Source organism: Schistocerca gregaria, chromosome 2 (genome assembly GCF_023897955.1).
Source record: "Schistocerca gregaria isolate iqSchGreg1 chromosome 2, iqSchGreg1.2, whole genome shotgun sequence".
Taxonomy (NCBI): Eukaryota; Metazoa; Arthropoda; class Insecta; order Orthoptera; family Acrididae; genus Schistocerca; species Schistocerca gregaria.
This window is the reverse complement of record NC_064921.1, coordinates 491,628,115-491,700,203: the sequence shown is the minus strand read 5'-3', so window position 1 is coordinate 491,700,203 and position 72,089 is coordinate 491,628,115. Positions and strand designations below refer to the sequence as shown.

Genomic DNA, 72,089 nt, shown 5'->3' with positions numbered 1-72,089 from the left:
TTGTTTTAGTATAAAGAGAATATATTTATTTATTTATTTTCGAAATAGTCTTTCTGTTCTGTGCTGCTTTCTCAATTTCTGTGCTCGACGATCCCCATTGAAGTACTGGAAGGCATCGACTTATTTATATGGGTGTCACAAATCATGTGAGAAGCACTATAGCATGCGATGCCAGATCTTATTCATTGATGTTGTCATCATGAAGTGGTACTTCTAACTGATGGTAGTTGATGACTGTGGTTTACTGAATGTACAGTGATGTCCTTGTACTCCTTTCTTCTCAAACCTGGTGCGGTATGGCAGTTTGATGATTGTAGTAAGTTAATAATTGCCGACGACTGCCACCCATTATATGTGCAGTGACATCTTGGTACTCCACACCTGTTTCGGTATGGCAGTTCGGTGATATGGTATGGAGAATGATATTCATTTAGCTTAATCCATTTCTTGATAATGTTTGTTGGTACAAGATTAATATACTGTTTGACGTTCATTCGTATTCTTTTGATTATGCAAGATTTATATTTTGAGAGATGGCTGTAGTGGTTACCATGCCTCAAAGTTCATGGAAAGACGTTTGTAATAATTTTAGGATAGGAGAGAAAGGTATCTTGCTCTCTTCTGCCCTTCTTCGTCTTGCATCTTCTGGTCTTATCTTCTTTCTGGCATTCTTCTGTTCTTCTTGGGCTAGGAATATGTGAATTTTAATGTAGGAGAGGTACAGGCTTTGTAGGATCTGAGTCCCTTTCCCAAATATTATTTGATGTGTTTCTAGATCTTAGTATTTCTTGTACCTTCATTGTAGTCTCATCGTATTATGATTCTCCCTATGCTCGTCCGTTGAGTAACTGTGTCATGACATATGAAATGTCTGGGCTGCTCATTGTCTCCCTGAAGCCCAACCTGATTGCCCTGCATTTCCAGTATCGCGTTGGTCTTCACGTTGTTATCATTGCCCTAAGTGCTTTCTCAACATGTCTGTACCCGCTCCGTCGCTATCTCGAAGCATCTGGAGTTGAGGAAGATGGCGATTGATGTTGGTGGCCATGTCCCCCTGATGCGTAGATTTTTTTCTTGTTTTACAGACGTTTATTATTGATATTTGCAACAAATTATGACTCTACACAATGCAAAAAAATTTTTGACAGTTACAAAAAGGTAATCTAATTAAATCATATCTGTATATGCATTTTTATATCCTACCACTCCTTCACTCATTCATTCTTTTACTAGTTGTGTATGATTTATTGTATTATTTGTGTACATGTTGCAGTGTACTCATTGATAGAAGAAAATTGTTAGTCTATTTTGTATTTCTCTTTATTTCTTTCTTTTAATTGATGTGTTAACTTGCTGATTATTTAATTATCTTTTATTTAGTGATTAGTATAGGATATGATATTTCTTTTGCTCCTTTTTGTCTTTTCTTTTATTGTTCTCTTCATTCGCATGCTTTTAAATGACTCATATGATACATGCCAATACACTCACCTGTTTTTAAGTTTGTTAGCTCTATGGCATTTTCGTGAGCGATTCTGGAAATTATCATTGACGATTTGTCTGTGTTGCTTTCGGGGAATCATTGGAAATTTAATGATTTCTTTTATTTTTTCTGGTGGATCTAGGTATTTTTTCATACTGTAATTGGTGGATAAGTTGTGGTACTATGTGGTGTCTCAATAATTACATCTTGAAAGTCTCGTAGCTGTAGGTTCCAAGGACAATGGTTCTTTCTACAAAATAGTCTACAAAGTGTTCCCGAATCTTTCGTGGTACTTCCAGAGGGAATCCCACTTGGTTTGTATTTAGAAATGTAGTAGGTTTGATTTTTAATTTGCCTAACGTGTTTTTCTAATGCACTGATCTGACCTCTATAATCATTTACTTATCTCTTATGTACTAATATCTGAATGCGAAAAATATCTTGCGACCATCCCAGTGTTGCTTGCCATTTTGAGAATCTGGCCTTTTGTTCTGAGGTTTCGAGCGGTTTAACTGAGGTGAGGAAACTCCGTCTTGATTTCAGACGTGTGTCGAGGGTTGTCTCCGAAGAGGGGATGGCGCTGGTCGCGTAGCTGCCTGAGGCGCTCTGCTTCGCTTGCTATAGCTCGTCTGATGTTGGGTGGAGCTATGCCACTAAGGGAATAAAGTTGGCTAACCGGGGTGGGTCTTAGGCATCCAGTGATTACGCGACAGGCATCGTTCAGCAGAGGATCCACTCGTTTCGCATGCGCTGATCTTTCCCAAACTGGGGCAGCGTATTCAGCAACCGAGTAACAGAGTGTAAGTGCCGACGTACGTGAAGTATATGGGTCGGCACCCCATTTTGTGGAGGTGAGCTCACTCAGGAGGTTGTTTCTTGTTGATAGTTTGCCCCTGACCTTGTCTACATGATGTCTGTAAGCAAGTGTGCGATCAAGGGTGACGCATAAATAACAAGGAGTGCTGCTGAACGCGATCAGTTGGTTGTTCCACGTGATGCTTAGGGTATGTTTGGCGCCTCGGTTTCGAAGATGGAATGGGCAGGATAATGTTGTTGCTGCGTTCGGGCGTAGGCAGTTGGCTTCGTAGTATGGCGTTAGACCGTTGAGGGGATTTGTAAGGCTAATTTCTATGTCGTTCCGACCCTGCACGGCTATTGCAAGATCGTCCGCGTAAGCAAAGCTCCTAGTCCCTGGTGCAACTGGTTGATCACTCACATATATGTTGAAAAGAGTGGGAGCGAGGACACTGCCTTGGGGTAGTCCATTTTTCTGGATACGCCATCGGCTTCGCGTCCCTCCTAGGTTTACGATGAACCGTCTGTTGCTGAGAAGAATTGATATAATTTGTATCAGCCCGAAATCATTAGTCATAGCGTATATTTTAGTGAGCAGCAGTTTGTGATTTACAGTGTCGAATGCGGATGAGAGGTCGACAAGTACGGCTCCAGTAATTAGACAGTTCTCGTACCCATGCTCTATGAACTGGGTAAGATTCAAGACCTGTCCAGTGCAAGTTTCCCAGGGCGAAACCCCTCCTTTTCCGGAATTATCTGATGAGCAATAGTAGGCACAAGTAGATTCAGCAGCATGCGCTCGAACACCTTATACAAGCATCGAAGTCATGTTACCGGTCTGAAATTTTTTGGTTCGTCCAATGGTTTGCCGGCTTTTGGAATGGCTATGACCTTGCCCTTTCTCCAGATTTTCGGGATATTCTTTAGCCGGATACGGGTACTGAAAAGTAGGAGTAGCCTGTTTTTCGTGTACTCACCAAATTTAAGGATCTGTTCATTCCTAAGGTCGTCTATCCCTGCTGCTTTGCCGGGTTTTAGAGATTTAAGTGCTGACTCTAGCTCTTCGATGGTAAATGAGCGGCTGTAGTAGTTCGTGTCACTTTCGCCACTTCTTATTGAGATGGTTTTTGCTGGAGTCTTCGTTTTCCCATTAAGAACGAGCTGGTGCGCTATTTGGTTGGCTGTTACTCTTGGTGCTTCCGTTTGCTGTTTAGGGTCATCATTTAGCTTCTTAATTGTCTTCCAGGCAATCCGGCTAGAATGTTTCATGTCTACACTTTCAATTAGATGTTGCCATTCTTCTCGGCGCTTCTCGATTAGCTGGTCGGTAAGTGCATTTGCAAGTTCAAGAGTTTCTTCAGAGAATGGGTTCTGCTCCTACTTTTCCTTATATGCATCGTATAGTTGCCGCCTGTCTTTCGTTAGGATCGGTACGAACTCCGTTCTGCAGCCCCTAGGGATAGACTTTCTTGATACATTCTGGACGATTTCTATGAACTTATCGTAGTTGCTGGGTGTTGGTTCTAGAGTTTGCAGCTTTTCGTCGATTCCAATTGCGAAACCTTCCCAGTTTGCCCTCTAGAAAGTAAACCTTCGTCGAAATGGAATCCGCACTAGCACCACTGCTGAAGTAACTGTGAGTTTGATGGGTCTGTGTTGGGAGTGTGGAATAGGAGCCAGGACGTCTTTCACGCACTCAGTTACCAAGTTCTGGCTGACGAAGACGAGGGCAGTGTTGTATCCCCTTTGCAACCTGCCGCTGATAAAAGATGGGGGGAGTTTGGCGTCGTGTATGAGACAGAGTGATTCAGCATCTGCCCATGTCACCACCTTGAGTCCGTCTTCATTAGATTCATTGTATCCCCAGCGTGTATGGTGACTATTGAATTCACCCATTACAATACTGCCCGTGGGAAGGGGATTATTGCGCAGCAGGTCATATTCGAATGGCGTATTTGGAGGCTTATATATTGATGTTATTGTCGTATGATTAGTCTCAACTCTGAGAAGTTCAATGTTGTTTTTGTCTGAAAGTTGAAACCCGTCGTAGGCTACTCCCTCTCGTATGAAAATTGCACTTCCGTAATGATCGTCAGGCCGTTCGATTGCCAATTTCATGCCCGCAATTTTAGGTCTATTGCTGTTTGGGCCTCGCTGCGTTTCCTGTAGGCGCAGGACGTGACATTCGTCCGATCTGCACAAATCAGCCAGTATATCCTGTTTGGCAGGCGATAATCCCTTCACATTTATGGAGATGATAGTCAAACGTGGTCTTAAGAACGACCGATTATGAGAGTCGTCATACATTTTGTTCTTTCTTGTAATGGCGTGGTGGTGGCAGTATCAGCAGGACTACAAGTAGTCCTCCCAGGGCTTCCCTTCTGCTGTGGATGAGCAATGCAGACGTTAATCAGAAATGCAATGTTAAATTGTATACTGCAACGGTCGTGTCGAGAGTAGAATCTGTTCTCTTAAATTTGAGAAAACTATCCTGTTGGGAATAATACAAGCAATCTGACTGCGAGAAATATAAAGAACTTTAAAAAATGCCTTGTCTGAAAATTATGTCATTGTTGAAGTGTTAATTGCATCACACGCAAATTACAAATGACCTGCCTGTTTGATCAAAGAATAAATGCTGTGCTATTGCTATCTCCAGACTAGTGGGGCTGGTGCTGCTGCTCTGCTAGTAAAAAAAAAAAAAAAAAAAAAAAAAAAAAAAAAAAAAAAAAAAAAAATAATAATAATAATAAAAAAAAAAACCACTTCAAACTACTAGCAAGGCGTTGCGTAATGTGTGCTTCAAACTGTAGAGACATCAGCAAAACGTTTGTGCTAATAAACTTGTTACTGCAATGATCATTGTCAATTAAAATTCTGTTACTGCGACACTCGAGGAAGCAAAATTATGTATGTGAAATTTGAAATAAACAAACAAAGGCTGACTGATAGATAAACAATAAAGTAATTGTATTAACAAAACCATACATCACTAAGACAACATACTTTAACACTTGAAATATTAAAAATTCACTTTACATTAAGAGTGGAAGAACCTGGACAAATTCTCTTTACTTTCTTACAAACATATATGCTATCCATCTTTGAAGAAAAATCAGTAAATCACACTCTGATACGTTATCATAAAAATCTCCAGTTCTAAATCGCTGACCAAATTAATGACTATGCTTGGATGTCTCGGCAAATGCGCTATTACAGCATCTATGGAAGACTTTTGAATGAATTCACAAAATATCTCTCCATGAATGAAAAATAACGTTAGAAAATTATTGCCAGCACACAGCTTGGCCTTACTCCATCACCCGATACAACTCGATTCCTCCTCTCTCTCTCTCTCTCTCTCTCTCTCTCTCTCTCTCTCTCTATATATATATATATATATATATATATATATATATATATATATATATATATATCCCCAAGAATGCACTCCACTCACAAGTGAAGGTTCTAATAAGCGTCTCTTTGGCAGAGATGTTGCCTTCAGATGCTATTAAAACTTTACTTACCCACGAGACATCCAAAATATTAGCGAAATTACAATTTTGTAAACGTGTGTTCTTGTCTGAAAACACCTCGGTACAGTCAAGATATGATGGCCGAAATATACATATATTTTTTGAATAACTTCGTGATGCCTTCAACTGAGCTGCCATTCTGTTTATTTCGTGTACAATTTCGCCCTTAGGCCATTTTCATATATCATACTCTGGATGCGTTAATGCCACTTATGATTTAGACGTAGCAGCAAGTCATACCTCAAAAAATACTAGGCGGATTATAACTTAATTTATGTACGATTGTTTAATTGTGTGTTATGCCGCGTACATTGTTATGCCGTGTACAGTACGTCCTTGTTCCTGCGACAGCATGTAACTGTCACAATCTAAATCAGAAAACGTTTTTGTTATTTTACGAGCATGTTACTTATGAGCAATTGTTGCAAAGTCTTATATATAAAGTCGATGTCTTCAACGTACCTACACTAGGTAGATTATAATTATTTTACAGAAATTTGTAAATGCGACTGTACGCAACTTCTTTGAAATAACTTGTAAATACTTGTTCTGTTATTGTAGGATCACGAAATTTTTGAATAGTTGTTACAAACATCATATCATACTTCTAAAGCCACCTAACGGTCTTTGGCAGAGGATACTTTTTGTACTACTAACTGAGCAATCCAACCCTGTTCCACTCACGAATAGCGCGTGGGGAGAATGATGGTCGGTAAGCCTCTGTATTTGCTCTAATTTCTCGAATTTTCTCCTCATGGTCGCTACGCGAGACGTATGTGGGGGGAAGTAATATACGGTCCGACCCTTCTCGGAAGTGCTTTCTCGAAATTTCAATAACAAATCTCCATAATACACAACGTCTCTCTTGTAACATCTGCCAGTGGAGTTTGTTGAGCATCTCCTTAACGTTCTCGCGCCGACTACACGATCCCTTGACGAGACGTGCCACTCTTCGTTGAATCTTTTCTATTTCTTCTATCAGTCCTACGTACTAGGGATCCCACACATATGAACAATACTTAATAATCGGTTGAAGAAGCGACTTATAAGCCACTTCCTTCGTGGATGAGTCACATTTCCTTGAGATTATTTCTATGAATCTGTGTCTGGCTTGTACTTTTCACACAATTTATTTTATATGGTCATTCCACTGAAGGTCGCTCTCAGATATTTTACGGCAGGTACTGTTATCAGCGGTTTGTCTTCAATAGTGTAGCTATACACTACTGGATTTCTTTTCCTTTGTAAGCGCAGTACGTTACATTTATTTACTCTCAGAGCCTGCACCATTCATCACTTCTCTGGAGGTCGTCCCGCAAATCGTTACTGTCTTCTGGCATTGCTACTTTGTTATAGACAACAAAATCATCTGCGAACAGCCTTAGAGAGCATCTGAAGCTTTCTACTAGATCATTTATATAATTTGTAAACAGTAATGATCCTGAAACTTCCTGGCAGATTAAAACTGTGTGCCGGACCGAGACTCGAACTCGGGACCTTTGCCTTTAGCAGGCAAGTGCTCTACCAAGTGCTCTGTGGCTAATCCATGTCTCCGCAATATCCTTTCTTTCAGGGGTGATAGTTCTGCAAGATTCGTAGGAGAGCTTACGTAAAGTTTGTAAGGTAGGAGACGAGGTACTGGCAGAAGAAAAGCTGTGAGGACGGGGCGTGAGTCGCGCTTGGGTAGCTCATTTGGACGCACTCGCTTCGGTGGTACATATACTAAAATTGGAACGATACAGAGAAGATTAGCATGGCCCCTGCGCAAGGACGACACGCAAAATCATGAAGCGTTCCACATTTCTTTGCCGGCACGGTAGCTCAGCGAGTTCGGTCAGAGGGTAATGTGCCCTCTGTAATAAAAAACCTGAGTTAACAGATTAACAACGAACTTAAATAGATGTCTTACGGCATCCGCCCCGAGCAGATGCAACGAACTAAAGCGGAAAAAAAATTGGTAGAGAAGTTACCCGCGAAAGGCAAAGGTCCCGAGTTCGAGTCTCGGTCCGGCACACAGTTTTAATCTGCCAGGAAGTTTCATATCAGCGCGCACTCCGCTGCTGAGTGAAAATCTCAGGCCAGTAATGATCCTATCACGCGTGACTGGGGTACTCCGGAAATAACATTTGTCAATTTTGTCCGTTAAGAGCGGCATGTTGAGTTCTGTCTGCATGGAAGCCTTGAATCGAGTCGCAAGTCTGCTCCGATAACATATAAGTTCGATTTTTTTTTACTATACTGCAATGCGGGACGGTATCAAATGCTTTCCTGAAGTCAAGAAACACGGCATCAACCTGAGCGCCATTGTCTACGGCGCTGATGATCTCATGAAGGAACAGAGCGAGCTGAGTTTCGCAGGATCTCTGCGGAATCCATGTTGATTTTTATAGAGGAGATTTTCCTTCTCCAGCAACGTCATAATTCTTGAGCATAAAACTTGTTCGATAATTCTACAACGTCAAACGATTCAGGTCTATAATTATCCTTGGATACTCCCTTCAGTTTACTAAATTCATATTAACCTTTTCTATCTCTGATCTGCGACGACACTGCTTCCAGCCGTTTGAGGACAGAAGCCAATACTGCTTGTTTTCGCTAACAACAAGCACTGTCCTAGCCATATCGTAGTGTGTAAAAACAGATTTAAGACCTCAAATGACGCTACTGAGATCGGAATGTGCGCAAAACATAACGAGGGGAATAAAGAAACAATAAAAACTGGTCTGCAGATTTCTCACTATCCCGTGAGACGGCAAGTTCTTAAGCACAAATAAATTTCTCTACTGAAGTGGCTGTATCTACAGTTACTTCTTACTAGATACCCTGCCTATCCGACGCTAATGGGCGCGATAAGTATGCCGACTAGAATGCACTGATCTAAACTGTGCGCTGTGTACTAGCAGGAAACTGAAATATAATGGCGTGACGCGGCGATCTGGTGGCGGGAAAATTACACTAGGAAGCCGTCATACACAATGGTGTGCATCAAGATTTACGCAACAACAAACACTACAGTAATTTTTTAACCACTAGTCTACACAGTAAAATATCCAGGTATATTTCACTTCTTTGCAGAAGCACTTGAAGAAACAACTAAATTAAATTGCTGTGTGCCAGACAACTGCTGCTCTGCTACCACTACTGATACGTCTGCTCAGCTCGGCTCGACTTATGTATAAAATCGAACACAGTATTCTAACGACACAGTACTGAAAACTGTAAGTATCGAATAAAACCTGGTTCGTGGTTGCGTGATCGCAGAATAGTCATATGTTTTCAGAATGAGATTTTCACTCTGCAGCGGAGTGTGCGCTGATATGAAACTTCCTGGCAGATCAAAACCGTGCGCCCGACCGAGACTCGAACTCGGGACCCTTGCCTCTCGCGGGCAAGTGCTATACCAACTGAGCCACCGAAGCACGACTCACGCCCGTTACTCACAGCTTTACTTCTGCCAGTATCCGTCTCCTACCTTCCAAACTTTACAGAAGGTCTTCTGCGAAACATGCAGAACTAGCACTCCTGAAAGAAAGGATACTGTGGAGACATGGCTTAGCCACAGCCTGGGGGATGTTTCCAGAATGAGATTTTCACTCTGCAGCGGAGTGTGCGCTGATATGAAACTTCCTGGCAGATCAAAACCGTGCGCCCGACCGAGACTCGAACTCGGGACCCTTGCCTCTCGCGGGCAAGTGCTATACCAACTGAGCCACCGAAGCACGACTCACGCCCGGTACTCACAGCTTTACTTCTGCCAGTATCCGTCTCCTAGCAGCTTTACTTCTGCCAGTATCCGTCTCCTAGCTGTGAGTACCGGGCGTGAGTCGTGCTTCGGTGGCTCAGTTGGTATAGCACTTGCCCGTGAGAGGCAAGGGTCCCGAGTTCGAGTCTCGGTCGGGCGCACGGTTTTGATCTGCCAGGAAGTTTCATATCAGCGTACACTCCGCTGCAGAGTGAAAATCTCTTTCTGGAAACGTCCCCCAGGCTGTGGCTAAGCCATGTCTCCACTGTATCCTTTCTTTCAGGAGTGCTAGTTCTGCATGTTTCGCAGAAGAGCTTCTGTAAAGTTTGGAAGGTAGGAGACGGATACTGGCAGAAGTAAAGCTGTGAGTCGGGCTTCGGTGGCTCAGTTGGTATAGCACTTGCCCGCGAGAGGCAAGGGTCCCAAGTTCGAGTCTCGGTCGGGCGCACGGTTTTGATCTGCCAGGAAGTTTCAGTCATATGTTTTAATGAGAACAGCGATAAGTACACAGTTAATGTTTCTATAATGTGTCGACGTAAAACTGGTAACAAGTTGTGTAGGAATTTTGTTCATTTAGAACTCTGCCTGATTGGTCTTTTAGATGGATGTAAATTTCAGTTTCTTCCATCACATCCATGACTTTGCCTTTCTGTAACTTACGTAATGTTTGTAATGATTCATCTATATTAGGTTTATTCTGGTTGGTGTCTTTTAAGTGTGTAGCAAAGGTGGAAGGACTATTGGCGCTTACTGTCGTGCGATCTTTAAATCGTGTGCTAACTTTACTTCCTGTTTGTCTAATATAAAATTTTGAGCATTATTTATAGTTAATTTTGTGGATTCCTGTTTCGTAAACCAATGACAACAGACGTAATCATCTACAACCAATCATACCTCCTGAGAGCACACAAGCCCGCACTTCATTCTATGATGCACAGACTTATCAACGCACCAGTGAAGAAGAAAAAAACTGAAAAAGAATTACATATATTCCGAATCGTGGCTGTAAATAATCGTTATCCTAAAGACTTAGTGGACACTTCAATCAGAAAGAAAACTTACCAATTCCGTAGATGAAATAAATTTATCAGAGACACAAACGAGCAACACAAAAACAAAGCATTTGTGTAGCCATATCTAGGTATTGTTCAAGACAAAATTACTCAATGTTTCAAGGATACAGTACTATACAATGGCTACAGGAGCACCAACGGTCTGCAACGGTTATTGAGACATTTACCATGGAAATGAGAGACTTTTTCTCAACTAGGAATCTAGAAAATTAAATGCGAAAAATGCTCATAATTTTATGTTGGGCGTACAGAAAGGAAAGTTAGGACAGATTAAAAAAAAACACACGACAATAAGCGACAATAACCCAGCCACCTTTTGCTGCGCGGTTAAAAAAATATGCAAAATACCAAATGTTGATAAATTGCTACAAATATTACAACAAGATAAAATTGTGGATATAATGGAAGAAATTGAAATTTACATCTATGTAAATGACCAATCAGACGGTGTTTTAAATCAACAAAAAGACCTGCGAAATGAAACTTCCTAGACAACTTTTTACCAGTTCTACGAAGAAGCATTATAGAACCATAGAACGTATAATTATCGCTGTTGTTGTTGTGGTCTTCAGTCCGAAGACTGCTTGGATGCAGCTCTCTAAGCTACTCTTTCCTGTGCAATCCTTTTCTCTCTTTTAATTACTATAACCTACATCCTTCTGTATCTGCTTACTGTATTCATCTCTTGGTCTCCCTCTACAATTTTTACACAACACTTTCCTCCAGTACTAAATTGGCGATCCCTCGATGTCTCAGAATGTTTCTATCAACTGATCCCTTTTTTTTTTTTAGCCAAGTTGTGCCACACATTTCTTATCTTCCTAGTTCTGCTCAGTACCTCCTCACTAGTTACGTGATTTACCAATCTCACCTGCCACATTCTTCTATAGCACCAAATTCCGAAAGCTTCTCTTCTCTACTTGTCCAAACTGATCGTCGCCCATGTTTCACTTCCGTACATGCCCACACACCAGACAAATACCTTCAGAAAAGGCTGCCTAACACTTAAATCTACACTCCTGGAAATTGAAATAAGAACACCGTGAATTCATTGTCCCAGGAAGGGGAAACTGTATTGACACATTCATGGGGTCAGATACATCACATGATCACACTCACAGAACCACAGGCACATAGACACAGGCAACAGAGCATGCACAATGTCGGCACTAGTACAGTGTATATCCGCCTTTCACAGCAACGCAGGCTGCTATTCTCCCATGGAGACGATCGTAGAGATGCTGGATGTAGTCCTGTGGAACGGCTTGCCATGCCATTTCCACCTGGCGCCTCAGTTGGACCAGCGTTCGTGCTGGACGTGCAGACCACGTGAGACGACACTTCATCCAGTCCCAAACATGCTCAATGGGGGACAGATCCGGAGATCTTGCTGGCTAGGGTAGTTGACTTACACCTTCTACAGCACGTTGGGTGGCACGGGATACATGCGGACGTGCATTGTCCTGTTGGAACAGCAAGTTCCCTTGCCGGTCTAGGAATGGTAGAACGATGGGTTCGATGACGGTTTGGATGTACCGTGCACTATTCAGTGTCCCCTCGACGATCACCAGAGGTGTACGGCCAGTGTAGGAGATCGCTCCCCACACCATGATGCCGGGTGTTGGCCCTGTGTGCCTCGGTCGTATGCAGTCCTGATTGTGGCGCTCACCTGCACGGCACCAAACACGCATACGACCATCATTGGCACCAAGGCAGAAGCGACTCTCATCGCTGAAGACGACACATCTCCATTCGTCCCTCCATTAACGCCTGTCGTGACACCACTGGAGACGGGCTGCACGATGTTGGGGCGTGAGCGGAAGACGGCCTAACGGTGTGCGGGACCGTAGCCCAGCTTCATGGAGACGGTTGCGAATGGTCCTCGCCGATACCCCAGGAGCAACAGTGTCCCTAATTTGCTGGGAAGTGGCGGTGCGGTCCCCTACAGCACTGCGTAGGATCCTACGGTCTTGGCGTGCATCCGTTCGTCGCTGCGGTCCGGTCCCAGGTCGACGGGCACGTGCACCTTCCGCCGACCACTGGCGACAACATCGATGTACTGTGGAGACCTCACGCCCCACGTGTTGAGCAATTCGGCGGTACGTCCACCCGGCCTCCCGCATGCCCACTATTCGCCCTCGCTCAAAGTCCGTCAACTGCACATACGGTTCACGTCCACGCTGTCGCGGCATGCTACCAGTGTTAAAGACTGCGATGGACCTCCGTATGCCACGGCAAACTAGCTGGCACTGACGGCGGCGGTGCACAAATGCTGCGCAGCTAGCGCCATTCGACGGCCAACACCGCGGTTCCTGGTGTGTACGCTGTGCCGTGCGTGTGATCATTGCTTGTACAGCCCTCTCGCAGTGTCCGGAGCAAGTATGGTGGGTCTGACACACCGGTGTCAATGTGTTCTTTTTTCCATTTCCAGGAGTGTATATTCGATGTCAACAAATTTCTCTTCTTCAGAAACGCTTTTCTTGCCATATCCAGTCAATATTTTTTATCCTCTCTACTTCGGACGTCATAACTTATTCTGCTGCCCGAATAGCAAAACTCATCTGCTAATTTAAATGTCTCGTTTCCCAATCTGATTTCCTCAGTATCACCTGATTTAATTCGACTACTTTCCATTATTTTTGTTTTGCTTTTCTTGATGATCATCTTATACACCCCTTTCAAGACACTGTCCATTACGCTCAACTGCTCTTTTAAGTCCTTTACTGTCTGTAACCGGATTGGAATGTCAGCGGAAAACCTCAAAGTGTTTATGTCTTCTCCCTGAGCTTTAATTCCTAAGCTAATTTTTTCTTTTGCGTCCTTTAATACTTGGTCAATGTACGAGCTGAATACTAACGAGGATGGGTTGCAACCTCGTCTCACTCCGTCCTCAACCAGTGCTTGCCTTTTATGCCCGCGACTCTTTTAACTGCCGTCTGGTTTCTGTACAAGTTGTACATAGCCTTTCGTTTCCTGTATTTTACCCCTGATACCACTAAAATTTCAGAGAATGTGTTACACTCAACACGTTAAAAATCTTTCTCTAGATCTAGAAGTGCTGTATTTCTCTTCCCCGACGTCATCTTCTACCAGTTTCTCCATTATTTTTTCAAAATTCATGTTAGTATTTTGCAACCATGACTTATTAAGCTGATAGTTCGATAATGTTCACATCTGTCAGCACTTGCTTTCTTTGGAACTGGAATTGTTACATTGTTTTTGATGTCTGAGGGTATTTCGTCTGTTTCATAGATCTTTCTCACCAGACGGAAGAGTTAAGTCATGTATGGCTCTCCAAAGGCTATTGGTAGTTCTGAGGGAAAAAAACTCACTGGGCTTTGTTTCGACTTAGGTCTTTCAGTGCTCTTGCAGTATCACATCTCCCGTCACATTTTCATCTACGTCCTCTTCAGATTATATAATGTTGCCTTCAAGGTCATGTCCTTTGTATAGAATCTATATATACTCCTTCACCTTTCGTCTTTCCCTTGTTTGCTTGGGACTGCTTTTCCATCTGTATTCTTGATATTCGTATAACTGCTTCTCTTTTCTCCAAATGCCTCTTAATTTTTCTGTGGGCGGTATCTATCTTTCCCAAAGCGAGAAATGATTCTAAAACCTTACATTTGTCATCTATCTGTCCCTGTTTAATTATTTTACTCTTCCTGTCAATCTCACTTTTTAGACGTTTGTATTCCCTTCCGTCTGCTTCATATGCTGCATTTTTATATTTTCTCCTATATCAATTAAATTCAGTATCTCCTGTATTATCCAAGTGTCTTCCACTAGACCTTGTCTTTTTACCTATCCTCTGCTGCCTTCACTATCTCATCTCTTAAAGTTTCCCATTCGTCTTTTACTGTATTCCTTTCTACTTTTCTAGCCAATCGTTGCCTAATGCTCCCTCTGAAACTTTCAGCAACCTATGGTTCTTTCAACTTATTCAGGTCCCTTTTCCTTAATTTTCTACCTTTTTGCAGTTTCATTCGTTTTAATCTACACATCACAACCAATAAGTTATGGTCAGAGCCCACATCCGCCGCTGTAAATGTCTTGGAATTTAAAATCTGTTCCCAAAATCTCTGTCTTACCATTATACAATCAATTTGAAACCTTCCAGTGTCTCTAGGTGTCTTCCAGGTATATAAGCTCTTTTCATGGTTCTTTAACCAATCGTAAGCGATGATTAAATTATGTACAAAATTCTTCCAGGCGGTTTCCTCTTTCTTTCCTTTACTCGAGTCCACACTCACCTTTAATTTTTCCTTCTTTTCCTTTTCCTACTATCGAATTCCAGTTCCCCATCAAAACTAAATTTTGATCTCCCTTAACTATCTGAGTAATTTCTTTTATATAATCATACATTTCTTCAATCTTTCCATCGTTTGCGGAGCTGTTGGCATACAAAGTTGTACTACTGTGGTGGGTGTGGGCTCCGTGTCTCTCTTGGCTGCGATAATGCTTTCCCTATACTGTTGATAGTAGCTTACCCACATTCTTTTTTCTTATTCATTATTAAACCCACTCCGGAGTTACCCATATTTAGTTTTGTATTTATAACCCTGTTCTGTCCCTTCTTCTACCGAACTTCAGTAATGCCACTGTATCTAAATTCAACTTATAAATTTCTCTTTTTGAACTTTCTAACTTACTTCCCCTGTTATGGAATCTAACATTCCACGCTCCGATCCGTAAAACGCCAGTTTTTTCTCCTCTGATGGCGACATTCTCCTGAATACATTAAATGTATTCTCAGTTACTAGTATGGACAACCATTAGCTGTAGGATGGATTGACGACACTAAAAATTTGTGCGGGACGGGGACCAGAACGCGGATTTCAGTGTAACACAGGTACTGCGATATCGGATTTATCCACTGACACCGTGCAAGCCTTTCAAGTAAAATGCCTCTCCTGTACGGAAATATATGTACTGGTTGGTGACATATATAACTTTGGATCTGACTGTGAGTCATTGTGGATAGCCAACTGGTAAGGCGACCACTTACTGTAAGCGAGAAATCAGGATTCGCGTCCCTATTCGGGAACTTTCGTTAGTAATTCAGAAAAACACGGAATATCGTACTCTCCTAAGTAGTTTCAGCTCGGGGATCCGAATCGGGAACTATTTTACCTCCTAATATTTTACCCAAGTGGACGCCATCATCTTTTAATTGCACAATAGAGTTGCACGTCCTCGGGAAACATTACAGCTGTAGTTTCCCCTAGCTTTCAACTGTTTGCAGTACCAGCACAGCAAGGGCGTTTTGGTTGATGTTACAAGGCCAGATCAGTCAGTCATCCAGACTCCAGCCTCTGAAAGTACTGAAATGCCTGCTACCTCTCTTCAGAAACCACAAATTTGTCTGGCCTCACAAGAGATAGATCGCCGTTGTGGTTTCACCTATGGCATAGCTATGTGTATCGCCGTGGCACGCAAGCTACCCCACCTACGGCAAGGTCCATGGTTCATGGGAGGAATTATCGCTATACTCATTTATAAATATGACTGTAATATAAAAGGTCACCCCATCATAAAGCCGGTTTTACTCGATTGTTGTAGTTTTCAGTACTGTTTCATTAGATTGCTGTGGTAAATTTTATGTATAAAATCTTTGTAACAACTACTGAAAAATGACGTGATCTCACAGTAACGGAACAAATATTTACAAGTTATTTTAAAGAAATTAAATACAGTCATATTTACTCCAATGATGAACGATAATTAAATATAGCTGAGAAAGAACCAATCATATGGCCGGGAGGCCCAATCCGAGGAAGCTCGGACGCCGATTGCAACTCTTATTTCAGTCGACGCCACACTGGGCGACTTGCGCGTCGGTGATGATGATGAAAGGATGATGATGGTAACACAACACACAGTTCATGTGAGGAGAAAATTTCCAGACCGGTCGGGAATCGTACCCGTGCCCGCTGCATGGTAATGTGCAGACATAATTGAGAAGAAAGACGTGTATGCTCAATTAACAAATGTCTGTGAAATAATTACAATCTTCCTAGTGTTAAGTACGACAAAATTTTCGACCTTATATATAAGACTTTGCAAATGCTCAAAGACAATGCGCCCCTAAACTAACGAAAAGCTATTTTTATTTCGTGTCAATTACATGCAGTCGTGGAAGCAAGGACGTACGTGACATAATATACCATCAAAGAATCGTCCATAAAGTATGTCATAATCCGTCTAGTATTTACTGAGATATGACTTATTCCTGTGTTAAAGCAGTAAGTGGTGCCAATGCATCCAATGTACACTCCTGGAAATTGAAATAAGAACACCGTGAATTCATTGTCCCAGGAAGGGGAAACTTTATTGACACATTCCTGGAGTCAGATACATCACATGATCACACTGACAGAACCACAGGCACATAGACACAGGCAAAAGAGCATGCACAATGTCGGCACTAGTACAGTGTATATCCACCTTTCGCAGCAATGCAGGCTGCTATTCTCCCATGGAGACGATCGTAGAGACGCTGGATGTAGTCCTGTGGAAAGGCTTGCCATGCCATTTCCACCTGGCGCCTCAGTTGGACCAGCGTTCGTGCTGGACGTGCAGACTGCGTGAGACGACGCTTCATCCAGTCCCAAACATGCTCAATGGGGGACAGATCCGGAGATCTTGCTGGCCAGGGTAGTTGACTTACACCTTCTAGAGCACGTTGGGTGGCACGGGATACATGCGGACGTGCATTGTCCTGTTGGAACAGCAAGTTCCCTTGCCGGTCTAGGAATGGTAGAACGATGGGTTCGATGACGGTTTGGATGTACCGTGCACTATTCAGTGTCCCCTCGACGATCACCAGAGGTGTACGGCCAGTGTAGGAGATCGCTCCCCACACCATGATGCCGGGTGTTGGCCCTGTGTGCCTCGGTCGTATGCAGTCCTGATTGTGGCGCTTACCAGCTCGGCGCCAAACACGCATACGACCATCATTGGCACCAAGGCAGAAGCGACTCTCATCGCTGAAGACGACACGTCTCCATTCGTCCCTCCATTCACGCCTGTCGCGACACCACTGGAGACGGGCAGCACGATGTTGGGGCGTGAGCGGATAACGGCCTAACGGTGTGCGGGACCGTAGCCCAGCTTCATGGATACGGTTGCGAATGGTCCTCGCCGATACCCCAGGAGCAACAGTGTCCCTAACTTGCTGGGAAGTAGCGGTGCGGTTCCATACGGCACTGCGTAGGATCCTACGGTCTTGGCGTGCATCCGTGCGTCGCTGCGGTCCGGTCCCAGGTCGACGGGCACGTGCACCTTCCGCCGACCACTGGCGACAACATCGATGTACTGTGGAGACCTCACGCCCCACGTGTTGAGCAATTCGGCGGTACGTCCACCCGGCCTCCCGCATGACCACTATTCGCCCTCGCTCAAAGTCCGTCAACTGCACATACGGTTCACGTCCACGCTGTCGCGGCATGCTACCAGTGTTAAAGACTGCGATGGACCTCCGTATGCCACGGCAAACTGGCTGACACTGACGGCGGCGGTGCACAAATGCTGCGCAGCTAGCGCCATTCGACGGCCAACACCGCGGTTCCTGGTGTGTCCACTGTGCCGTGCGTGTGATCATTGCTTGTACAGCCCTCTCGCAGTGTCCGGAGCAAGTATGGTGGATCTGACACACCGGTGTCAATGTGTTCTTTTTTCCATTTCCAGGAGTGTATAATGCTGCCCTTTTAGATACCTAAGGCTGAAATTACACAATCGAACAGGAAATAAAGGAGAATGGCAGTTGAAGGTATCACGAAATCACTCAAAAAATTCATCGCAGCTGCAGACCCTATCGCAGTAAAGATTATAGGACGAAATATTGTTTACTATAAATACTGTATTCCGATGGCTCTCTCATCATAGCCCAAAGCCATGTGAGGGCCTGCTATTCATTCTGCTTATAGCTATCAGTTAACGAGAGTAGGTTCATAAATGTTTTGGTGACCTGAAAAATACTCCAAAATTGATCATTGTAGCTACCTACCGTTACCGTCGGCCTTTCAGGTTGATGTTCTGAATATGTCTTCACAATTATATTCTGAGATGGTCGATATAATCTGACTTGTGCCGAAGACAACTGAAGATATAGGCTTAAAATCCAAATAAGTTGCCCTTTTGTTTTGGCGTACTAGACACACACTCGAAGAACAAAAGTTTCGCAATTAGTTCCTAACTGATCACAAATGAACATAACAATTCATTAATACTCGAAGAACAAACACTTTGCAGCTAGTTCCTAACTGTTCACAAATCAACATAACAGTTCATACATGTGATGTTATACAGTCTATCACAAAATTGTAGTTACAACATCGAAAGTTACGGTTATGTTGATGACTCGCCTTAAAAGGGGAATTTAGATGAAAATCTTCGACTGATAGAGACAACAGAATTATTTGACTTACGTTGCGGATTCTTATGGACTACACACGACATACCTGAAAGCGTCTAGTTTCGTGAGAGGTAAGATCACATTCTCAATATGTTTAAGTTATTTCTACCGCTCGACATGAAAACTTTTAAAATCCAATCATATATTCATTGCCTGAAAATTTAGTTCCACTTCAGGAGTAATTGCAGAAAAAAGGACACAGACATCTTAAAAAAGCATTCGCCAAAAAAGACGGTAGAAGACGTAGGTTGAGCGACTAAATAACACTAGAAAGAAGTGGCGAAGCTTATCCCATATGTGCAAGAATATGTTGGCCGTAGGCTATGAATATTGTATGTTTGCCAATGTTTCAAGTTATTCGATTCTTACTGATATTAATGTGTATGACGTTTATCATTAGCGCTTAAGAAACTGTTGTTTGTATGATTTTGGTTGAACACTCATGTATAACATAATTTCTTCTGTTATCAACATATTATTACACACTGAGCGTGAGAGACATTACTCGTATAGTACTCATTATATAAGACAATGTATCAAAGATACATAAACGGTTACAGCCTTGAGTATAAGGTCACTATTCTTTGTTACGCCCATATTGTGTGATGCATACCTAACGAAGAAAATGGTATTCAGTATTAAGTAGTTCAACATTTTATCAGTAGTCTTTTTCGAACAAGAGCTACTGCTGTATAATATTCTATCCATGACCCGAATCCTGTGTACTCTTTCAGAAAAAAAACAGAATTATTGCTTTTTAATTCCGCAATCAGTGATTTGCGCCACATAATTTCAGCAAAATGTAAAATTTTTAATTTTTGAAGGTAATAGACAAATCCTGCAGTATTTTGTGTTGTCGCCAAACGCAAACTTGCAATTACCTCCCCGTGACACTTGCCCGATTAGTCAAGTATGCTCAAATCTGGCTGCTGAGCAATTATTAATTGCTGTTAGAACCAACTGTTACCTACACCAATAAAGATTAAAGTTCGTACTGTTATGCGTTCTACGCTAATAGAAGGACAAAAAAATTTTGCCGTTCACATCTAAGCTGTATGAAATTAAACGTTTGCAGGACCGTACAGTGAAAGCGCTAAGTAATGGTTGTAAAATAACGAAACATATTATTACAATAAAGAAACAAGGAGCTTTGAATTGCTGTTTCAGCTCTGATCTGATGAACGTGTCTCTTATAGGGATATTACGAAAAAGAAATGACATCATACTCTCAATTGGTTTTATTAATAAAGTTTTTCTGCTGTACATAATGTACACTGCTTGAACATAATATGTAGGATTTGTGTAGCTTGAACTTAATGTTTACGGGTTGTTGTATCACATAGAACCATCGTACTCCAAATATATTTTCTTCGTATCAAAGATTCATTTTTCTAGTTGCATTGGCTATAAGCTATCCAAAACTAATGTACTGCACATCTTCCTCATGCGATTCTCAAGTCGCTTACAGTAACTAATAGTTATTGGCAGATGATACTTTTGTTAAATGATTAACATAATTCATTGTTTGTAAATGTTCCTACAAAGGTATTCACAGATTAATTGCATATTAATTTCGTAATTAACTTAATGTTCAACTAATGAAACATACAGAAGTATCGTTTAGTTCTGGCAGTTAAAATACATCGCCGCAACAAATTTATATACAGAAAACAGTGGATGACGACCACTGTCGAATGACCGTGAAAAAGCTACATATGGTTTAAAAACATGTTGTACTGGGTCAAAACCGCTCTAATCAATACAGTTTTTTAAGAGACTAAGATCAATGAATTAATTTCACGTCTGGTTTTGTAGGTCTTCGGCAGTAATTTATTAATTATTATTACCGGATGCACTACAAAACTATCGGATTACCGGCACACAGACTTTGAGCACTGTCGAAGTTCTTCGTTTTGTGTTCGCTACAGGAACATTGTTTACGCTACAAGCACTGAGGAGATGTTTGGCTGTGCATCCACGAAATTTGAGTCTCCTTTTAACTCCTTAGGCACCGACGCACTTATGTGGAGCTCGGAGCCCATCAGCACCCGATGTCAGAATTCATACGGCTTCCGCAGTTGAGTCGCTGATGGGCGTTACGACACGTGCGCCGAGGAGGTTCCAGAGCGCCACACGAGTTGTCCTCTGAGAGGGGCAGTGCAGCTTGTGGTTGTACTTGTGAAGTGCCGCCGTCGTGGCACTAATCGTAGATGGGGAGGTCGGTGACAGAGGCGATCCAGTCGAGATTCTGGTAGACGTTGGTGAAGACGGACCGGTTACCAGAGAGGTCGGTGCCGATGGCGACGCCCACCACCTTATAGCTGCCCACTCCAACACCCGCCACCGTCAGAGGACCACCGTAGTCACCCTGAAAACACACTGTACAATAAGTACCACTAAAGCCGTGGGCACAAAATGAAAAACTATACACAACTGCGACATATATGAACGTGTAGCATTGAACGCATCATGCTTTACAACGTTTACAGTCATAAAAAAAAATGGTTCAAATGGCTCTATGGGACTTAACTTCTGAGGTCATCAGTCCCCTAGAACTTAGAACTACTTAAACCTAACTAACCTAACTACATCACACACATCCATGCCCGAGATAGGATTCGAACCTGCGACCGTAGCGGTCGCGCGGTTCCAGACTGCAGCACCTAGAACCGCTCGGCCACTCCGGCCGGCTTACAGTCATCCTTTCAGACGCCATAGAAAGTGCCTGGGAAAAGCTACGTGTATCGTTTTCATCTTTACAGTAATTCCAATGCCAAAGAATGCGGATGTTGATCGATATGAAATACAGAACTATCAGTTTAACAAGTCATGGTTGCAAAATAATGAGACAATTTATTTGTGGAAGACTAGAAAGATTGGTAGAAGCCAACCTTGGGGAACATCAGTTTGAATTCCAGAGAAATGTAGGAACACGCGAGGGATTACTGGCACTACGATTTATACTATATGATCAAAAGTATCCGGACACCCCCCAAAACATACGTTTTTCATATTAGGTGCATTGTGCTGCCACCTGCTGCCAGGTAGTCCGTATCACCGGCCTCCGTAGTCATTAGACATCGTGAGAAAGCAGAATGGGGCGCTCAGTGGAACTTACGGACTTCGAACGTGGTCAGGTGATTTGGTGTCACTTGCGTCATAGTGTGTACGCGAGATTTCCACACTCCTAAACATCCCTAGGCCCAGTGTTTCCGATGTGATAGTGAAGTGGAAAGGTGAAGGGACACGTACAGCACAAAAGCGTACAGGCCAAACTTGTCTGTTGACTGACGGAGACCGCCGACAATTGAAGAGGATCTTAATGTGTAATAGGCAGACATCTATCCAGACGATCAGGCAGGAATTCCAAACTTCATTCGGATCCACTGCAAGTACTAAGATAGTTAGGCGGAACATGAGGAAACTTGTATTTCTTGGTCGGGCCGCTGATCATAAGCCACACATCGCGCCGGTAAATGCCAAACGACGCCTCGCTTGGTGTAAGGAGCGTAAACATTGGACGATTGAACAATGGAAAACGTCGTGTGGAGTGACGAATCACGGTACAGAATATGGCGATCCGACGGCAGGGTGTGGCGAACGTCATCTGCCAGCGTGTGTAGTGGCAACAGTAAAATTCGGAGGCTGTGGTGTTACGGTGTGGTCGTGTTTTTCATGCATGGGGTTTGTAGCCGTTGTCGTTTTGCATGGCACTATCACAGTACAGTCATACATTGATGTTTAAGCACCTTCTTGATTCCCACTGTTGAAGGGTAAGAGCAATTACGGGATGACGACTGCATCTCTCAACACGATCGGGCACCTGTTCATAATGCCTGTGGCGGAGTTGTTACACGGCGTGAATCCTACAGAACACCTTTGGGATGTTTTGGAACGCCGACTTCGTGCCAGGCCTCACCGAGCGACATCGATACCTCTCCTCAGTGCAGCACTCCGTGAAGAATGGGCTACCATTCCCCAAGAAACCTTCCAGCACCTGATTGAACGTATGCCTGCGAGAGTGGAACCTGTCATCAAGGCTAAAAGTGGGCCAACAACATGTTGAATTCTAACATTAGCGATAGAGGGCGCCAAGAACTTGTAAGTCATTTTCAGCCAGGTGTACGGATACCTTTTATCACATAGTGTATCTTAGAAGACAGGTTGAAGAAAACCTATATTCACAACATGTATAGTTTTTGAGAAGGCATTTGACAATGTTTCTCGATGAACGTTCACTGGACAGTGGACTGTGCGTTTATTTGAAACATCCTGGAAGATTAAAACTATATGCCCTTCCGGGACTCGGACTTTAAGCCAAAGGCAAAGAATTTGGGTTTGAGACCAAGTCTGGCACACAGTTTTAATCCGCCAGGACGTTCTGATGACGTTGATTGGAACACATTCGTTGAAGTTCTGAAAGTAACAGGAATGAAATACACGGTACCTGAGATTACTTACAACTTGTGTAGAATCCAAAAAACAGCTGAATAGTTGAAGGACAAGAAACAGAAGCAGCAGTTGAAAAGGGAACGAGGTTTGTAGCGTATCTCCCACGTTATACAATCTGCTCGTCGAAAAAGCAGTAAAGGAAACAAGGAGAACTGTGGAATCAGAACTGGAGTTCATAGCGGAGAAACAAAACTTTGGAATTTTCGGATGACATCGTAATTCAGTCAGAGACGGAATGGAATGGGCTGTGTCTTGAAAAGAGGATAGCCCTATATGATGAGTATCAACAAAATCAAATCTTGGATGATGATATAAAATGGTTGTATGGCACTGATGGTGGGGAGGCACCACCTGGGGAAGTTCGACCGCCACGTTGCAAATCTTTTTTAGTTGACGCCACCCTGGGAAACTTGTGTGACGATGGTGATGAAATTATGTTGAGCCCAGCATAACACCCAGACCCAAGTGGAGAAAATCTCCAACCCAGCTGGGAATCGAACCAGAATCCGCTGCGATGCAACCCGACGTCCTGAGGGGGCCGACATGAATGTAGGTACTCTGGTGTTGTCTGAGGCAGTTAGGTTAGGAAACGAGACATTAAAAATAGTAGATGCGTTTTGCTATTTGGGCATCAAAATAGCTGACGATGGCCGAGGTAAGAAAGCAGACAATTAGACTGGCAGTAGTTCACTGCTGAAGAGAAGTGTGGTAGACAAATATAAAAAATGGTTTTAATTGGCTTGGAAATCTGTATAGAACTCGGCAGAAATCCAGTCTTGGGGTCTTAATAGGTTTTAACAATTTCACCCACTTTTCAGTACCATTATTTATATCAGTATCACTGCAGTAATGGAGTGACAGAGTGTATAAAAACATGTTCCTCTCTCGCGCAAGTACCGGATAACACTTAATATCAGAGATTGCAATAATTAATAATTATGTCGATTTAGTCAAATGGACAAAGATTTATCCAGAAAGAGTAGTCTGTCTCTATGAATCGAACCACGCTTACTCTTTCATGTGTGTATTCAAGACTTAGAAAGTATTATCTCAAGGCATTTGTATGGAGTTTAATCTTGTACGGACGTGAAGGTGGACGATAAACAGTTAAGAGAAGAAGAGAATAGAAACTTTTTAAATGCGGTGATGCAGAAGAATGGTGAAGGTCACTTGGGTAGATGAAATAAGTAACCAATAGGTAGTGAATCGAATTTGGGGAAAAATTGTGGCACTGCTTGACTTTGAGAAGGGATTGATTGATAGGACACATCACACTGTCAGTAGCTCAGAATGGAGTTCCGGAAGCAGTAACGAAATTTTTTGATCGTTTGCCCAGTAACATGAAACGGCTGACAGGTAGCAAAACAAGTTTAAAATTTAACCTCATATCATTTGTCCTGGGCAGCTCCTTCCATTCCATGGACGGATTTCTGTTTAACAACCGGTAGCTTGTAGAAATAAATGCAATAAAAAGCTCTTGTTTTTCTGTAGAGTTGCATGAGTAGGGCTACATAATAATGTGTTAATTAATGTTAACAATGAACAGGCCCTGTAAAGTGGTTCGTTACAAATCATGTCCACAAAAGAATCGCTAAGATGATCTGTGTAACATGTAACTAGCTTGATGTTGGGGCATCAAGGATCGTCAGTTTCGTAACAGAAAGAAGTGTGTGTGTGTGTGTGTGTGTGTGTGTGTGTGTGTGCGTGTGTGTATGTGTAATTTGGGGGTTTGGGGGGGAGGAGGGTTAAAATTATATAGAGAGATCAAAGCTTGAGTATAGTAAGTACGTTCATACTATGTAGGCAGCAGTAACTATGCGGAGATGAAGAGGCTTGCGGAAAATAGACTTACATGACATCAGTCGGACATAACAGCAACACAATCGATGAAACTTCCTAGCAGCTTAAAACTGTGTGCCGGGCCGAGACTCGAACTCGGGAAGTTTGCCTTTCGCGGGCAAGTGCTCTAGCAACTGAGCTACCCAAGCACCACTCACGCCTCGTCCTCACAGCTTTACTTATGCCAGTACCTCGTCTCCTACCATCCAAACTTTACAGAAGCTCTCCTGCGAAACATGCAGAACTACCACTCCTGAAAGAAAGGATACTGCGGAGACATGGCTTAGCCACAGCCTGGGGGATGTTTCCAGAATGAGATTTTCACTCTGCAGCGGAGTGTGCGCTGATATGAAACTTCCTGGCAGATTAAAACAGTTTTAATCTGCCAGGAAATTTCATATCAGCGCACACTCCGCTGCAGAGTGAAAATCTCATTCCGGAAACACAATCGATGTCTTACTGGGTGAACTCTTATGGTCAGCTGCAAAATTATGATTGACTTGCCCCTTATTTCAGGATTGTTTACATCACTTAATATGGGACTGCAGGGATGGCCACTTGGCACTTCAACATCTACGCCTCTAATGCATACATCGATAATGGCCCCTGCCTACAAGGGATTTCCCGCTGGTGTTCAGTCTTTGTGGTCAAGTCTTTCAACTTGCACAGCTTTGTTTGCAACTGTCTCTCGGACCCTCCTGGCGACCTCAGTTCCTTCGGGGCTGCGGCCAGCTACTCACCGTGGTGACGTCCACCTGGTTGTACGTGTAGATGCACACGTGGTAGCCAGCCCCGCACTCGCCGGCGAAGCTGCCGTTGGCGGTCTTCAGAGTCGTCTCCGTCGGCCCTCCTGCAACAGGCGACGCCTAGGCTAGCGGCACCTGCTTCTGACTCGCTACAGCGGTGCTGCTGCTCCACGTGCAGACATTCATGAGCAGAAATACCACCGCACCTCTCCTCTAAGCAGAATTTTAACTACGATAAAGCGATGGCCCCCACTCCTAGTGGACGAGAGCTTTAGTCTCAACAGAGAAGGCTGTAATCAGCCCTTTGGACTTACTGCACATATGAGGACCAATAAACTTACACAACTCGACAAAGGCGAGCAGTTTCAGATTATTGATTAACTAAAGAAACCATAGATGCGTAATCTTTTGTGTACTGTCATTCATAGGCTGAATGATAGCACAAAGAACGAAGTACAGCTAAAGGAATAAGCTGTCGTGCGACTTTTTACCTAGAAAAGTAGTGAGATGAGGTATATAAAAAGGAACAAGATACGACTGATTGAATAACTAGCTTCACTTTTGATTTTCTCCTTCTGCCGTACCTGGACCATTAAGGCAAATTATAAAAATCGCATCGACTCTTCGTGGCATTGTGTTGATGCGGTATGCTGTGCTTATGTGAAACCGAAAGGAAAAATAATATTTCAATCACACAGTGACCGAACATAAGAATATCCTTTACTGCAGTCTCTTGGGCACTTGTTAATTGGACTTTGAGAGAAAATGGAAAAATTAATCAGCTCAAAATTAATTGCAAAATATCGTGAATAATAACGGAAAGGAAAATGTGTAGCCCATTAAGTACTCGAAGAGTTTAATTCCACTTCTACTCTTGTGCACATGTCTCTAGCTGAAATCTCAAGCAATATACCTATTTTTTGCACACTTGAGGTTGGGATAGCTTATCAAGGGATCCCGCACAGCTTTGCCCTTCAGCAATCCCAAATGGTATAACAACACGCAGGATGTATTCTGAGGTGACAAAAGTCACGATGTAGCGATATGAACATGCGCTGAGGGTGGTAGTGTCCCGTAAGTAAGGCATAAAAGGGCAGTGAGTTGACGGAGTTGTCATTTGTACTTGGACGATTCATGTAAAATGTTTTCAATGTGATTACGACCGCACGACGGGAATTAACAGACTTTGAACAAGGAATAGTAGTTGGAGCTAGATGCATGGGACATTCCATCCCGGAAATCGTTCAAGAACTCAATATTGCGAGATCCACAGCGCGAAGGGTGTGCCGAGAATACCAAACTCCAAGCGTTAACTCTCACAACGGACAACGCAGTGTCCGACGGTCTTCACTTAATGACCGAGAGCATCGACGTTTGCGTACAGTTGTCAGTGGTAACAGACAAGCAACTCGAAGTGAAATAACCGCAGAAATCAATGTGTGAGGCACGACGAACATATCCGTTAGGACAGTTTGGCGAAATTTGGTGTTAACATGTAGATGACCATCGCGACTGCCTTTGCTAACAGCGCGACATCGTCTGCATAGATTCGCCTGGGCTGGTCACTCTATATGTTGTACCGTAGAGTACCGGAAAACCGTGGTTTGCCTCAGATGAGCCCCGATTTTAGTATGTAAGAGCTGATGGTAGGACTCGAGTAAGGCGCAAACCCCAGGAAGCGATGGACCCTTGTCGTCAACAAGGCGCCGTGCAATCTGGTGGCGGCCTCATATTGATGTGCGCTGACTTTACATGGAATGGATTGGGTCCTCCGGTCCAGCTGAACCGATCGTTGACTGGAAATGGATATATTCGGCTGCTTGGAGACCATTTGTAACCGTTCATAGACTTCATGTCCCTAACAACGATGGAATTTTTATTAATGACTATGAATCATGTCACCAGGCCACGATTGTTAGCGATTGGTTTGAAGAACATTCTGGAGAGTTCGAGTGAATGATTTGGTCACTCATCGAACACTTAATGGGACATAATAGAGAGGTCAGTTCGTGCACAAACTCCTGCACCGGCAACAATTTCGCAATTATAGATGACTAGAGAGGCAGCGTGGTTCAGTATTCTGCTAGGGATTTCCAACGACTTGCTGAAGCCATTCCAAATCGAGTTGCTGCTCTATATCGGAAAAAATGAGGCTCGACACGACATTAGGAGGTATTCAATAATTTTTGTTATCACAGTGTATTTAATTTCTTCTTTTTCCTTTCACCCCTTAAATAGTCGCAATTGTCTGATCCCTCTCCATAATGGTGGCCGTGCGGTTCTAGGCGCTGCAGTCCAGAACCATGCGACTGCTACGGTCGCAGGTTCGAATCCTTCCTCGGGCATGGATGTATGTGATGTCCTTAGGTTAGTTAGGTTTAAGTAGTTCTAAGTTCTAGGGGACTGATGACCTCAGATGTTAAGTCCCATAGTGCTCAGAGCCATTTTGAACCTCTCCATAAGTCGAAGGTATGTTATACCACACCTGTCGAAATGATATTTTTTGCGCGTATTTGTGTGTGTGCCGCTCGGTATTAGACGAGCGGTCTAAGGCGCTGCAGTCATGGACTGTGCGCCTAGTCCTGGCGGAGGATAGAGTCCTCCCTCGGGCCTGGGCGTGCATAATTTAGGTTAAGTAGTGTGTGAGCTTAAGGACTGATGACCTTAGCAGTTAAGTCCCATAAAATTTCACACACATTATTTGTGTGTGTGTGTGTGTGTGTGTCATCGTAGTCTTCCTGAAACTTAAATGCCTTTGATAACCTACTGCGTTGGGTACATAGTGTCATAAGATAAAATTGTGCTATACTTCGATTTAAATGCCATTCTATATCCTCTCAACATATTTCTCCCTGTGGATTCGCATCCATGATCTGTTCAACCTGTCCTTTCACAATATACCGGTCCATACATCGAGTTCTTTGTACGAATCCTTCCATTAACAATATGGTCAATCAATGAATCCCGGAGTACAAGGCTAGTTGGTCAGTAACCCAACGTACTTCATGTGTTAACTGTGCCGAGCGGTCTGCTATTTTAGACACATACAAAACACATCACAAACTTTCACCATGTATTAAATGTGTAGGGTACAGTGTCTCTCCTAAAAGCCCCGAGACTGATTTTATTCCTGGTGTAGAAGCGACGTTGGCGCAGTAACTATGGCAACAGCTTAAACCACCAACTGTAAACAAAATATGTACATTCGACTAGTCGGTTGTGAGCAAGTAGTGTCAAGTTACGGGTGTGCGACTGTACTGCGTTAACATTGTTGTGTCGATCGCAGCTCAGCAACATCTGTAAATGAAGTACTGAAGACACTCTCCAGAATGTCATCAAGAACCGAAAAGTGTGTGCAAAGTTTGTGTCGCACACCTTGTCTTCTGAACAAAACAATCACCTATGGGCACCTGCCACGACTTGACTAAAATGCAAACGCTTCGCCAACATAACCGATATTCTAATCAATGTGATGCGCGAGTTGCACTATATCCCAAGTAAGGACTCCTCTGGCAGTTTCACATGGCTGTATGGATTTCTGTGCGTTGTATTCAAGTGGGGAAAGACTATATAACACACAGTTTTCTCTATTTCTTACGAATCCAGTCTCGAAACGTTTCGGACCGATGGGGTATGTGTCAATCGACGCAAGGCAACACCCGCCTCGGCAGCTGCGCGGTCAGCCCGGCGGATTGTTAACCGAAGGGGACTGGGGCCGGTTCCTGGCCTCCGCACCCGGTTACAAGAGGTATACGATTATTGCTTGCATTTTTAAGTCACCAGTTGTAAGGTGTCAGGCAAATCCAACACCTTACATGAAAACCCTGACATGATAAGCAAATCCAGTAGTATGTCACATAGCTCCGAATAAATCGTGACATTAAATTAACCAAATAATACGAGTAACGAGTGAGCAAATGGAATACCACAGACTAACACAAGAATGCCTAAATGCATGTCGTACCTTCCCACCGTGAGGCAGACGCAGTTCCGAGGGGAGAAACGAGGACAGAAGCCGAGAGCAGAACCGTGTTAAGCTAGAAAAGGTAGGGGCTGGGCACCCACGCCGCGAGCCTACCTGTACAACTATACAACCCGCACGTTTTAGCGTGAGGCTTTTTCGCGTCTCAGGTATGTCAAGGACAACCCCCAGCCCATGTTAAAAGCTAGAGCCCTCCAGAAAAGCAGTATAGATCTTACGATAACACAAAAAGGGCCACTACCACCCGCAAGTTTTAGCGTGAGACTTTTTCGCGTGTCTGTTACATTAGGACAATCCTCCAGCCCATGTTAAAAGATAGAGCCCTCCAGAAGAGCAGTATAGATCTTACGATAACGCTAAAAGGACCACACTAGCTGCAGGTTTTAGCGTGAGACTTTTTAGCGTCTCTGTTACGTTGCAAACTTTAAAAACATTGCCTCACCACGAAAAGTATAACGTTTCCCATTGGATAGACAGAATTTTTGTAGGCGGAGCTTAAGGTTAACATTGAGACCCTGATTGGTCAGATGAAAACACAGCCAGATAGTTTTTTTAAACTAACTTCGGTAAATTGTAGTAAGGAGAAGTTAGAGAGAGTTGGTTCGGAGACGGCGAGCTGGATGGCTGGTGCGCCGGCCGCTGCCGCCCTGACGCTGCCTAAACACCGACAAGGTAATGAACGCACGCGATGCCGCATTTTTGGGCGCATAAGGCTTCACTCAGAACTGCAGGAGTCTCATCTGTTACATCCCGTTTTTGCGTAATACTAATGTCGATCGTTAATTAAAACTCATGGTGTTCACATTTGCCACTTGAAGAAAAGATCTGAAACGCGATGATTTTTCTTTTATATAGTGATTGAGAAGCCACATCAGCCACTGTAATTTACGACAAGTTAGATAAGTAATTGAAGATAATTGAGGGTCACTGTAGACCATTTTGATAGTTTTCTCTTTTGTGAAACTTAAATTAAACCTAGATTATAGATGTGATATGGCATAGGTCATCCTTCGATCGATTGTAGAACTTGGAAACCCATTTAGAGAATATTCGTTCACATTTTTGTTGAACGCTGTTGGTTTTTACCATCCTGTATTAAAATATTTCCTTTTATCAATAGTGCAATTTATAAACGATGTTTTGTGATTAGAATAAATTTCCAATGGTAAACTTAACTGTTTTTTCGACGTCATTTTACCAGCTAACTAAAAATAGGAAAGCCTTGAACCCTTTCCACTATATTTAGTTAGAATTAAGATTCTTTTACAGGGAGTGCAGTGGAGCTGACGCTGAGATCATTTAGTATTTGGTTATATCATCGCTAGTCTCACTGAACTCTTCTGAATTCTACATGTCATGTGTGGTCTGGCGTCTCCTTACCAGCAACAGGTCCCAGGTTCAAACTAGTTCCCTAAAAAACACGCTCAGAGCGTCGTTGCGAGAAAGTGGTTGGGAGACACGATATAGTACAATCAGACACCATCATGAATGTTTAGACAGTCTTTTGACCCACTTGATTTCAGCGTTCACTTACTGCTGCCTTGTACTAATTTTTGCTTATTTGCACACGCGTTACACCCAATGTAGTCGATAATGAATTTTGAATTTTCCTGTCTTATTCCGTGTTGCGCGCCTTGTAGCCTCAAGTTTAGAAATATCTTCCCCCAGAACGAATTTTCGCGCTGTAGCGGGTTGTGTGCTGATTTGAGACTTCCTGGCAGATTGAAACAGTGCCGGGCCAGGATTCGAGCAATTTCGAAGGCAATTGCTCTTGCCGACAGAGCTCAGCAAGCACGAATCACAACGCCCCCTCCCTCCCCCTCCGCCAGAACAAACACCAGCTCTCTGCAAACCTTGCTGGACTAGTACTCCTGGACGAAAGGATACTGCGAAGACATGGTTTAGCCACAATCTAAGGGACTGTTTCGAGAATGAATTACCACTCTGCAGCAGAGTGTGCGCTGATTTTAAACTTCCTCCAGATCCAGAATACAGATTTAATCTGACAGAAGGTTTCAATATCTTCTTCAAATGCAAGTCTTTACTAAATTGCACAAGATTTCTTCTGTCGAAGCAAGCAATCTGTCTCTGTTACAGTCAGCTTCTTGTGTCCCTTGCGTCGGTTGTATTATGTAATTTAGCTTCATTATAAATTTTTTTTTCTGGTTTTGTATTGTCCTCCTCAGTTTTTTATGTTTGAAAAGCTGCTGTAACGCTGTTTAATATTCATCGTTAGAACGTCTGTTGCAGTTGTTGGTTGTACGACTTAGGTACCCCCTTTGCATTTTGTTGTCCGTGTGATCTTACTAAATGGAACTTTTTTAACGGCACCGGAGATAAAAAAATCACGTTCTTTCTGTGTTGTCTCTAATTTTCTATTTGAGATGAGAGAGTAGTACCCTGCACTTTTACTCAAGAGTATTTTTACGGTCACATGAGGTTATTGCTTGGATTGGCAATAAAAGAGCATCAAGAGACAGGAGAACATTACAACTACAACGAGCACAAATAACTACTTGGCCAACTTACAAAAAACGATCTCTTTCAATAAATACTAATCTTCGGCATTACTCCTCTGTTGTTAAACCGGAGGTAAAGAACGCAAGGGAAACAAAATCTAAACTAAACACTCAAGCAAGAACTGATAAATTGTAGAAAGTTGGTAGATGAATACTCTGAATTATTATCAATATAAAATAGCAAGTTAATGGTCGATGGACATTCTTGCCCAGTACGGTGGTTTACCAACAAAGTGAATCCATTGTTGATACGATGTGAAAAAGTAAGGTTGCCTATTGAACACTAGACTCTTGAAACACCTTTTTGATTACAAGAAATAGCTGATTTAAAGAAGTAAAAATGGATCTAAATGAATTGAACATTACCAAACATGAAATTAAACATAGGGAAGAGAAGATACTGCTGAAGAAAAAGTGCGTACACTGATGATCCAAACCATTATGACCACCTGCTTAATACCTGGTTTGTCCGTCTTTGGAACGAAATACGTCACTGATTGTGTGTATCAAGGAACCGACAGTTTGCTCGTAGGTTTATGGAGGTGTATGGCATTAGATGACTACGCGCAGGTGAACTAATTCGCTTAAATAACGGACCACTGGTTTGCGTACGTGGTGATGGCACCTGGTAGCGGTCCAGATCGGTTCCATACGATTTGCAACACTGAGTTCACTACAGTGCTCCTCAAACCACGGTAGCATAATCTTGGTTCCGAGATAAGGACAACTGTACTGTTGAAAATGACATCGCCGTCGGGGGAGACACCAAGCATATAGGGTGCATGTGGTTCGCAGCTGTCAGTGTGTCTTCGATTACTACCACAGGTCCCATGCAAGAGCAGGAGAATGTCTCCCATAGCATAAAGCTTATCTCAGCAGTCTGCGTGCTGGGCGCACTGCACGATTCGAGACGCCGTTCACCTCGTTGACAGCGTTTGCCGGAAAGACCATCGACCTAGTGTAGCAAAATATGATTCACCGGAAAAACCGAAACGTTTCCATTGATCGACGGTCGATTCCTATGGTCCCATGCCCACTGAAATCGCAATTTACGATGTCGTTACTTCAACATGTGACCACGTAGAGGCGGTCTGATGCGAATCTCGATGTTCAACAATGCACGATGAATAATGTACTCTGAAACACATGTGCGAGCACTAGCATTGTGCTCTTTCGTCAGAGACGCCACAGATACCACAGATCTAGCTTACTTTACAGAACAGACAAGCCTCCGAACCCACGTTCTGCGGGCCGGTCGTTGTGGCCGAGCGGTTCTAGGCGCTTCAGTCTGGAACCGCGCTGCTGCTGCGGTCACACGTTCGAATCCTGCCTCAGGCATAGATTTGTGTGATGTCCTTAGGTTAGTTAGGTTTAAGTAGCTCTAAGTCTAGGGGACTGATGACCGCAGATGTTAAGTCCTATAGTGCTTAGATCCATTTGAACCACGTTCAGTGAAGAGTCGTGGACGACCAACCATTTAGCACCTAGTGGTTGTTTCACTGTCCCTCTACCTCTTTCTGTAGATGCTCACGACAGTAGCATGTAGGCATTCGACCAGCTTCTCCGTTTTCGAGATGCTCATTCACAGGTTCTGCGTAATAATAATTTGCCTTTTGTTAAAATCGCTTATCTCAATGGATCCCCACGTTTGCAGCCCATATCTTCGCTAGGGGGATACCCTGTCCGTGCTGCTCCACTTACATACTTCAGTTACAGCGTCATGTGCTCGCAACACCACCACACACGGTTCTAGGCGCGCAGTCCGGAACCGTGCGACTGCTACGGTCGCAGGTTCGAATCCTGCCTCGGGCATGGATGTGTGTGATGTCCTTAGGTTAGTTAGGTTTAAGTAGTTCTAAGTTCTAGGGGACTAATGACCACAGCAGTTGAGTCCCATAGTGCTCAGAGCCATTTTGAACCACCACACGGCATCTAATCTCGCCGTGGACAGTGGTCATATGTTTTGGCCTACCAGCATATTTCATAACCGCAGAAGAACGAGTCGCCAGATCAATTCGAAGAAAACGTTTTGGAAAGGAAGAAATTATCGAGTGCTAAGATCTAAACTTATTCATTGTAGGGGCTGTTGTATAATGTTTGATTTTAGTGCTCCAACGTGAGCGTAAGCTATTTAAAGAATTGATTAAATGAGTGTAAGCGAATTGCGTCTCATATAAATAGGAGCAGTTTAATATGTTGTTAGTTTTGCAGCGTCAGTTTTGACTGAAGGTGCAGAGGAGAGCTGGAGGCACGTACCTGCCACAGTGGCCCCCCAGCCCGTCATGACGGCCACCTCCCCGATGAGGCTGGCCGGCGTGTCAGAGCGAAACGGCAGGTCCGCTGGCGCGAGGTCTGCAACAAGAGACGACGACGACGGCGACACGCAACCATTAGCTGCAGTCCAACTTTCTGGCTTTTCTCGGCATTCTCTAATTATTATTAGGCCTACTTAACCGAGATATAGCAATATCATGCACTATTACATCATTTGATTATGCAAGGGTGCTTCATTATTTCTATTACGGGCTTCAAGAGGTTGTAGAGGGAATATAGTAGATAAAGAATCCATATGTGGGAATGTACCGTTTATTTATTTAAAAAAAGTTTGAAGATCGGGGCACTTCCAAATCTCCCGCTTCGCGGTACGGTGTCTAGTGGCAGATCTGCACTTCGCGTATATCGGTAACGTTTTCCAGATCGCCTCCATCCCTCACATACCATATTCGTCCGAATTCAACAGCGACTATGTCAAATTGGTACGTTCGCAGCTAGACTGTGGTAGTCCACAAGATTTAGGTTTTCCGTAATGCTCCCAAGTGGTTCCAAGCAAATGTTGTGATTTTTGACTGTGGTGCTCCGCAAGATTCAGGTTAATTTTCTTAAATCGTTCCAGGCAAGATTTAGCTTCTCTGTAATTTTCGTGAGTCGTTCCAGGCAAATATCGTGATGGCTGACTGTAGTGCTCCGCAAGCTTTTCCGTAATGTTCTTAAATCGTACCAGCCAAAAGTCATGATAGGTTTCTTTGAAAAGGGCATGGCTGATTTCCTTCCCAGTCCTTGAAACGCTCCGCGCTTCGCTCTCGAAGGGGCGTTAAACTCTAATCTTCGTCCTGCCCGTTTTTTTGTTGTTGTTTTTTTGTGCTGATCCAGCGACGTGCACTAGGGTTTGTCCAGCGCGTGTATGAAAATAGACGCCACAGATAGACTTCTACAATGAACACATATGTCGCCACTGGAACACCCCCTGTAGGGCACACAACTCAGAGCTCATCGTCTCCGCTGTGAGAAGCGGGAGATTAGAAAATAATCAGATGTTTAAACCCATTTTACATCCAAACGGTACATTTACGGACTCTACATCCCCTAGAAGTCTGAAATAGGAATCTTAAAGCACCCTGTATGTATCGGCTGTAATTTTTTGAAATAAGCATGAAAAGCCTGAAGCCGGGGTGTGAGTTCGGAAACTTACATACAAAAGTATTAAAATTACAGCGACATTGGTATTCTTTACATTAAACGTATATTTATAGTTCATTTACTGTTCTGCAAAAAAGCAGTAAGTCTTTAGTGATAATTCAGCTTTGCGGTACAACTAAAACACAACATCATCTACAGTTATGAAATGCTTGTAGTTTCACTATGGGTTATGTGATAACACATCTGCAGGTAATAGGTGTTACCAAGTTTGATTAAGCATCTAGTGTGACTGTTCTTCTCCCCGAACCCCACGATTTACTGACAAAAAGGCACTTTTAACGACCTGTAGTCAAAAATTGTAGAAGAGAAGATTCATTTAGTCCGTTTGGATTCATTCATACGTCAAGTGTTAAGGAAATTACGAGAATTTTTGTTTTTTATGAAGAACTTAATACATCTACATCAGTGTTGTCACCTCCAAAGATTTGTTTTGAGTCCTCAGTCTTCTGACTAGTTTGATACGGCCCGCTACGAATTCCTCTCCTGTGCCAGCTCCTTCACTTCAGAGAAGCACTTGCAACTTACGTCCTTCAAAATAGGCTCCATAAAATATCATACATTTATGTCAGCGTTTTGTTTTTTTTCAATATATAGTATTTAGCTATATATAGTATTTAGGTCTCTCCCAAACGCGTTTTTAATCTCATCTATGCTTGTAAATGGACGGCCTTTCAGGGTTTTGTTTTTTTTTGGGAACAAGAAAATTACATTGGGCCATGTCTTTCGATCATGGAGACTTGGGCATCATTAAAGTATTGCTTTTTCCCAAAAAATTAAGGAAGAGAAACAGAAGTGTGAAGAGGTGCATTATTGTAGTGCAAAATCCAGGAATTGTTTCGCCAGAAGTCTGCGTGGTTTTCCGCGTTGCTTCACGCAGATGAATTTGTACGTAGTGCTCCTTATTGATGTCTGATATTATGACAACCATTCCGTTCACGTTTTCCTTGATTTCATCAGTTGTCAATGTGCTAGGAAGTCCAGGAAGCTTGTCGTTTTCAGCTTTTTCAAGACTCTCTCTCATCAAAATTAATATACTGAGGTGACAAAATTTGTGGTGTCGAGATACGCATATATACAGAGGGCGGCAGTATGGCTTACGCAAGGTACAACAGCGCAGTGCATTGCCGGAGCAGCCGTTTGTAGTCACGTGACTCACTGAGAAGATTTACGGTGTGATTATGGTCGCACAACGTGAAGTAACAGACTCTGAACAGAGAATGGTAATTGGAGACAGACGATGGCACATTCCATTTAGGAAATCGGTGGGGAATTCAATGTTCCGAGATCCACAGTGTGAAGAATGTGCCAAGAATAACAGAGTTCAGGCATTAACTCTCACCACGGTTAACGCAGTGGCCGACGGCCTTCATTTGACGACCGAGAGCAGCGAGTTGTCACTGCTAACAGAGAGTGACTCTACTTGAAATAACCGCAGAAATCAGTGTAGGACGTACGAAGGACGTATCCGTTATGACAATGCGGCAAAATGTGGCGTTAATGGCTATGACAGCAGGCGACCGACGCGAGTGCCTTTGCCGATAGCACGACATCGCCTGCAGCGCCTCTCCTGGGCTCATGACCAGATCGGTCAGATAAGTCCCGACTTCAGCTGAAAAGAGATGATGGTAGGGTTGGAGTGTGGTGCAGACCCACCGAGCCATGGATGCAAGTTGTTAACAACGCAATGTGCATCTTGGTGGTGGCTGCAAAATGCAGTGGGTTGTGTTCACATGGAATGGATTGGATCCTCTGGTCCCACCGAAACTATAATTGACTGTAAAAGGTTATGTTCGGCTACCTGGAGACCATTTGTACCAATTCATGGACTTCTTGCTCCCAAACAACGATGGAATTTTTATGTATGACAATGCGCCATGTCACCGGGCCACAATTGTTTGAAGAACATTCTGGACAGTTACAGCGGATGATTTGGCCAGCCAGATGGCCCTACTCAAAATTATGCACCGGCAACACTTTTGCAATTACGGACTGCTATAGAGTCCCACGATTTCTGTCACTTCAATGTATTCAGTTTTTCTAAGAGTTTGCAACAATTTATTCTGTTCTTATAGCACAAGCTTTTCTTTTTAAATGCCAAATACTACAGAGTGCCCCATTGTGTCTTCTGACATATGTAATAATAGTGATCTGACTAAGATTATGGTTGAAGAGAGATGCGGGTGCTTACAGACTGCCTCGACGACGATGGTGTTGATAACGGCGATGTCGTAGTTGTTGCCGCTGTAGCTGGGGTTGGCGGTGGCGTTGTCCGACACGATGGTGATGCGACCAGGATCACCTCCCGCCAGACTCGTCACTCCCAGCCACACCTCCCAAATGGTGAACCTGCGACAGCAACACGCATATTAGTACGGGAACCAACACCGCAATCTCAGGGAAGCACGCAGTTTTGTGGCTCTCTTCGTCAACGATGTACAACGGACGTTCAATAAGTAATGCACTTTTTTCTCGGCGAATTTGGTTTGAAGAAATGCTGAATTTGCTTTTTGACATTGTGGAAATTTGCAGTTCAGCCCCTACAGTTTCATGAAATTGCGACACGTGATTGCGCTATATGTATCCTTCGAAATAGTGTCTGGAACACAGGGACGTTCCAAGCAGAGAACGGTCATTGAATTTATTTTGGCTGAAAATCAGAGCATCACAGACATTCAGAGGCACTAGTAAAATGTCTACGGAGACATAGCACTCAACAAAAGAACAGTGAGTAATTGCACGAGGCGTCTGTCGTCATCGCACTAGGTCAGGCCAACTGGTGGGATCTCCCGCGTGCCTCCTGGCCCCTTACAGTAGTGACTCCTGAAGTGTTGGAACGTGCGGCCATTCTGGTTCGAGATTATCGATGTATCATAATCAAACACCACGCTAGACTTCCGTGTTGGTAGTGATGAGATACTCGTCCACCAGTCAGGGTGCTCAAAGGTGTGTGGCCACTGGATTCCTCGCCGCCTAATACACTACCGGCCATTAAAATTGCTACAGCAAGAAGAAATGCAGATGATAAACAGGTATTCATTGGACAGATATATTCTACTAGAACTGACATGTGATTACATTTTCACGCGATTTGGGTGCATAGATGCTGCGAAATCAGTACCCAGAACAACCACCCCTGGCCGTAATAACGGCCTTGATACGCCTGGGGATTGAGTCAAACAGAGCTTAGCTGGCGTGCACAGGTACAGCTGTCCATGCAGCTTCAACACGATACCACAGTTCATCAAGAGTAGTGACTGGCGTATTGTGACGAGCCAGTTGCTCGGACACCATTGACCAGACGTTTTCAATTGGTGAGAGATCTGGAGAATGTGCTGGCCAGGGCAGCAGTCTGTATCCAGAAAGGCCCGTACAGGACCTGCAACATGTGGTCGTGCATTATCCTGCTGAAATGTAGCGTTTCGCAGGGATCGAATGAAGGGTAGAGCCACGGGTCGTAACACATCTGAAATGTAACGTCCACCGTTTAAAGTGCCGTCAATGCGAACAAGAGGTGACCGACACGTGTAACCAATGGCACCCCATGCTGTCACGCCGGGTGATACGCCAGTTTTGGCTATGACTAATACACGCTTCCAATGTGCGTTCACTGCGGCGTCGCCTAACACAAATGCGACCATCATGATGCTGTAAACAGAACCTGGATTCATCCGAAAAAAGGACGTTTTGCCATTCGTGCACCCAGGTTTGTCTTTGAGTACACCATCGCAGGCCCTCCTGTCTGTGATGCAGCGTCAAGGGTAACCGCAGCCATGGTCTCCGAGCTGATAGTCCCTGCTGCTTCAAACGTGTCGAACTGTTCGTGCAGGTGGTTGTTGTCTTGCAAACGTCCCCATCTGTTGACTCAGGGATCGAGACGTGGCTGCACGATCCGTTGCAGCCATGCGGATAAGATGCCTGTCATCTAGACTGCTAGTGATACGAGGCCGTTGGGATCCAGCACCGCGTTCCGTATTATCCTCCTGAACCCACCGATTCCATATTCTGGTAACAGTCAATGGATCTCGACCAACGCGAGCAGAAATGCCGCGATACGATAAACCTCGTTTCTCCTCCTTACACGAGGCATCACAACAACGTTCCACCAGGCAACGCCGGTAAACTGCTGTTTGTGTATGAGAAATCGGTTGGAAACTTTGAAACTTTCCTCAGGTCATCACGTTGTAGGTGTCGCCACCGGCGCCAACCTTGTGTGAATGCTCTGAAAAGCTAATGATTTGCATATCACAGCATCGTCTTCCTGTCGGTTAAATTTCGCGTCAGTAGCACGTAATCTTCGTGGTGTAGCAATTTAAATGGCCAGTAGTGTAGAGCAACGAAGGTCTGTCTGTGCGGAATGGCTTGTGCGTTACATAGGCTGATCATAACAATTTTTTATAGAACTTCGACACAGGCGATGAAATGTGGGTTCATCTCTTTGAATCGGAAACAAAATGAAAATCCTCCAAAGAAAATGATCAAAGTCACACCCTCAGCCGGTGAAGCCATGGTGACGGTCTCCTGGGACTGTGAAGGGGTTATTCAGTTTGATGTCCTCCCTCAAGGTGCCACGATTAGGTCTGCGCTACCCTCAGAAAAGGCCGTCGCACTGAACCAAGATTAAAAGTATTTTCTTGTATTCAAATGAGTAGGGAATAACATGTTCTCATGGAATACTGAATAAAACCAACTTGCTCTCAGAAAAAGTGCGTTGCATTACTTATTGTACTCCCCTCAGGGTTGCCTTTGAAATGAGATGCCTTGTGTTTATCGCTAGGAAGAGAGGATCACTTAGTCGCCTCGTTCCACTCCCTCGGACACGTCAAGCGCAGCGCGCCCTTGAATTGGAGCTTCCAGCTTGAAGGCAAAGCTGAGGTGCGCGTCCTCTGACACCCACCCGACGACGCACTGCGCGGCGGTGAGGATCCAGCTGCGAGAGACGAAGGTGCCGCCACACAGGGTCGCCCCATCGGCGAAGACGGCCGCCATGTACAGGTACTCGTCGGGCGCGTCCACGCCGTTGATGATGCGTTCATCCCCTGTAAGACGTTAGCACGACAAATATAAAGGTATGGAGGGTGTAGTAAAACTAATCCGGCCGCGATAGAAAAAGTGATAGTGCACTGACAATGACAGACAGATATCCGATTTCTAGTGTCTAACACAGTGTTTTAACTTGTTACAAATACTTACCCACTATCAAGTGAGACAGCAGTGTATGGTAGATATGATATATAACTTTTGGAAAATGTGCCCTCCCATTCCGAAGCTACAGAAAATCCTGTTCTATAACTATCTATGCGCTTTTGAGACGTCCATTAATCACTCGAAATCAAAGTGGGCAGGGGTTTAGGGTGGGGGAGGGGTCCCGTAAAATCTTAGCAAATCTCATTTAAAAGGGGTGAAGTGGCAATGAAAATTTCACATCAACTTTTTAATTTAGAGAAGGTACATTATTATAACGAATAACATTTTGTTTTATATAATTAACCCAGAGGATAGACGATATCAAAGTGTACACCGATCTTTATGGCCCACTGATTTCTTTACATGTGTGCTTGTCCGGGATTCCCCGATTCGAAACAAGCACAAGTGCTAGAATTTATTCGGGGAGTTTTCTGCTGCGACGGTCCAAATCACTGGGTTGATGGAGTTGGTCGTGATATTCTGCAACGCGAATAGAGCTGATTTTATTGTGTTCAATATGAATTTGTATCAAGACTTTCTGTTACGTGGCATGCCGAAAAGTCTAAATACACATGAGAGCAAGAATATCGTTGGTTGAAGGAATCTAAGCTGATTGCCACAGACGAGAATTCTCTTAGTCGTCACATAAATTACGAGATTGAAAAGCTATGGAGAAATACCGCGTGCCGTCCAAAGGATGGTACACACAATGTTGACTGTCACTTGCAAAACATGTAAAAGTTCTATGACGCAGGAAGTATATAATATACCAATAGAAGGTCACTCTTTTAGGGATCCGTCAAAATGGCTAATACAACTTTCGTGAAGCTTTTTTTCCGTCTGTCTGTATCTGTCCTAATACCATTCAGCTTTGGCACATGCAAAATAAAGTGGTTTTAATCACGTGTTAACAACACTGTTAAATACACTTTATAAATCAAACATAAACCGTTTTAATAAATGTTAAATTGAGCAAAAATTTCATTTTCACGAATTTTTACTCGGCTACGGTGTACCTAACGCGAGGGGGAGAGGATGGGGGGAGGGAGAACGGGGGAGTACGGGGATTGGGGGGGGGGGATCCAAGTTATAAGGAAGATCCCTCACGTATTTAATACACTCCTGGAAATGGAAAAAGGAACACATTGACACCGGTGTGTCAGACCCACCATACTTGCTCCGGACACTGCGAGAGGGCTGTACAAGCAATGATCACACGCACGGCACAGTGGACACACCAGGAACCACGGTGTTGGCCGTCGAATGGCGCTAGCTGCGCAGCATTTGTGCACTGCCGCCGTCAGTGTCAGCCAGTTTGCCGTGGCATACGGAGCTCCATCGCTGTCTTTAACACTGGTAGCATGCCGCGACAGCGTCGACGTGAACCGTATGTGCAGTTGACGGACTTTGAGCGAGGGCGTATAGTGGGCATGCGGGAGGCCGGGTGGACGTACCGCCGAATTGCTCAACACGTGGGGCGTGAGGTCTCCACAGTACATCGATGTTGTCGCCAGTGGTCGGCGGAAGGTGCACGTGCCCGTCGACCTGGGACCGGACCGCAGCGACGCACGGATGCACGCCAAGACCGTAGGATCCTACGCAGTGCCGTAGGGGACCGCACCGCCACTTCCCAGCAAATTAGGGACACTGTTGCTCCTGGGGTATCGGCGAGGACCATTCGCAACCGTCTCCATGAAGCTGGACTACGGTCCCGCACACCGGTAGGCCGTCTTCCGCTCACGCCCCAACATCGTGCAGCCCGCCTCCAGTGGTGTCGCGACAGGCGTGAATGGAGGGACGAATGGAGACGTGTCGTCTTCAGCGATGAGAGTCGCTTCTGCCTTGGTGCCAATGATGGTCGTATGCGTGTTTGGCGCCGTGCAGTTGAGCGCCACAATCAGGACTGCATACGACCGAGGCACACAGGGCCAACACCCGGCATCATGGTGTAGGGAGCGATCTCCTACACTTGCCATACACATCTGGTGATCGTCGAGGGGACACTGAATAGTGCAGGGTACATCCAAACCGTCATCGAACCCATCGTTCTACCATTCCTAGACCGGCAAGGGAACTTGCTGTTCCAACAGGACAATTTACGTCCGCATGTATCCCGTGCCACCCAACGTGCTCTAGAAGGTGTAAGTCAACTACCCTGGCCAGCAAGATCTCCGGATCTGTCCCCCATTGAGCATGTTTGGGACTGGATGAAGCGTCGTCTCACGCGGTCTGCACGTCCAGCACGAACGCTGGTCCAACTGAGGCGCCAGGTGGAAATGGCATGGCAAGCCGTTCCACAGGACTACATCCAGCATCTCTACGATCGTCTCCATGGGAGAATAGCAGCCTGCATTGCTGCGAAAGGTGGATATACACTGTACTAGTGCCGAGATTGTGCATGCTCTGTTGCCTGTGTCTATATGCCTGTGGTTCTGTCAGTGTGATCATGTGATGTATCTGACCCCAGGAATGCGTCAATAAAGTTTCCCCTTCCTGGAACAATGAATTCACGGTGTTCTTATTTCAATTTCCAGGAGTGTAGTTATTCCCTTACCCCTTACCTTTGTTCTGCCTCTTCCTGGATACTACTCGAGAAAAAGAACTGGCGTAAGCGGTTTCGCCAGTTACGCAGCAGCACAGTAGAACTACACTCTTCACGATTCCAACACAGCTATCGACACTGAATATTTTCCACTTTGTAACATTAATACTTCTTTAACGGTAGACGCGAATGACCTAAATAAACGACACGTTCCGATACTAGCTGATGAGCAACTTCCCTTTTCTCGGTATTAACATTACCCTACTCTAACATCCTGTCACAGAAATAGAATTAAGGAGACGCGGTCATATTATTTGTGTAGCACATGGTTCCGCTGACGGTTGCCACCACAGCAGTGACCGCACCAAACAACTTACGTGCTTAGAGTGTAAGGTTAAAGCAAAACCTATCCAAAACCTAGGCGATACTGGTTGTCCATTCTAGGCTCAGTGGCCAGAAATATCGTGAATATTTACCATATTTAACCCTAAATGGGACAAATATCAACTGCTCTCCTCCAACAAAGAGTGTAACAGATGAAAATATAAATTGGACTGAGCAAACAACTGTAATGTGCAAGGAGCCATCAGTATCTCTCCACGCCGTACAAAAATATAAAAAGCTTTTCCCTCTTGACGTGAAAAAGAAACCTGTACACACAGTTATACTTCCGGTTATTGATTACGGCGAGATTATCGTGTCAGGCCTTTCTCAGGAAAGCCTGGAACTGATTATTAATGTATGTATTCGTTACATATGTGAAATTTGATTCTCAGTTAGTGTTTCACCATCATATACACAGTTCTCCAGGTGCTTGCAGAGATGTGCAGAGATTTCCATACCCTATGTCTTCAGCACTGCCTTATCAACTTAGAGTGTCCCTCATATGTCCCCTCTGCCTTAATGGTCTTGTCTGAACAACATACCAGCAGCAATCGTTCCCATCAGAGAAAAAACCTTTCTGTCACACTCTACCGATCAGGCACTTTTTCGAAGTCCTTCTTAGTAGAAGGAATCCGACCCTGGAATAACCTCCAACAAAATATTAGAGAGCTGAGTAACATCTCGGGCTTCAGAAGACACTTGATGACATCTATTAAAGCAACAATAGTAATGTCAGATTTTCCTCATTTCCCAGTATTCTTAGCTGGCTCAGTCTCCTTAAATTTCTTTTTCCTCGGAACCCACTACATCGGAATTCATCTACTTTGTACAACTATAAATTCACTTTACATCTGCCACAATCTTTATTGTTATTATTGCCATAATTATTATTATCACTAGTAGTGACAGCAGCAGCGGTAGTACAAGTACTGCCAGTATTAACTCTATTAGTTCATGTTATTGTTGTTGTTGTTGTCTTCAGTCCTGAGACTGGTTTGATGCAGCTCTCCACGCCACTCTATCCTGTGCAAGCCTCTTCATCTCCCAGTACCTACTGCAACCTACATCCTTCTGAATCTGCTTAGTGTATTCATCTCTTGGTCTCCCTCTACAATTTTTACCCTCCTCGCTGTCCTCCAATGCTAGATTTGTGATCCCTCGATGCCTCAGAACATGTCCTACCAACCGATACCTTCTTTTAGTCAAGTTGTGCCACAAACTCCTTTTCTCCCCAATTCTATTCAATCCCTCCTCATGAGTTATATGATTTACCCATCTAATCTTCAGCATTATTCTGTAGCGCCACATTTCGAAAGCTTCTATTCTCTTCTTGTCCAAACTATGTATCGTTCACGTTTCACTTCCATACATGGCTACATGTCTATACAAATACTTCCATAAACGACTTTCTAACACTTAAATCTATACTCGATGTTAATAAATTTCTCTTCAGACTCAGTATAATTTTTTTTACATTGTCATTGTAGACAACCAAATCATTTTAATACCATTTGCCATTTTAAAATTTTTATTTCTTAAGTAACCACGAAAAGTGTACTGTGTATGAAACCGTGGTCTCACGTAGAAGTGAGCTCGAGGGCCATAATCAGATCAGGCAAATGAATAAATAAATAAAATGTTTCCACACCTACATCGTTCTTGGCAGCTACTCACCCAGTTAATGTCGGGTTAAGGCAGAAAACGCCCTACTTCATTTAATCTGCTTTGGTTGTGGTGGATTAAGGAGTGGAACGTTCTTTGAGATTATTCCTATTTTTGCTTCTACGTGGAATATTTCAAAACCACGTTCTCTATGTCTGTAGTCATACAAGCACTCGTCTAGAGTCATCTACAAGGTATAGAATGTTGTACGTCCGCAAGGCGAAAAATACATCTTGTGGGTCTAAAGGTGAAGTGGAAAGAACGAAAAATAATACACCCACACTAACTTTCATGGAGTTAATAAAACATATGTACAAAATCACATTGCGCATTTCTGAGTACAAACCGCGAGAAAGATATTGCTATTAAGAATAACCGAGCGAGGGAAGAGGTAGCCAAAAGCACTGTGGAGAACTACTTAAATACCACTCGTATTGACTGTTGATCCAGTCGCTGACCTCAAAGACATAACTCTAAAAGAAGGCAATTCTGATTTCTGTTTTCAGCAGTTATTGAGTACGCCGATACTCTGACAGTGCACTCATATGCGCTGCAGAAGTAAACTCGAACCAAATGCTGATATGATAAGGCAATTGCGTTTTTACTCATAGTAATTTAAATTTGACATCTGGCCAAACGATGTAAATGTAAGAGCAACTGCCATGTGTTGATGCTCTGAGGATTGATCAGGGTAATGTTATTTCTTTATGAAATAAATTTGTTTCATTGCAGTGACGAAGATTGCGGTATAGAACGTTATACGTCGACTGTGCACTATTTTGTTTTCATTATTTATACTCCTTACTATCAGTATCTTCTTGACGATACGGGATGCTGACTACGATGAACGTAGACTAAAATGCGTAAAATGAATTTTGCTAAGATAAACATCAATCGGGCCACGTCTGTTATTAACACTGCGCACAATGGAATAGGCAAGTTTGTATGCCAATAATCAGCAGTACATAACTTAACTTCAAAACGTGTGAAAATAACAAGACAAGGATTCCAGGTTGATTTAATAACATTAGGCAGCTGTAGAGAAAAAAGTAATCCCATTGAAGATGTCATGGCAGTAGATGAGCAGAGGTATTCATCATGGTCCGATCATTATGGATACGAAGACATCTAGGACCCTGACGATGATTTGCTAATTGAGCAATGAATTAAATACTCTCCAGTCGGAATGTGATGACTTATTTTACGTCAATTTTTCATTAATTATATTTTCTTCGGTTTTAACTTCATGAAAGGAAAAATTATTATCACTGTCCAACAAAAAAAATGGTTCAAATGGCTCTGAGCACTATGGGACTTAACATCTATGGTCATCAGTCCCCTAGAACTTAGAACTACTTAAACCTAATTAACCTACGGACATCACACAACAACCGGTCATCACGAGGCAGAGAAAATCCCTGACCCCGCCGGGAATCGAACCCGGGAACCCGGGCGCTGGAAGCGAGAACACTACCGCACGACTACGAGCTGCGGACTCATTGTCCAACAGCTCACGAAGAAAGTCTATTAACATTCCTTAGCGACCGCGATCACTGGAGCGGAAGTAGAACATTTAGTAAATAAAAAAAGAGAAGAAACCGACAGTGGCCATAATTAAGATACTATTGAAGGATTTTAGGGGAAGCACGTATGACCTATATTAGCGTCATCAGATCTAAATTTGAGAACTAAATAAGAGACAATGTTATAAATATGACTTTTTTCAGTTGCCCCTAAAGAAATGCATAGCAATTGATCAACAATGCATTGATTTGACAAAATTTCATACAATAAACTTAACTGACGTTAAAAAAATGCTACAAACAAAGTAAAGAAGAGATGGAAATTCAGTCTCAGTAGACTTCATAAAGGATGACAATGGTCTCCGTCAAAACAAGGCGCAGAATGACCTCTATAGTGCGATTACTGTGCCATGTAAATTACGTCTGGACTTGCCTAGAACTTAGGCAACCAGGCGATACGCAATGGCAGTATTTCTTGCAGTCATAGGAGTGCCCCTGGTGGAATGCTCAGTATTCAGGGACATGAGAGGATACTGCCACCTTTCCAAATGTGGAGCGCAAAGAGCTTGCATTAAAAGAGATACGTTTCATAGTATCGAAGATGAAGTAACTGTTACGCCGAGGAGCCCTCAAAACCTAAAAATAGAATAACTCAAAATATTTGAAAAAGGCGGAGAACTTGCTGGACATGGAAAAATGGAAAGTGACAGTAAGAGAGGAAAATCAAGTCAGCTATTCTGAGAAAAAAATCCCTTGGGGGAAGTGGACGGAAGAGAAGAACGGTGTTTAGAATTCGTCGACAGGTTTCATTCAGTTGTAAAACAAACACTCTTCAAAAATACACTATGAGATCGAAAATATTCGGACATCCGTCTGTAAAGCGGAATTGGATATCACGAAACGAGAAGACATTGTTGTCAGTAGAGGAATAGTAGCAGCAGAACTGGTGAGTCAACAGAGCTCAGTGACTCCGAACGTGGACTAGGAACTACATTTCACCTAACAGATCCATCAGGACAATTCAACCCTCCTAAAACTACTCAAGTAGACTGAGGTAGGGTACTTGTGAGATGGAAATGTGAAGGAACAACAACAACTAAACCAAGACAAGGCAAACCTCACTCAAGTGCTGACGGACACAGCCGGCCAGAGTGGCCGAGCGGTTCTAGGCGCTATAGTCTGGAACCGTGCTACCGCTACGGTCGCAGGTTCTAATCCTGCCTCGGGCATGGATGTGTGTGATGTCCTTAGGTTAGTTAGGTTTACGTAGTTCTAAGTTCGAGGGAATGATGACCTCAGAAGTTAAGTCCCATAGTGCTCAGAGCCATTTGAACCATTTGCTGACGGACAAGGTACATCAAACATTGCGGAGAGTGGTTGTAAAAAATTGCATGAAACGACTGGAAGGAGTTCCAAAATGCCATGAGCAATCCAGCTGTCGCAATGATTGTACTGAGGGAGTTAAAAAGAAGAGAATCCAATGGTGGAGTAGTTCCTCAAAACCACACATTTGAAACGCTACGCGATGCTTGAGATGTGTAATGAGCGAAGTATCTGGACAGTGGCTGACTCGAAACAAATGATATGAAGTGACGAATCACGCTAAACATTACGGCAATCCGGTGAAAGAGTATGGATTTGGTGAAAGCCTGGAGAACGTTATCTGCTGTTACGTGTAGTCGCAGCAGTCAGGTACGGAGGGGATAGTGTTACAATATGAGGATGCTTTTCGTGATTACGGGTGGTCCTCTTATTGCGCTTAAGAAAACGCTAAACGTGGAAGGATATGACAAATTTTGCAGTATTGTGTACCGCTACTACAGTAGAGGAACCATTCGGAGACCATGATTGTATGAGCACGACAAAGCACCCACTCATAAAGCAGCACCAGTGAGGCAATGGTATGTGAACACTGACATTCCTGAAATGGACTAGCCTGCGAGAGTCCCCTCCTGAATCAAATGGAACAGCTTTGAATGAGTCAGAATGTCAACCTCGCTCCAGACCGCGGCGCCCAACATCACTAATTGTCTGGCTTCGGCCCTTGAGGAATAATGCGCTGTCCGTCAACCACATACACTCACACATGTCATGAAAAGTACTTCCAGCGTAGTACGAGCCAACATAAGGACAATGGGTGGATACACGCCATATTAGTGTCGTCTAATAGGTATCCGGATGTTTTTGATGAGATAATGGACGTAAGCCCTGACGTATCTGTAACTGTTAAGTTACACAAGCAGTAGTTTGATTTGCCTCACCCGTTCAACCGGCTGCTGTGGACGAGCGGTTCTAGGCGCTTCAGCCCGGAACCGCGCTGCTGCTACGGTCGCAGTTTTGAATCCTCCCTCTGGCATGGATGTGTGTAATTTCCTTAGGTTAGTAAGGTTTAAGTAGTTCTAAGTCTAGGGGACTGATGATCTCAGATGTAAGTCCCATAGTGCTTGGTGCCATTTGAATCACCCGTTCGAGAGTTTCACAGGATATAAATATACTGATTGATGTATAGGAACCCAACCCTGCTGCCTATGCGTGTAATGGACCTTAGCTGCTAGACTACAAAGGAAGTCGGATTTTAGTTAGACTAAAAGTTAAAAAATAGTTATCTTTTCATCAGAAGGTGAAATAAGTTGGCACATATTTTATGAGGCACTCAGCATTGGTTAATAGAGGAAGGGGTACAGATAAAGGAACCATGAAAACTGGAATATTCCTCACAGATTTTTAAGGCTATTGATTGTAGAAACTATTTAGAACTGGAAAGGTTGATTGTTGAAGAATACATAGCCTCAAACAAGTCGAAAGCTTATTGAACAAAAGTAGTTTACTAAGAAAGGAAGGCGGACGCAGACATGTGGTCTTGTCTGACCTAAACAAGGAAAGTGTTACACATTCAGTAAGACTGACTTCGCTACTGACGAAATCATAGTGTACTTACTGTTCGCTTTTGTGAGCAATGCCGTATTTGCCTGTTGTCTGGCTGGCGGCGGTTTCGCGACCTGTAAACAAGAAAAGAATCTAATATCACTTTCTTTCCTTTCAAGAGTTACTGTGCAAGGTAACTAGCTTGGTTTTGGTATTCAAGAAAAGTAATGTAAGCTCCATTTTCTTCGGTGTGTCAGACTTCTTACCTATGTACTGGATATTTTACAATCAGAGATTTTCAGAAGTCGATAGGTTACGCCACAGAGGTTCTGAGAATAAGCAATGTGTTCTTGGTTGCTAGTAGCATTCTCGTACCTGTAGTGTCCTAAGAGAAGATGGTGAATGAGTCGGATGTTGGTTATGCTACCGATCGGTCAGGAAATAGCTTTCAGAAACAAAGCTACAGAGGCTATTGAATTTTGGAAATATGATTTGGTAAAGATTAATTTGAGAAACGAAGAGTTTTAGGTAATGTTGTTGCTCCAGTGCTTGCCTGTGCGTAATTTACTCGATGTGTTTGGATAACGAAAATTATAGTAGGAGTTACCTTTATTGGCACCGAGCGAGGTGGCGCAGTGGTTAGACACTGGACTCGCATTCGGGAGGACGACGGTTCAATCCCGCGTCCGGCCATACTGATTTAGTTTTTCAGTGATTTCCCTAAATAACTCCAGGCAAATGCCGGGATGGTTCCTCTGAAAGGGCACGGCCGACTTCCTCCCCCATCCTTCCCTAATCCGATGAGACCGGTGACCACGCTGTCTGGTCTCCTTCCCCAAACCAACCAACCTTTATTGGTCTGAGTCAGTTAGTTCGTGACTGAGACGTGATTAAACACGTTGTCTGTTCACATGTACGCACTGAGAAGTCATAGATTTACCAATCCTTTACCATTTCAATAATTAATCTCATGGCACAGCAATATTTATTAAAAATTATATTTTATAAAGAACATTATAATTGTCTAGGGATAATTTTGTTTTCAGAATACTGCTTTTTAAAGCTTAGTTTGTTTTCAGTCACTTAGCAAGTTTAAATTCTTCACTGTATCCTAACTAAAGAATTTCATTTTTTTGATTATGTGAGTCACCCCGTTACACTCTGCGGAATAAAGTGTCTGAAGTCAAAGCATGATCTATCTAGAATAGTTGCATGGCGAAATGCATTGCACTGCGCAAGGTTTCCTATCCTTTTACCTGGTTTGCTGCTGCGCTGTATTTTTTTATGTTCATCACTTCGAGCAGTACTGAGCTCACGTTGCCACAGGTAGACTACATGAAAAATGTATTTAAGGCCAGATCAACATCACAGCCAGAACATAGCAAGATCATTAAAATTAGATTTTCGTTTCAAATTTGTTATCAGGTTCAGTTTAGGTAGTGTTCAATTCAGGTTGCATTTGTTATGCCGAAGTTTTTTCTTACTGTGCAGTGTTACAGTTACGTGTGCATTATTTAATGTTTGGAATTTTATTTGGTCAGTTTGCGCACTTAAATTTGCAAGGAATTTAATAAAAATATTTCGGTTCTTTGATCTTTCTAAATTTAGCTGGTAATTTTATGTAGCACTTTTTTTCTGTTTTCCTGTGTGTTGAAAGTGCAAATCACGTATTGTGACGTCACCCCACGTAGCACTGTTCACTGTACGACATAATACAGAATTACGCAGGTTACAGTTTTGGTTTTCTAATTCTTTTGGTAGAAGTTAATTGCAAAGCGAGTATACAGTTATAAAGCTTCAGATAGTTTGCCGACTAATCTTTATCAGATAACATTTCGTCATTTCACCACTTGCATTATTCAGGACGACTACATGGCACGCGAAGTTAGATAAGAGTTCAGGCCTGATATAGTTCACAACAAATAAACAATTTTTATTCCAAAAAGCTACAACTGGCGGCCGGAGTGGCCGAGCGGTACTAGGCGCTACAGTCTGGAACCGCTCGACCGCTACGGTCGCAGGTTCGAATCCTGCCTCGGGCATGGATGTGTGTGATGTCCTTAGGTTAATTAGGTTCAAGTAGTTCTAAGTTCTAGGGGACTGATGACCTCAGAAGATAAGTCCAATAGTGCTCAGAGCCATTTGAACAAAAAGCTAACATTGTACGCATATTATTTTTCACGCAACACTTCAGTGCTGCGGGAATGGACCACCGATGAGCAATAAACTAAAATATTGTACCACTATGTTCTCTTTTTGATGCTGTGCCAGTTCTGCGGACATTTAGAACTTGACAAAGGGCTGAGAGTCTGAGGGATGTTTGCAACACGCTGTGCCGAGAATACCGTAGATACTCGAAGGCCGCAATTTGGAGCGACGCACCCAGGCTGAGAGCAGGGTAAGAGATGAGTGGGTCTCCGGAATGTACTGTAATCACTATGGAGTCTGACAGAGCACTGAAAGACCTGAGTCGAAACAAGGCCCCCGGAGTAGACAACATTCCATTGGAACAACTGACGGCCTAAGGGAGAGCCAGTCATGACAAATCTCTACCATCTGGTGAGCAAGATGTATGAGACAGGCGAAATACCCTCAGACTTCAAGAAGAATATAATAATTCCAATCCCAAAGAAAGCAGGTGTTGACAGATGTGAAAATTACCGAAATATCGGTTTAATAAGTCACAGCTGCAAAATACTAACGCGAATTCTGTACAAACGAATGGATAAACTGATAGTAGCCGACTTCGGGGAAGATCAGTTTGGATTCCGTAGAAATGTTGGAACACGTGAGGCAATACTGACCCTACGACTTATCTTAGAAGCTAGATTAAGGAAGGGCAAACCTACGTTTCTAGCATCTGTAGACTTAGAGAAAGCTTTTCACAATGTTGACTGGAATACTCTCTTTCAAATTCTGAAGGTGGCAGGGGTAAAATACAGGGAACGAAAGGCTATTTACAATTTGAACAGAAACCAGATGGCAGTTATAAGAGTCGAGGGACATGAAAGGGAAGCAGCGGTTGTGAAGGGAGTAAGACAAGGTTGTAGCCTCTTCCCGATGTTGTTCAATCTGTATATTGAGCAAGCAGTAAAGGAAACAAAAGAAAAATTCGGAGTAGGTATTAAAATCCATGGAGAAGAAATAAAAACTTTGAGGTTCGCCGATGACATCGTAATTCTGTCAGAGACAGCAAAGGACTTGGAAGAACAGTTGAATGGAATGCATAGTGTCTTAAAAGGAGGATATAAAATTAACATCAGCAAAAGCAAAATGAGGATAATGGAATGTAGTCGAATTAAGTCAGGTGATGTTGAGGGTATTAGGTTAGGAAATGAGACACTTAAAGTAGTAAAGGAGTTTTGCTATTTGGGGAGCAAAGTAACTGATGATAGTCGAAGTAGAGAGGATATAAAATGTAGACTGACAATGGCAAGGAAAGCGTTTCTGAAGAAGAAAAATTTGTTAACATCGTGTATAGATTTAAACGTCAGGAAGTCGTTTCTGAAAGTATTTGTATGGAGTGCAGCCATGTATGAAAGTGAAACATGGACGATAAATAGTCTGAACAAGAAGAAAATAGATGCTTTCGAAATGTGATGTTACAGAAGAATGCTGAAGATTATATGGGTAGATCACAAAACTAATGAGGAGGTATTGAATAGAATTGGGGAGAAGAGGAGCTTGTGGAACAACTTGACTAGAAGAAGGGATCGGTTGGTAGGACATGTTCTGAGACATCGAGGTATCACCAATTTAGTATTGGAGGGCAGTGTGGAGGGTAAAAATCGTAGAGGGAAACCAAGAGATGAATACACTAAGCAGATTCAGAAGGATGTAGGTTGCAGTAGGTACTGGGAGATGAAGAAGCTTGCACAGGATAGAGTAGCATGGAGAGCTGCACCAAACCAGTCTCACGACTGAAGACCACAACAGCAATGCAGCCTAGTTTTGAGGGTGGCAGTTGAAACTCCCTGTGGCTTTCACCAATGTTCACACTGGAGAGGATGGGATCGCCCAGTATATGAAAGAAGAGATTATAATTCGGACTTTATTGACTGGCCCATTGACTGCATTTGGAGCCGGAGTGAAGCAACGAGGAGGTCCCTACTGATTGTGGCTGTTGTTCTAAGGACTGTGGGTCGCGTAGCACACTCGGCAGCTACAGATTTCAGACTACAGTGAAAGTACTCGGCTTTCTTTTCGTGAGATCTGTGTCTAGAACTATGTTGCGAATTACTGACGTTGACGGCAGTAGTTAGAAGTTTGTCGTGTTCATATTACAGGCAGTGAAACATATCACGGACTTGGCTTGCGTTGAAACCTGTTATTCGGACTCTTCTGGTTGCCGTCCATTCCGGTACGTATCGTGAGCCACATGACTGATATACTGCACAGATTTTATTTTGTAGAGCAGGTTCCCATTAGTCACATATTACGTACCCACAAATTTCCTGAGCGTATTTCCTCTTGACTATTTTGAGAGCTTCTGGTACCATTGAATGACAGTCATGGCGTGTGACTGTTCTGCTTATTTGACAATAAATAGGCACCTTAGTCTGTCTGCGGTAGCCCTAAGTACATTTTCTGTGTATTCGAGTTTCTAAGTTCTTAAGTTCAGTCAGATTTAGTCGATGGTTCCTACTAGTTTGAATGTATTTCCTGAAGGTGACTTGAGCTGTATGCGTTACAGGTTCTCACCCAGCTACTGCTTAAATTTTGAATAAAAATTATCAGCAATGGCATCCGAAGATTTCTGGCCTAAGAAGTCACCCTCGCTCTGTTAATGGGCTTGTCAGATAGTCAGAGGAGCGGACGGAGGTTCAGGGCACTCACATGCCCTTGGGATGGAAAACATCACGTAAAAGGTGGAAGAGTAAGCTATGACAACGGTATGAGGTTACAGAAGGCAAAGAAAACCATTCCATTAAAGATACAGAATGTATATCCACGGGGCACGTGGCCTGTACCTGAAAAAATGCCATGATGTTTTTCTCCAATGGCAAAAGATTCCAGATTAGTCCTCCATTCGGATGTCGGGAGGAAACTGCCAAAGGCGAGGTGACCATGAGAAAGATATGGAATTGTCAATGACAGAATAACATTTGCCGAGTCGGAGCTTAGAATGTCAGAAGTTTTGACGTAGTAGGAAAAATACAAAATACATATGAATGGGAAATGTAAAGACTCACCCTAAATGCAGTAGGGACCGTTGAAGTGAAATGATAAGAACTGCTAGTTAGATGAATATTGGGAACTATCAACGACAGCAGAAATTGGTATAACAGGGATAGGACTCATTTTCAATAGGAAATTAGGTTAGAGAGCAAGCTACTGTGAACAGTTCACTGACAGGGATGTTCTCATCAGATCCGACAGCAAACCAACGCCAACCACAATAGTGCAGTTGTACACGCGATCGTCGTAAGCAGAAGATGAAGTTACGGAGAGAGTATTTAAGAATGCTGAACGGATAATTCAGTATGTCGTGTGAGATTAAAATCTAGTAATCCTAGAGGATTGGAATGCAGCTGTAGGGAAAGGAAAAGAAGAAAGAATTCCGGGAGAATACGGCCGTGGCGATAGGAGGGAGAGAGGATAATGACTGATTGAGTACTGCAGTAAATTTCAGACCGTAATAGCGAATGCTCTGTTCAAAAATTACAACAGAGAAAATATGCTTCGAAAAGGAGACACGTGAAGAATTCAGCTAGATTTCATTATGGTCAGACAGAGTCCCAGAAATCAGGTTTTCGATTGTAAGATGTAACTAGCTGCAGGTAAAGACTCAGATGCCGGCAGCGGTGGTCTCGCGGTTCTAGGCGATCCGCGACTGCTACGGTCGCAGGTTCGAATCCTGCCTCGGGCATGGATGTGTGTGATGTCCTTAGGTTAGTTAGGTTTAAGTAGTTCTAAGTTCTAGGGGACTGATGACCACAGATGTTAAGTCCCATAGTGCTCAGAGCCAATTGAACCATTTTTAAAGACTCAGATCACAATTTAATAAGTAATGATGGTGAGTAGACTGAAGTACAGACTGAAGTTTAAGAGAATCGTCCGGAAAAATCATTGTGGAAGGAAAAGGGACAAAGGTAACTGTGAAGAAACCTGGGTAACGGAAGAAATACTTCAACTGATCAGTGAAAGACGGAAAAGATAAGAATTCAACAATGTAAATCCCTTACGAATGAAATAAATAGAAAGAGGAGGGCAGCGAAGGTAAAGATGCTGCGGGAGAGATGTGAAGAAATGGGAAAAGAAATGATTGTCGGGAGGATATACCAAATTAAGAAGGACCCTCAGCGAAATCGTGTGCTCCCTGCCGCCGATGGAAAAGCAGCTGCCAGCAGAAAGTCGTATACTCCTAGCTCACTCATTTGTTACATAATTTAATTATTAATTTCTTTGCGTGTTTTTGGTACTTACATTGTTTAATTCATAAATTTCGGGCGTATTATAGTATTTGAGAGTTGTAGCATCGCGTTTTAGTACCTGAATAGTGTTAAATCGCGTAGTCTCCTTCCGCCGCCAAGCAGTGCGTCAGCAGTGCGCAAGTAGCGGCATTACTGCATTTACTAGGCAATCTTGTACTATAATAACCGTTTAAATTTTGTGTCGACTTGTTTGTGCTCTCTGTAGATTAGTTCAGACGTACTTTGCACAACAGTTTTTAGCATGGATAGGGACTGCAACTGCTGTGTTCGGATGCAGGCTGAGTTGGCATCCCTTCGCTCCCAGCTTCAGGCAGTGTTGGCTTCGGTCACACAGCTTGAGGCTGTTGCCAATGGGCATCACTGTGGAGGTCCGGATGGGGGTTTGTCTGGGACGGGCAGATCGTCCCACGCATCCCCCAATCGGACTACGTCTGTGGCTGCCCGGGATACTGCCCACATTGAGGCTGATCGCTCACCTGTGGCAGAGTGGGAGGTCGTCTCGAGGTGTGGCAGGGGGCGAAAGACATTCCAGAGGGCTGAACGGAAGGCCTCGCCAGTTTGTCTGACGAACTGGTTTCAGGCGCTGTCTCCGGCTGATGCTGATCTTCGACCGGAGATGGCTACTTGTCCTGTTCCAGAGGTTGCCCCTCAGTATGCAAGATCCGGGCAGTCGCAGAGGGTGGGCTTACTGGTAGTTGGGAGCTCCAACGTCAGGCGCGTAATGGGGCCTCTTAGGGATATGGCAGCAAGAGAGGGGAAGAAAACCAATGTGCACTCCGTGTGCATACCGGGGGGAGTCATTCCAGATGTGGAAGGGGGCCTTCCGGATGCCATGAAGGGTACAGGGTGCACCCATCTGCAGGTGGTCGCTCATGTCGTCACCAATGATGTGTGTCGCTATGGATCGGAGGAAATCCTCTCTGGCTTCCGGCGGCTATCTGATTTGGTGAAGAGTGCTAGTCTCGCTAATGGGATGAAAGCAGAGCTCACCATCTGCAAGCATCGTCGACAGGACTGACTGCGGACCTTTGGTACAGAGCCGAGTGGAGGGTCTGAGTCAGAGGCCGAGACGGTTTGCGACCGTATGGGCTGGAGATCCTCGACTTGCGCCATAGGGTGGTGGGGTTTCGGGTTCCGCTGGATAGGTCAGGAGTCCACTACACGCAGCAAGTGGCTACACTGGTAGCAGGGGTTGTGTGGCGTGGACTGGGAGGTTTTTTTTTTAGGTTAGATGGCCTCGGACAAGTACAGAAAGAGCCTCAAAGGGTGCGGGGCAAAGTCAGGACATGCGGGGACCAAGCAGCAATCGGTATTGTAATTGTAAACTGTCGCAGCTGCATTGGTACAGTACCGGAACTTCAAGCGTTGATAGAAAGTACCGAAGCTGAAATCGTTATAGGTACAGAAAGCTCGCTGAAGCCAGAGATAAATTCAGCCGAAATTTTTACAAAGGCACAGACGGTGTTTATAAAGGGTAGATTGCATGCAACCGGTGGTGGCGTGTTTGTCGCTGTTAGTAGTAGTTTATCCTGTAGTGAAGTAGAAGTGGATAGTTCCTGTGAAATATTATGGATGGAGGTTACACTCAACAACCGAGCTAGGTTAATAATTGGCTCCTTTTACCGACCTCCCGACTCAGCAGCTTTAGTGGCAGAACAACTGAGAGAAAATTTGGAATACATTTCACATCAATTTTCTCAGCATATTATAGTCTTAGATGGAGATTTCAGTTTACCAGATATAGACTGGGACACTCAGATGTTTAGGACAGGTGGTAGGGACAGAGCATCGAGTGACATTATATTGAGTGCACTATCAGAAAATTACCTCGAGCAATGAAACAGAGTACCGACTCGTGGAGATAACATCTTGGACCTACTGATAACAAACAGACCCGAACTTTTCGACTCTGTAAGTGCAGAACAGGGAATCAGTGATCATAAGGCCGTTACAGCATCCCTGAATATTGAAGTTAATAGGAATATAAAAAAAGGGAGGAACGTTTATCTGTTTAGCAAGAGTAATAGAAGGCAGATTTGAGACTACCTAACAGATCAAAACGAAAATTTCTGTTCCGACACTGACAAAGTTGAGTGTTTATGGAAAAAGTTTAAGGCAATTGTAAAATGCGTTTTAGACAGGTACGTGCCGAGTAAATCTGTGAGTGACGGGAAAAACGCACCATGGTTCAACAACAAAGTTAGGAAACTACTGCGAAAGCAAAGAGAGCTTCACTCCAAGTTTAAATGCAGCCAAAACCTCTTAGACGAACAGAAGCTAAACGAGGTCAAAGTTAGCCTAAGGAGGGCTATGCGTGAAGCGTTCAATGAATTCATTCGAAAGTAAAATTCTATGTACCGACTTGACAGAAAATCCTAGGAAGTTCTGGTCTTACGTTAAATCAGTAAGTGGCTCGAAACAGCATATCCAGACACTCCGGGATGATGATGGCATTGAAACAGATGATGACAAGCATAAAGCTGAAATACTAAACACCTTTCTCCAAAGCTGTTTCACAGAGGAAGCCCGCACTGCACTTCCTTCTCTAAATCCTCGCACAAACGAAAAAATGGCTGACATCGAAATAAGTGTCCAAGGAATAGAAAAGCAACTGGAATCACTCAACAGAGGAAAGTCCACTGGACCTGACGGGATACCAATTCGTTTCTACACAGAGTACGCGAAAGCACTTGCCCCCCTTCTAACAGCCGTGTACCGCAAGTCTCTAGAGGAACGAAAGGTTCCAAATGATTGGAAAAGAGCACAGGTAGTCCCAGTCTTCAAGAAGGGTCGTCGAGCAGATGCGCAAAACTATAGAGCTATATCTCTGACGTCGATCTGTTGTAGAATTTTAGAACATGTCTTTTGCTCGAGTATCATGTCGTTTTTGGAAACCCAGAATCTACTCTGTAGGAATCAACATGGATTCCGGAAACAGCGATCGTGTGAGACCCAACTAGCTTTATTTGTTCATGAGACCCAGAAAATATTAGATACAGGCTCCCAGGTAGATGCTATTTTCCTTGACTTCCGGAAGGCTTTCGATACAGTTCCGCATTGTCGCCTGATAAACAAAGTAAGAGCCTACGGAATATCAGACCAGCTGTGTGGCTGGATTGAAGAGTTTTTAGCAAACAGAACACAGCATGTTGTTATCAATGGAGAGACGTCTACAGACGTTAAAGTAACCTCTGGCGTGCCACAGGGGAGTGTTATGGGACCATTGCTCTTCACAATATATGTAAAGGACCTAGTAGATACTGTCGGAAGTTCCATGCGGCTTTTCGCGGATGATGCTGTAGTATACAGAGAAGCTGCAGCATTAGAAAATTGTAGCGAAATGCAAGAAGATCTGCAGCGGATAGGCACTTGGTGCAGGGAGTGGCAACTGACCCTTAACATAGACAAATGTAATGTATTGCGAATACATAGAAAGAAGGATCCTTTATTGTATGATTATATGATAGCGGAACAAACACTGGTAGCAGTTACTTCTGTAAAATATCTGGGAGTATGCGTGCGGAACGATTTGAAGTGGAATGATCATATAAAATTAATAGTTGGTAAGGCGGGTACCAGGTTGAGATTCATTGGGAGAATCCTTAGAAAATGTAGTCCATCAACAAAGGAGGTAGCTTACAAAACACTCGTTCGACCTGTACTTGAGCATTTCTCATCAGTGTGGAATCCGTACCAGGTCGGGTTGACGGTGTAAATGGAGAAGATCCAAAGAAGAGCGGCGCGTTTCGTCACAGGGTTATTTGGTAACCGTGACAGCGTTACGGAGATGTTTAGCAAACTCAAGTGGCAGACTCTGTAAGAGAGGCGCTCTGCATCGCGCTGTAGCTTGCTGTCTAGGTTTCGAGAGGGTGCGTTTCTGGATGAGGTATCAAATATATTGCTTCCCCCTACTTATACTTCCCGAGGAGATCACAAATGTAAAATTAGAGAGATTCGTGCGCGCACGGAGGCTTCCCGCCAGTCGTTCTTCCCGCGAACCATATGCAACTGAAACAGAAAAGGGAGGTAATGACAGTGGCACGGAAAGTGCCCTCCGCCACTCACCGTTGGGTGGTTTGCGGAGTATAAATGTAGATGTAGATGTAGAAATTGAAAGCAAGGGTGGCAACATTATGAGTGAAATAGTAATTCTACTTTTAAACGAAAAGGAGAGAGAAGATGTTTGGAAAGAGAATATTGAAGGTCTTTACGAGGGGCAGGACTTAGTTGAGGACGCGATAGAAGAAGAAATTGGAGTCGATATACAAGAAGTAGGCGATCCAGTAATGGAATTTAAAAGAGCCACGGAAGACTTGAGATCAAATAAGGCAGAAGGGATAGATAACATCCCATCGGAATTTCTAAAATCATCGGGTGAAGGGGCAGCAAAACGACTATTTTGCGTGTAAGAGATATGATACTGGCGACGTACCATCAGTCTTTCGGAAAAGTGTCATCCACACAATTCCAAAGACAATTCCGACGTCACCCGGCAGGAAACCGTAAGTTATTAGAACATTCGATTCGCCGGGAAAATTTAAGGTCTCACATCAAGCGCGAGAAGTATCGCAGAATCAGTTTAACATATGATGCATCCAATTGCTAATAAGAATAATATGTAGTAGAATGAGAAAATGAACCGTGACAAGGCTCCTGAGACCGCACGGCTTCCCCGCGCGGCGCGCAAATAAAGAATCGTACATGTTATCTCGGATGAACGTGCCAGGAGTTCCTCATCATTGTCCTAACCACAACGCTTTATCAGTATCTTGTGAAGAATAAGATGGCAGACATCTTTGTTGGTTTTTCGCATCCATTTCTCCTTCGTCACACAAATTCTCCATCGAATCATTGATTTTTCCACCCTTGTCATTCTCAGTGAACACCTAGGTACACCCAGGACACCAGACTCCAGCAGCATCATTATTTCCCGATTGTACAGCTATAAACAAAATATCCTCTCTCCCTAGGAAATCTTAACACATGACCGATGTCAACCCATGGAATCTGCCAAGACATTTATTCCTCTTACCTTCTCTAACCCATTCCTTCTCATAGTTACTTCACATTCCTTTAATCAACTTCTCAACTCTATTGACAAAATTCTTCCTTCCTCCCATACGAAACACCCATCACGCCAGCGCAGAAACAATATGCCACTCCTTATCTATCCTTGGTCCGTATCTCTTGGTCTTGCGGTAGCGTTCTCTATTTCTGCGCACTGGGTCCCGGGTTCGATTCCCGGCGGAGTCAGGGACTTTCTCTGCCTCGTGATGTCTGGGTGTTGTGTCGTCTTCATCATCATTATTCATCCCCATTACGGTCGCAGGAAGGCAATGGCACATTACCTCTGCTAGGACCTTGCCTAGTCAGCAGCGCGCGGCTCCCGCATCGTCTCCTACACTCGTCGGAGTATGGGACCTCATCATCATCATCTATCCTTGGCCGGTGCAACTCCTTCGCGCGCATGGTTATGATCGTTTTCAATTAAGACAACAATGTCTGTGTGGAAAGCTCATCGGTACATAAGAGCTTTTTAGGGGGGGGGGGGGGGGGCGGGGCGTTCACGAAATTGCCCGAAAACGTCAATTTTCAGTTTATTTGTTACTTTTTAGTAGAACTCATGAACAATAAGTACCCAAAGTTTTCAATGATGAAATCGTATCCGAAGTGTGACACGACCTTCCCGCCACACCCAGTTTTCGAAGCAACACTTCTTTACTAGTTCGGCGAAGAAGATGCTTCCAAACAGTATCCTGGATTTTGTTAAGCCCACTTACAGCTTTCTGGCCCATCCAGAACTTCTAAAAAGTGTGTTTGTCGTAAAATTCAGAATACAGATGAGTCTCTAAATTCACTCGTATGGGAACAATGACCCTTAAACCATATTTTTGTCTGCCACAGTTGTTAGAAGTGCAACTTATGATGCAGTTCTTGCATTTAATGACGGAAACGTAAAGAGGGTGGACGTATTAGAGAGAAGGAGCTTTAAGATAGGAAATTTCACTCAAGACCTCTTGAGAAAAATAGATTTACAGCGCCTCTCCGCAACTGAAAAGTCAGTAAGACCTGGTAAAGGAACCAAAAGTGAAGCCTTGATGGGAAAGAGGACCCTGAGTACAAAAAATGGTTCAAATGTCTGAGCACTATGCGACTTAACTTCTGAGGTCATCAGTCGCCTAGAGCTTAGAACTAATTAAACCTAAGTAACCTAAGGACATCACACACATCCATGTCCGAGGCAGAATTCGAACCTGCGATCGTAGCGGTCGCTCGGTTCCAGATTGTAGCGCCTAGAACCGCACGGCCACTCCGGCCGACGCCAGAGTACAAATCTGAGGTCTTCCAAAGAGGTAACATTAAAAAGAAACGTTAGATTGAACTACAAATGGCTTTTCCTGAAAACTATGCTTTTGTAAAGTTTGTGTACCTTTATGTCTGACTCTTCGAAGTCTAGGATTATGTTATTTGGTATACTTATTTCTATAAATCCAATACATGTTGTCTCAAGAGAAAATTATGAAATTCTGCGTGTAAGCTGAGATATGGGGCAAAGTACTTGGGAGTTTGCATGAAATTTATGTTACGCTTACAGAATTATAATTAAAAATTATTAAAGTTCTCCTATCTGACGTACTCAGAAAACATCATGGGGGAAGCTTACAGTACGAAAAGAGATTAAGCAGAGAACATTTCTTGTGAAATCTCTAGAAACGTTTTGAGAAAAAGATACATATATTATTATTTGAAAATTTTAAATTTCATACAAAAGTTAATATATGTAATCCCAGGAACTTAACTGTTAGTGTGTTAGTTTCATTTAAAAGATGATCCAAAATTTCATTGCCATATCTTGAAAATCGTGGATTTGGTGCATCTTTAAATTCTATGTGTTATTCATGAACATCGTCCCTTAATAGTTTTAAGAGACGTTGTAAATATGCATAATTTTTAAATTATGATATCAGTTTTTGTTATATTTAAAGTTGTTTGGCTGAAGAATGGAATACCGAACTGCTGCCAACACATAACCGCTATTTAGCGGTAAGAAAGACGAATGACAGTATTAGTTTCACTGATGACGAAATGGCTCTACTGCTGAACCTCCTAAATATGGAGAGCCACTGGCAGTCACATAGAGCAGTCACCGTCAAATGTAAATGTCGTGTGACTAGGGCCTCCAGGCGGGTAGACCGCCGGGTGCAAGTCTTTCGATTTGACGTCACTTCTGCGACTTGCGCGTCGATGGGGATCAAATGATAATGATTAAGACAACACAACACTCAATCCCTGAGCTGATAAAATCTCCGACCAGCCGGGAATCGAACCTGGACCCTGAGGATTGACATTCTGTCGCGCTGACCACTCACTAGGGAACCTCCCCATCGCAGCCCCCTCAAATTTAGTTATAAGTTGGCACAGAGGATAGGCCTTGAAAAACTGAACACAGATCAATCGAGAAGAAAGGAAGAAGTTGTGTGGAAGTATGAAAAAAACCAGCAAAATATGCAAACTGAGTAGTCCATGCGCAAGATAAGCAACATAAAGGATAATCTGAGCTCAGGAGCGCCGTGGTCCCGTCGTTAGCGTGAACAGCTGCGGAACGAGAGGTTCAAGTCTTCCCTCAAGTGAAAAGTTTAATTTTTTATTTTCAGACAATTATTATCTGTCCGTCCGTCCATCCGATACGAGGTAACTGCGCCATAGTAAGGGGACGCTACACCTAAACAAACATCGAAACCCACTGCGTCAGTCGACTACAGCGGCCGGCCGCGGTGGTCTAGCGGTTCTAGGCGCTCAGTCAGGAACCGCGCGACTGCTACGGTCGCAGGTTCGAATCCTGACTCGGGCGTGGATGTACGTGATGTCCTTAGGTTAGTTAGGTTTAAGTAGTTCTAAGTTCTATGGGACTGATGACCATAGATGTTAAGTCCCATAGGGCTCAGACCCATTTGAACCATTTTTTTAAATTTTTTTTTTACTACAGCGCACGGAAGAGTATTCCTGCTGACGAGGCTCCCTGGCTGGCAGTTGACTCTTCGCTACTTTGGGCGAGAGTGCATTAAATACGTGAGATGTATTCCGTGGGGTTTTGCGGTGCGGTCGCAAAAGAAAGACACTAATTACAGTGAACAGAGACGTCAATGAACGAACGGATAGATCATAACTTTGCGAAAATGAAGAACGTAAACTTTTTACTCGAGAGAAGACTTGAACCAAGGACCTCTCGTTCCGCAGCTGTTCAAACTAAACACGGGACCACGCCGCTCCTAAGTTCACACTCTCCTTGATGTTGTCTATCTTGCGCATAGACTACTCAGTTTGTATATTTTGCTTATTTTTTTCATAGTTCCACACAACTTCTTCCTGTTTTCTCGATTGATCTGTGTTCAGTTTTTCAAGGCCTATCCACTATGCCAACTTATAACTAAATCTGAGGCGGGTGCGATGGGGAGGTTCCCTTGTCAGCTACCGAGGGCGGAGTCAACACAAGATTAATAAAGGCAGAGCGGAACCCGATGCATTGTGCGATAGACTGCCTATTCTGTTGTGGATTTCCTCTTTAATCCGTCTAATTCAACTCGGAATAAGTGTCAGGTATTACCTTTGAGTGTTTCAAGCCGAAATGTCTTTCCGTGAGACGAATAAAAACATCGAAGAATTATTACACAGTGCAGCCGCACACGATGTTCGCTGGAGGACCCACCTGGGCTGCCGCGGCAGTGGCGACGAGAACAAAAGCCTGCAGCAGCAACATGGCGACGCAGTGCGCGTGGCGGCCGGCGCGCCGCCACATATACCCAGCCGGTCACGCGACGCAGCGCGCTCGCCCACCACTTATCTTAATCCCGCTTCCGCGGCGCGAGAACGCTTTCATTCTTCAGCAGTCTCACTGATCATCTTGAGCCTCCTTCATTTAGATACCAGAGATTACAGTCGGTACTGTGCAAGACTTTATTATGTCCAGAGGATTAACTTTCAATCGACAGCAAAACTACTGAATTTCTCCTCAAATAGCGGTGTAGTAAATTTGAAGAGTTTGGCGACCAGGGCAGTAGCGTAAACTCATGTTGGCGTTTTTCGAACCACGCACGCACACTACGAGCTGTGTGAAACGTTGCATTGTGCTTCTGGTAGACGACATCGGGCCGAGGAGAAACAAACTGCATGTAGAGGTGGTCTTGGTCTCCAGGGATAGATACTGTTGTGGTTGGCAGGAGAGCCAACACCGAGTTACTAGAGGAGGCCGAAAGGCACGCGTTTTAGCTCACGCAGGCTGGCGTGAGGTCTAGAACAGGACAAGGAAATTAGAATTTAGAAAAACGGACGTAGCTGGTGGAATACTTAACTTTAATCCATTAATGATTAACGTCGGTCTTGACGGTACATGATTCACAATATCAATAATAACTGATAATGGCGCCTTGCTAGGTCGTAGCAAATGACGTAGCTGAATGCTATGCTAAACTAACTTCTCGGCAATTGAGATCGTAAGTATGCAGTGAACCATCGCTAGCAAAGTCGGCTGTACAACTGGGGCGAGTGCTAGGAAGTCTCTCTAGACCTGCCGTGTGGCGGCGCTCGGTCTGCAATCACTGATAGTGGCGACACCCGGGTCCGACGTATACTACCGGACCGCGGCCGATTTAGAGACTGCCACCCAGCAAGTGTGGTGTCTGGCGGTGACACCACAGATACATATTTGTGTTGATCCACAGAGTTTTTCAGAATGACGAGATCACGAAAACATTTCCCAGACCATGACAATTTTCGCAGGGTGTTTACCTTGGTACTTTTCACGCCGTACACGTCAGCAGCCATCTGTTCAACTGGTTCAAATAGCTCTGAGCACTATGGGACCTAACTTCTAAGGTCATCAGTCCCCTAGAACTTAGAACTACATAGCCATGGGGCATAAAACGTGGTACATTTGAAAAGGCCTTTCAGTGGACGTCAAGTTGCGGTACTGACGTGCAAATTCCAAATGGTTCACATGGCTCTGAGCACTATGGTACATAACATCTGAGGTCATCAGTCCCCTAGAACTTAGAACTACTTAGACCTAACTAACCTAAGGACATCAACACACATCCATGCCCAAGGCCAGATTCGAACCTGCGACCGGAACGGTCGCGCGGTTCCAGACTGTAGCGCCTAGAACCGCTCTCTCACCCCGGCCGGCTGCAAATACCACCCTTCGTCGCCATGAATAGCAATCAGCATGAGTCCATGAACAGGCGCCTGCTGCGGAACCCAACACGCACCATCGTTCGGTGAACGGTCATTCAGGAGACACTGTTCGTAGCTCCTTGGTTCACCTAGGCGGGCAGTTGATCAACAGCTGTAAGCCTATTCGCCAATAGACTTCTCCACAGCCGTCGTTCACCTTTGCCATCTAAGGCCTGTGGTGAACCACAGTTGCCTCGGTGTCGGTTTCGGATGGTGCCATTTTGTAATGTACGGTAATGGAAATAAGCGTTTGGCGTCATTGGCCGGGAGGCCTCTTACGGGACAGGTTCAGTCGCATTGGTGCAGGTCTTATTACACTCGACGCCACACTGGGCGACCTGCGCGTCGGATGCGGATGAAATGATGAAAAGACAACACAACACCCAGTCCCTGAGCGGAGAAAATCCCCTACCCAGCCGGGAAACGAACCGAGGCCTCTTAGGACGGCAGTCCGTCACGCTGGCCATTCAGCTATGGGGGCGGACTTACTGTACGCTGTACTTCAACCACGGCGGCATGCAAGTAGTTTACAAACATAGCCGTTTCGGAAATGCTTCCATCATTGGCTCGAAAGCCAATAATCAAGCCATTTCGCCGGCTGTTGTGGCCGAGGGTTCTAGGCGCTTCAGTCCGGTACCGCGCTGCTGCCACGGTTTGCGGTTCGAATCCTGCCTTGGGCATGGATGTGTGTGGTGTCCTTAGGTTAGATAGGTTTAGGTAGTTCTAAGTGTAGGAGACTAATCCAATAGTGCTCAGAGCCACCAAGCTATTTTGGACGTCAGATTAATTGCTCCGTTTCTACATCACAACGACTGTATTGTTTACTGCGTCCCCCCCTCCCCCTCTGACATTTATATACCCTCCACTGCTAATGTTGTCACTAGCCGTCTGTGAGTGGCTGTTGCACATTGACGTCGTACATAGGCGTTGTTCACGCTACTTTGACTGGAATGTTTATTTGCCACTGTGAGTCAAGGAACTTCCATCTCAAATCTGGCTATTGTTGTCGCCGTCTCACTGGGCACAAATTTATGGGGTAGTTGTTTCAGAACGAGAAAAGTACACAAGTTTATGAGTATTCCTGAAATTGCCTGTTTTGTTTATGGAGGAGACAGTGAGTGAGTGAGTGAGTGAGAGAGAGAGAGAGAGAGAGAGAGACTGACAGCTGCTTTGTGACGCCACTGGACTGTTAGTCTGCAATTGGTTATACAGGGTGAGCTTGAATTCAAACTAAAAAATTCCGGAAATAGTTCAGAATTATCTTCTATTTTCGTACAAGGGACGTCTAGTCTTCAGCGGGTCGTTACAAAGTAATTACATTTCATGTGATTTCTTAACCTTATTTATCTTTTAATTTGGATTCAACTGAACACATCTAAACAAGAGTGTAAGTTCCGACGGTAAGCGGTATGTGTCCTGTTTCTAAACTAATTTGTTCCACTCATTCACGGTATCTACTGTTGTAACAGTAATTCCCACTTCACTCTAGGGCCTCAATCTTGAATTCATTAGTACTCGGTTCTAGGTTAGGGTTTGTATTTCCTTAAGTGTTAGTTATACGTTGGCTGTGATACGGGGCATTATGGTTTAGCTTCTGGTCGCTAAGCAGCTCTTGCATGAGTTCACTGAATGCGATGGAAGCGCGACATATCGACGCTATGCTGAACTGTTCCCACAGCGACCGCACCCACATCACAGTATTTTTACATCTGTCTACAGGTTGTTGCATTATTCTGTGTTTTGTGATTGGTGATTGAGCAATACATACTTCTTTAATTGTTGTGAATGCATTTACACTCTACAAAGATAATATATTACTATTCTAAAGGAGTCATATCAGACCAAAGGACTCATAGACGGTGCCCACATTAGTGTGACTGAAACGTCTATTTGCCGTTGTGAGTGAAGGAACTTCCATCAATATTCAGAAAATATCCCTGCACAATCTCTGAAATTTTTTTGCGTGAAGTTCCGATTTATCCCGTAAATCAGTTGCTTGCATATGTACAACTAAATGTGGGACTGTATGCTGACAGATTCGCATATTTATGGGCTATTCTTGAATGAGGTGGCTTCCTCATGACCTAGCGTCCAGCGCATTGAAAAATCAGCGGTACCGATTTATCTTCATGATATCGCCTACTGAAATAGGCCCAGTGATAAAATACCTAAATCTTGGCATGCTCTACATGTAGAAAATGGACGCTAATGGAAGTGGCAGTGGAGGAAGTTATTGGGCAACTTCAGCAACAGTCAAATTAACAACGAGATCTTGAATCAACATGGCCGTAGTCTTATATAGTCTTCTGCTTTTTAAGGCAGCTTAACGTTTGCATCCTCTTTATTAATAGTAAATGTTTGACCTAAAAAGTAGATATTCAACAGTCTTTTGTATACATGTTGTTCGTAAATTACCGTAACAAAGTTTCAGGACTGAAGGAGAATGAATAGATAATATTTTCAACAGGAACCTATGTCCGGAAACGTACAATTACCGTTCTACAATGGTTTCAGTTCAGATTTTTAACTCGTCCACTTCTCCTTGAGGAATTGAATAAGCCGTGACGCTGTACAATTATTAGATATCGATTAGAAGGTAAACATAACGAAACATCCATTTATCACTTAAGCACGTTCATTTGTATTAACATTTAAACATTACGTGTTTACGTTATTCCAAAACAAAAAAGAACCTATCATACTGTACGTACACAACGGTACTGATGCACAACAACAGCGTCTCAATGTGGCAACCACCAACGTTGTGTCAGACATTGTTCCCAAGAAACATTTTCTGGTAAACGCTCTCCATCCCACCTGGTGTCTCTTCAGTTTCTAGTGCAGCGGCCAGAACTCCTACCAGAAGATCTTCCTCTGTCTCTATAGGAGTCTCATAAATTAAAACTGACTGCAAGCGACCGTGTGACGTAGCACACGTCATAGTGTCTAATATACAGGGTGGTCCATTGATCGTGACCGGACCAAACATATCAAGAAATAAGTGTCAAACAAAAAAACTACAAAGAACGACACTTGTCTAGCTTGAAGGTGAAACCAGACGGCGCTATGGTTGGCCCGCTAGATGGCGCTGCCATAGGTCAAACGGATATCATCTGCGTTTTTTAAAAAAATAGGAATCCCCTTTTTTATTACATATTCGTGTAGTACGTAAAGAAATATGAATGTTTTAGTTGGGCCACTTTCTTCGCTTTTTGATAGATGGCGCTGTAACAGTCAACAAACATATGGCTCACAATTTTAGACGAACAGTTGGTTACCGGTAGGTCTTTTAAATTAAAATACAGAACGTAGTTACGTTTGAACATTTTATTTCGGCTGTTCTAATGTCATATAAGTACCTTTGTGAACTTTTCATTTCTGAGAACGCATGCTGTGGCAGTGTGATTACCTGTAAATACCACATTAATGCAGTGAATGCTCAAAATTATGTCCGTCAATCTCAATGCATTAGGCAATACGTGTAACGACATTCCTCTCAGCGGCGAGTAGTTCGCCTTCCGTAATGTTTGCACATGCATAGACAATGCGCTGACGTATGTTGTCAGGCGTTGTGGGTGGATCACGATAGCAAATATCCTTCAACTTTCCCCACAGAAAGAAATCCGAGGACGTCAGAGCCGGTGAACGTGCGGGCCATGGTATGGTGTTTCGACGACCAATCCACCTGTCATGAAATATGCTATTCAATACCGCTTAAACCTCACGCGAGCTATGTGCCGGACATCCATCATGTTGGAAGTACATCGCCATTCTGTCATGCAGTGAAACATCTTGTAGTAACGTCGGTCGAACATTACGTAGGAAATCAGCATACATTGCACCATTTAGATTGCCATCGGTAAAATGGGGGTCAATTATCCTTCCTCCCATAATGCCACACCATACATTAACCCTCCAAGGTCGCTGATGTTCTACTTGTCGCGGCCATCGTAGATTTTCCGTTGCCCAATAGTGCATATTATGCCGGCTTACGTTACCGCTGTTGGTGAATGACGCTTCCTCGCTAAATAGAACGCGTGCAAAAAATCTGTCATCGTCCCGTAATTTCTCTTATGCCCAGTAGCAGAATTGTACACGACTTTCAAAGTCGTCGCCATGCAATTTCTGGTGCACAGAAATATGGTGCGGGTGCAATCGAGGTTGATGAGGCATTCTCAACGCCGACATTTTTGAGATTCCCGATTCTCGCGCAGTTTGTCTGCTACTGATGTGCGGATTAGCCGTGACAGCAGCTAAAACACCTACTTGGGCACCATCATTTGTTGCAGGTCGTGGTTGATGTTTCACACGTGGCTGAACACTTCCTGTTTCCTTAAATAACGTAACTAGCCGGTGAACGGCCCGGACACGTGGATGATGTCGTCCAGGATACCGAGCAGCATACATAGCACACGCCCGTTGGGCATTTTTATCACTATAGCCATACATCAACACTATATCGACCTTTTACTCAATTGGTAAACGGTTCATTTTAACACGGGTAATGTATCAATAAGCAAATACCGTCCGCACTGGCGGAATGTTGCGTGATACCACGTACTTATACGTTTGCGACTATTATAGCGCCATCTATCACAAAGCGAAAAAAGTGGACCAACTAAAACATTCGTATTTCTTTACATACTACACGAATGGGTAATAAAAAATGGGGGTTCATATTTTAAGGAAACGCAGTTGATATCATCTTGACCTATGGCAGTGCCATCTACTGGGCCAACCATAGCGCCCTCTGGTTTGTAAATATACTTGAATTAGTGGTTTATATTGAAAATGTCCGAAAGAACAGACACCATATGCATAAAAGTATACTTGAATTAGTGGTTTATATTGAAAATGAAGAATAAAACAAATAATATTACATTAAAAATACACAAAAAATGTAAACGTGCATTATGCGTTAGTAATGGAACATGTTGAACGGGGGAGTACAGAACTATGGTAAAACTGAGTGGAAGCTGCGATATAAAATTTACGTATAAACCGTAAAACGGAATGAAACTTTCCCTTTACGTGAGAGGCAAGCAAGTATTTCATTTAGTGGGGATATATAAGTGGCAACGTGGAACATCAGTTAAAAGAACATACACGTGTGCCACTCCTATATACAAGCATGTCGTTACTGACCAAAAGAGAAAGTAGCGAAACCTTACAGTAGACATTGTCAGAAAGTAATATGCCAGT

At 43.7% G+C, this 72,089-nt stretch overlaps 1 protein-coding gene and 1 non-coding gene across 2 annotated transcripts; one reads left to right on the top strand and one right to left on the bottom strand.

The window, feature by feature from the left end:
- The first annotated feature begins 7,515 nt into the window (after window positions 1-7,515).
- On the top strand, window positions 7,516-7,622 carry LOC126337501 (U6 spliceosomal RNA). The gene has a single exon (XR_007565078.1). It is a non-coding gene; the product is annotated as a U6 spliceosomal RNA (small nuclear RNA).
- A 12,649-nt stretch (window positions 7,623-20,271) lies between these two features.
- Window positions 20,272-65,433, bottom strand: LOC126336194 (brachyurin-like). Its single transcript, XM_049999701.1, has 7 exons — window positions 65,365-65,433; window positions 50,297-50,357; window positions 40,958-41,099; window positions 38,252-38,409; window positions 34,843-34,938; window positions 26,080-26,189; window positions 20,272-21,416 (listed from the first exon to the last, which is right to left on the bottom strand). Exons 1-7 carry the CDS (start codon window positions 65,413-65,415, stop codon window positions 21,249-21,251), a joined length of 786 nt encoding a protein of 261 aa, XP_049855658.1. The 5' UTR covers window positions 65,416-65,433; the 3' UTR covers window positions 20,272-21,248.
- Window positions 65,434-72,089: the final 6,656 nt, after the last annotated feature.

Excerpts from the sequence above, each read along its gene's own strand:
- LOC126336194 (XM_049999701.1), bottom strand. The coding sequence starts at position 65,415 with ATGTTGCTGCTGCAGGCTTTTGTTCTCGTCGCCACTGCCGCGGCAGCC. Across the intron at positions 41,100-50,296 it reads ATTGCTCACAAAAGCGAACA|GGGATGAACGCATCATCAAC; the intron begins GTAAGTACACTA and ends AACGTCTTACAG. Across the intron at positions 34,939-38,251 it reads CATCGTCGTCGAGGCAGTCT|ACCTCGCGCCAGCGGACCTG; the intron begins GTAAGCACCCGC and ends CTCTTGTTGCAG.